General features: G+C 35.9%; 1 long non-coding RNA gene and 1 pseudogene across 2 annotated transcripts; one reads left to right on the forward strand and one right to left on the reverse strand.

The window, feature by feature from the left end:
- The first annotated feature begins 10,088 nt into the window (after positions 1 to 10,088).
- LOC118149912 (uncharacterized) lies at positions 10,089 to 31,894 on the forward strand. Of its 2 annotated transcripts, none has more exons than XR_004737665.2 (3): positions 10,089 to 10,158; positions 25,316 to 25,514; positions 31,755 to 31,894. It is a non-coding gene; the product is annotated as an uncharacterized LOC118149912 (long non-coding RNA). The 2 variants fall into 2 exon arrangements; XR_013530707.1 differs by having other exon boundaries at positions 25,316 to 25,462.
- A 10,101-nt stretch (positions 31,895 to 41,995) lies between these two features.
- Positions 41,996 to 42,934, reverse strand: LOC128930394 (NADH dehydrogenase [ubiquinone] 1 alpha subcomplex subunit 5 pseudogene; annotated as a pseudogene).
- Positions 42,935 to 72,089: the final 29,155 nt, after the last annotated feature.

Below are 72,089 nucleotides of genomic sequence, written 5' to 3' on the forward strand. Positions count from 1 at the left end.
CCATGCTGAGAAATCTACTTTCCAAACACTTAACCTACAAAATCCCTTGTGTAAATCTGCAAGTTTCAATGGCTTTATGGAATTCAACAATGCCTCTAGAGGCTTTCCTTTGATTTTCCTCTGTCCGCCTACATTGAGTAAACAGAAAGCCCATTGACTCTCAGTTATCTGGAAACCCATTTTCCATTTTATGATTTTTTTTTCTTTTTTTTTTTTTTTTTGCAGAAAGGCTTTTTAATTTCTTATGTTCCTGTGTGTGCATCTGGACTATTGCCTCTCACTTAGAAACGTTAACACTGGTGCCGCTATCTAAACATTGTTTCTGAAGGGTGATCAGCTGCATTTCAAATCATGATAAGTCCAAAACACAAAACATACTAAAATAAAATAGCATTTTTAAGAGTGTTAATAATAACAGTAGAATTTATTTAACTAAAGTAAAATGGTACAAAACAATTTTTTTAAAAAGAGGATGAACATTGATGCTATTTGTGTAACATGAATAGTTTCATCAACTTCAAGAATGCATTAGAAACAGAATGGAAAGTGCACTTCACATTAAAAAGTCCTTAAAAAATACAGATTTCCAAACATACTAATTAATACACCTAACTTTTTAAAATTATGCTTTCTCTCAGTATTAGGAAAACTTTCTTCTATATCACATGCCTTTTAATATATAAAATATATCTTGAGATTAAAAAAACTACATTAAACATTTCAAAATATTTATTTAGACATACTGTGTATAAGTCTACAGCAAGACTTACTTTTCCAAATAGAGAAATGTGTGCAATCAATTCTCTTTTCAGTACTCAACAATTTTTTTTTCAATTTCACTTTCTCTTTGTCTTCTAATTTAGTTTACACACTATATAGTGTTTGGCTTTAAAAAGTAGGCTATCATGTTTCAAGTGGTAAGAAGTGTTAAAAAAATCAGCCTATGCTTATTTTTGTCTACCTTTTATTCTATATCCTTATGGTTTCCTGTTTCTTACCATGTCACACGAGGTGGTTAAAAGTTTTATTTTTATGTTAAAATAGTTTGCTAGGTATCTTTTGTTTGTTTCTTCAAATCTATTCCCCGTTATTCCCTATTCTGTTCTTTGTCCCAGTAGGCTGGCTTTGTTGAAATGCATCAATAGACTCCCTTAGACTCTGCTGGTTTCCTATTGATTTAAGCCAAGGTGAGACTCTACAGGTAATCAGAGGTTGAAAGGATGAGATCATGGAGTTTGTTCCTGCAGTTCTGTCTCTGTGGGATCTCCCTGTACTATTTCAGTCCCTCAACTGACGCTCAATGCTTCCCTCAAGGAAGCCTCCTGTATGCTGTTCTCTCATTCTAGGTTCTTGTGCCTGGCACTTCCCAATTCCCTTCCTTCTCTGGCTTTGAAGTGGTAACAAATATGCTGATAATAGCCTTCTGGGTATGGCATTATTCTTTGCGATTTCTTTGCACCCTCCCCATATTGTTGTAAATCCCTCTTTCCAACACCTCCTTAAAAACAGGATACCGTTTTGTACCATCTATTTTCTGGTAGGAATTTAACTTAATACAACTTGGTTTTCATTAACATCCTGGCTTTCTTGATTAGAGATTCTCCACCCCACTTCAGACCAGATCTTCCTAATAAAGGAAACTTGTGTGCGTGCCTCCCAGTGGGCATAACTTTTATCCTTTTCCATAAATTTTCTATTTTTCTAGATTAAAAATTATATATATCAGTAAAATAAATTAAACTTCAAGTGTTGTTTTGAAATGTATAAAGGAAAGGTTCATGAACAAAACCTTCACCAAGTTAGCAATTTGCAGTTGAAAAGCAATTTCAATTACCAGTATCCAAGTTCCCCAGCTTTTTTGCGGTGGTATTTGTAGCTGATTAAATTTCTCCTAATTATATGTATAGGTACACAACATGAAAATTAAAACAAGATGTATTACCACTTTCAGAAATAACAGTGTATTCCTAAAACAGCATTTTGAATATGACATTCTGCTCTAAATAAGTGAAATCACTGTTAGGATTTTGTGCTTTGAATGAACGAATTCTTACTGGGTTTATGCAAAAAAACTAAGTGCAAAATTAATTATGATACAGATGAATAATCCCATTTACCTATGTAAAAAATGGCAGAGTAAAATATCTGAATTTTATAACATAATCCACCTCTCTCATTTTTCTTCAATTGGTTAAGAAACAAAAACAAATTTTTAAAAAACAGAGTTTTTTCCTATAGTAAGAATGTTAAACACATTGAAAATGCTTCTCAAACAAAAGAAAACAAATCAAAGAACCTTTCTTTTTAGGAATATACTAAGTAACAATCTAGTCAAAGGCCATAAAGAAAATGTTAGTAATTTCCAAGTACATTTTCCATCAAAGCCGTAGGCCTTGCCCAACTCTGTCGGATCCTAGTGTGCTTGGTTAGATAGTTACACATCTCAAACACCATCTCGCCACACTACCAAACCCAGACCATTGAGAAGGGAAGAAAGGATGATTCTAATGAAAAGAAATGGTCTAATGTGAAGAAAACATTTCATTCTTTAGAATTTGCTAAATGATTATAAAAAAATTCAATAATAATTATAGCTAAGATTTGTTGAGCACTTCATATATTGTTATATTTAAACCTCTCAACAACCTCTAAAAGGGAGATATTTTTATTACCCCACTGTATGGACCAAGGTCTGTTCAGAACACAAAAACATTAGTAATCTAAAGATAGAAAACTATGAAAAATTATTAATTAGAAAAGCATAGTTAATTACTACAAGAGGTTAAGAGGAAGTTCTAAAAAATACAGGGGTAGCGAAGCCATGGAGTAGCTATGGCACATAGGACTTTGAAAGAGTACAGGTGGAAAGGGCCCCCCGAAGGCTGAGATCCAGGCCTCTTTGAAGAGGATGTGGCTGCAGACCCTTGGATAACAGAGAAATTCCCGGCAGTGACTGGCATCAATGGTCAGCCACAGGCAGGACAGGAATAGTGATAAGAAAGCTGAGCTAAGGGTTTCTGGCGAGTAAAGCCACTAGGCAGAAAGCTACACCCTACGGTGCTGGCACACTCATAGGGGGGTGAGTGTCATGGGGTCTTCCCCGTAATACAATTAACTGTGACATAGAGATGAGACGAAAAGTACACCAGAACCAGGGGCAAAAGCCTTCCTTCTGCTTTTGTCTTCTAGTGTCCCTTCAGGGCCTTCTCCAGGTATAGTCTGACATTGTTCGACTGTGAAAGAGAAGTGTTTTCAGGGTCCAGATCCAGAGTCAGGAAGCTGAGTATAAAATGTGGATTTACAATGGAGAGTAAATAAATTGATAACTGCAGCATCCTCGTTAAGGAGGAGAAAACTGAAGCTTCTTGAACCTCCATAACTAGTACATGCAAAGGCAAGAGTCAGACCCATTCTGAATTAAACTCTCTTTTTAATCCCTACTCACTGTATTGCTTTAGTATCAAGCTACTCTACCACTGAATTTCTGCTCTATAATAAAATTGTAAATATTTCCAGTTTCTATAACTTTGTAACAATTGTTCAATTCTAATAGCAGCTATATTTCCTGTTTTACACGATTTCAACCATAAAGTAGGTGGCGGGGGAAATTGAAATGTACAGGCACATGATGGCCAAAGTAACCACAGACAACAAAAGAAGTACCTACTAAATGGAAACGTTCTGGCCATATTAGGATCATTATATAGTGTCACTTTTCATCTCCAGGAACGGGAGTGAATCAGATAAACAGGGTGAACCCCGGCGAACTGCAGCAGCCCTACAGAAGAGGCACCCGACTATTAAAAGAAAAACAAGCAGAAAGTGACAACAACAGCCTTAACAACAACAAAAGGCCTCCACAAAAACCCCATCCAAGGTCAGCAGCCACAAAGACTGAAATTAGATAAACTCACAAGATGAGAAAGAACCAACAAAAAACGCTGAAAACCAAAAAGGCCAGAGTGCCTCTTCTCCCGATGGTCACATCTCTCCATCCAAAGTGCAGAACTGGATGGAGAATCGGACAGATGAGTTAACAAAAGTAAATTTCAGAAGATGGATAAGAAAAACTACAACGAGTTAAAGGAGCAGGTTCTAACCCAATGCAAAGAAGATAAGGACCTTGATTAAAGGTTAGAGGAATTGCTAACTAGAATAACCAGTTTCGAGAGGAACGTAAATGACCTGATGGAGCTGGAAAAGGCAGCACAAGAACTTTGTGAAGCATACACAAGTATTAACAGCTGAACTGACCAAGTGGAAGAAAGGATATCAGAGTCTGAAGACCACCTTACTGAAATAAGACACACAGAGAAGGATAGAGAAAAAAGAATGAAAAGGAATAAACAAAGCATCTGAGAAGTATGGGACTTCATAAAAAGACCAAACCTACAATTCACTGGAGTACCAGAAGGAGGCAGGGAAAATGGAAACAAGCTGGAACACACACTTCAGGATATCAGGGAGGAGAACTTCCCCAACCTAGCAAGACAGGCCAAAATGAAAATTCAGGAAATATAGAGAACACCATTAAGACATTCCATGAGATGATCAACCCCAAGACACATAATCAACAGATTCTCCAAGGTCAAAATGAAGGAAACACTGCTAAGGGCAGCCAGAGAGAAAAGCCAGGTCATCTACAAAGGAAAGCCCATCAGAATACCAGCAGACTTCTCAGCAGAAACTTGATAAACCAGAAGAGATTGGGGCCAGTATTCAACATTCTTAAAGAAAAACATTTTCAATGCAGAATTACATATCCAGCCAAATTGAGCTTTATAAGCAAGAAATAAAATCCTTTCCAGTCAGGCAAGTGCTGAGGGATTTCATTACCACCAGGCCTGTCTTGCAAGAGCTCCTGAAAGAAGCAGTAAATATGGAGAAGAAAAAATAGTACTAGCCGCTGCAAAAACACACGAAAATGTGAAGATCAATGACACTATGAAGAAACTGCATCAACTGGTGTGCAAAATTACCAGCTTACACCATGATGACAGGATCAAATGCCTACGTAACAATACTAACCTTAAATGTGAATGCTCTAGCTAAGAGACAGACTGGCAAATTAGATAAGGAGTCAAGACCCAATCAGTGTGCTGTATTCAGGAGACCCATCTTATATTCCAAGACACACGGACGTTCAACATAACGGGATGGAGAAAATTTTACCAAGCAAATGGAAAGCAAAGGAAAGCAGGGGTTGCAATCCTAGTCTCTGACAAAACAGATTTTAAACCAACAGAGATCAAAAAAGACAAAGAAAGGCATTACATAGCAGTAATCAGAACAATTCAACAACAAGAGTTAACTATTCTAAAAATATATGCACCCAATAGAAGAGTACCCAGATTTATAAAACAAGTTCTTAGAGACCTACAAAGAGACCTAGACTCCCACATTATAATAGTGGGAGACTTTAACAACCTACTGTCAGTATTAGACAGATCAACAAGACAGAAAATTACCAAGGATATTCAGAACTTGAACTCAGCTCTGGATCAGGTAGACTAGTAGACATCTACAGAACTCTCTACTTCAAAGCAACAGAATAATATTCCTCTCAGTACCACATGGTATTGACCACATAATCAGAAGCAGAACACTCCTCAGCAAATACAAATGAACTGAAATCAAAACAGTCCCTGAGACCACAGTGCAATGAAATAAGAACTCTGGATTAAGAAACTCATTAAAAAAAAAATAGAAAATTTAATGGAAATTGAACAGCCTGCTCCTGAATAACTCCTGGGTGAATAATGAAATTAAGGCAGAAATCAAGAAGTTCTTTGAAACCAATGAGAACAAAGAGAAAATGTACCAAAATCTCTGGAACACAGCTAAAGCAGTGTTAAGAGAAAAATTTATAGCACTAAATGCCCACATCAGAAAGCTAGAAAGATCTCAAATCAACACCCTAACATCACAATTTAAAGAGCTAAAAAGACAAGAGCAAAGTAATCCAAAAGCTAGCAGAAAGCAAGAAATAACTAAGACCAGAGAAGAATTGAAGGAGATAGAGACACAAAAATCCCTCCAAAAACTCAATGAATAAAGGTGCTGGGTTTTTTTCTTTTTAATTAGCAAAATAGATAGAAAACTAGTTGGACTAATAAGGAAGAGAGAGAAGAATCAAATAGACACAATAAAAAATAATAAAAAGAAAAAAATTTTTTTAAATAATAAAGAGGATATCACCATGAACCCCACAGAAATACAAACTACCAGCAGAGAATACTATAAACATCTCTATGCAAATGAACTAGAAAATCTAGAAGATCTGGATAAATTCCTGGATGCATACACTCTACAAAGACTAAACCAGGAAGAGGTTTAATCCCTGAATAGACCAATAAAAAGTTCTAAAATTGAGGCAGTAATTAATAGCCTGCCAACAACAGCAACAAAAAAGCCCAGGATGAAACAGAGTCACATCAGAATACTACCAGAAATACAAAGAGGAGCTGGTACCATTTCTTCTGAAACTATTCCAAACAGCTGAAAAGGCGGACCTTCTCCCTAACTCATTTCATGAAAATGGAATCATCCTGATACCAAAACTGGGAAGAGACACAACAAAAAAAGAAAATTTTAGCCCATTATCCCTGATAAGCATTAATGTGAAAGCCTTTATAATAAAGTGCTGGCAAACTGAATCTAGCAGCACATCAAAAAACTTATCTACCACAATCAAGTTGGCTTCATCCCTGGGATGCAAGACTGAATCAACATATGCAAATCAGTAAATGTAATCCATCACATAAACAAAACCAAAGACAAACACCACATGATTATCTCAATAGATGCAGAAAAGGCCTTTGATAAAATTCAACATCCCTTTGTGTTAAAAATTCTCAATAAATTAGGTACTGATGGGACATAAATCAAAAGAGCTATTTATGACTAACCCACAGCCAATATCATATTGAATGGAAAAAAGCTGGAAGCATTCTCTTTGAAAACCAGTGCAAGACAAGGATGCCCTCTCTCATCACTCCTATTTAACATAGTAATTGAAAATTCTGACCAAGGCAATCATCAAGAGAAGGAAATAAACTACCATTGACATTCTTCACAGAATTAGAAAAAACTATTTTACATTTCATGTGGAATCAAAGATGACCCCGTACAGCCAAGACAATCTTAAGCAAAAAGAACAAAGCTGGAGGTATCGTGCTACCTGACTTCAAACTATACTACAAGCCTACAGTAACCAAAACAGCATGATACTGGTACCAAAACAGACATATAGTCCAATGGAGTGAACAGAGACCTCAGAAATAACACCACAAATCTCCAGCCATCTAATCTTTGACAAACCCGACAAAAATGAGCAATAGGAAAAGGATCTGCTATTCAGTCAATGGTGCTGAGAAACTGGCTAGCCATATGCAGAAAACAGAAACTGAACCCCTTCTTTACACCTTACACAAAAATTAACTAAAGTTCAATTAAAGACTTACATGCAAAACCCAAAACCTTAAAACCCTTAGAAGAAAACCAAGGCAATACTATTCAGGACATAAGCATGGGAAAAGTCTTCATAACTAAAACACCAAAAGTAATTGCAAAAAAAACCCAAAATAGATAAATGGGATCTAATTAAACTAAAGAGCTTCTGCACAGCAAAAGAAACAATCATCAGAGTGAACAGATAAACCTACAGAATGAGAGAAAAATTTTGCAATCTACCCATCTGAAAAAAGTTTAATATCCAGAATCTACAAGGAACTTAAGCAAATTTACAAGAAAAAAACAAATAGCTCCATTAAAAAGTGGGCAAAGGATATAAGCAAACACCTCTCAAAAGAAGACATTCACATGTCCAACAAATATGAAAAAGAAAGCTCAACGTCACTGATCATCAGAAAAATGCAAAGGAAAACCGCAATGAGATACCATCTCACACCAGTTAGAATGATGATTATTAAAAAGTCAGGAAACAATAGATGCTGGCGAGGCTGTGGAGAAATAGAAATGCTTGTGCACTGTTCGTGGGATTGTAAATTAGTCCAGCCATTGTAGAAGACAGTGTGGCGATTTCTCAAGGTTCTAGAACCAGAAATATCATTTGACCCAGCTATCCCATTACTGGATGTATACTCAAAGGAATATAAATCCTTCTACTATAAAGACACATCCACATCTATGTTTATTGCGACAGTATTTACAATAGCAAAGACATCGAACCAACCCAAATGCAGATCAATGATAGACTGGATAAAGAAAATGTGCTACACATACACTATGGAATACTATGCAGCCATGATAGGAATGAGATTATGTCCCTGGCAGGGACATGGATGAAGCTGGAAGCCATTAGCTCAGCAAACTAACACAGGAATAGAAAACCAAACATCACATGTTCTCACTCATAAGTGATAGCTGAACACTGAGAACACACAGACACAGGGAGGGAAACAACACACATCAGGGCCTGTTGTGGGGTGGATGGTAGGGGGAGAGAGCTAAGGGAATGAGTCCATAGCTGCAGCAAACCACCATGGCACATGTATGTATACCTATGTAATGCAGCAAACCACCATGGCACATGTATGTATACCTATGTAATGCAGCAAACCACCATGGCACATGTATATATACCTATGTAATGCAGCAAACCACCATGGCACATGTATGTCCACCTATGTAACGCAGCAAACCACCATGGCACATGTATGTCTACCTATGTAACAAACCTGCACTTTCTGCACATGTGTCCTGTTGTTCTTCAGAAGAAATAAAGGAAAGAGAAAGAAAGAAAGTGTCGCTCTTTGGACTCACAGATTATATTTTCTTCCACAGGACCTAAGTGCTCCTGGATGAAATCCTGCTACTGGCTGCCATGACTCCCTAGTGCTAATTTCTTTGGTTTTCCTCAGTTAACTCTATTTGGACTTCTTTTAAGTTTGTACCTAACCTCTGTTTGGATAGACACTCTGGATTTGGTACTCACTAATTGCCTGGCTAATTCATTTATTTTATTTTATTTATATATTTGAAATTATTCATATCATTTAAAAAAATATTTGCTCAATGAAGTAATTGTCTATCTTTTTTAGAGGTATGTAAATTAAAAATAATAGGCTTCTTTCAGTTTCATTTACAAGATGTAAAGCCTCAGTAAGGTGAATACTTGAATTGTTACATCTCTTAAAATACAGTCAGTATAAATGATGGTACATCACAGAGAAGGAAAGATACAAATTGTTCCCTGCAGACATTTATATTTGGATAAGGCTGCACCTAAAATCCTCTACACTTCGGATTCACACATTTCCTTTTGGGATTTAACCAGTTTGAAATAGGTTCTCTGTCACTTGTCAAATAAATCCTAAATAAATCAAAAGGCAGATCTAGGGTATATTTTATCTCATCTCCTCCCTGTGATATGCATTTATCAAGAGTTTTTCCTTCATTCATGATATTATATGAATATTCATACCTACATAATGGCTTTATATATTTTCTTATTTGTTAGGAAAAAACATGTCACTATTCACAAAACTCAGTATTGTATTTTTTTTTCATTCATTTACCAGTAAATCTTAGACTTTAGTATTTTATTAAATGACTATATTTTAGTTCCTAAAATTTATGTACCAAAATGTTGTTAACTATATATTGCTATAGCTTTTTAAATATTTAGAACAAATTGCAATAAACAATTTATATCTAAGCATAGGTACTTAAACATGGTGAAATAGAATCTTAAAATGTGGTTGTAACATAAGAAGGGAGTATAGAGATATTCATTTTTTTAGAAAACCATTGTTCAACCTTTTGATAACCATACCTTAGTTTCCTTCTTGGGAACCATTTGCTGCAGAGTTCCTGTGGTTTTAGTGGGGCTGATTCTGCTCAGATTCAAGCTGCCATTATTCAGACCACTCTTATCTGATATTATTATCATAGTTACAGAGAGTAGTTAAAACATTAATATGGGAACTGATAGGAGTTATGAGATCTAATGAGACTTTTATTGAGATTTCTGAGACTGGATGCTGGAACTCTTACACATAATGAAAGTTCCAGAATGTAAGCTCCAGAGGTGTGACCTCATTTTGGGAATTCAATCAAAATCAAAGGTGAAGATTAGAGGACACACAGAGAGAGATTAATTGATCACTATTGGCATTATTTGAATCCTAGATCAAGGTAACCCCAAAACCCATCACTTTTCAGCCCATGAGCCAATGAATTTCCTTTAGGAGTTCACCCAATTTGAATTATTTTTTTCCTCACTTATTATCAAAGGAATGCTACATGATAAAAGCATATTTAAGTACTTTTAAAAATAAAGAGCAACAAATTAACTTTTCAAAAATTTAAGTGATTATATATCAATAAATTAATGAGAGTACTTAGATTTCCATATATTTGCCAACCCAAGATGCTATTCATTGTGTCAACACTTGTCAGTATTGGGAAGACACATCCCATTGGTGTTTTAGTTTGATGATATAGTTTGGCTGTGTCCCCACCCAAATCTCACCTTGAATTGTGATCCCCAGTGTTGGAGGCGGGGCCTGGGGGGAGGTGATTGGGTCATGGGGGTCATTTCTAATGGTTTACCACCATCCCTTTAGTGCTGTCTCATGATGTGATAGAGATCTCAGGAGATCTGGTTATTTGAAAGTGGGTAGCACCTTCCACTTCTCTCTCTCTCTTCCTCCTGCTCTTGCCATGTGAGACCTGCTGACTTTCCTTTTGCCTTCCACTGTAATTACAAATTCCCTGAGGCCTTTCAGCCACCCTTCTGGTTTAGCCTGAGAAACTGTCAGTCAAAGAAATTTCTTTTCTTTATAAATTGCCCAGTCTCAGGAGTTCTTTGTAGCACTGTGAGAATAAACCAATCTATTTGAATTTATTTTTCCGTGAATAAAAGCAAACATTTTTCCTACACACTGATTATTAGAATTTCATATTATTGAATTGTCTGTCCATTTTTTTAAATATCTTCATTCTTGTTTGTAGAACACTCAATGTTTTACTGGAGACTTTAAATATGACTTTTCCTGAGCAATAATTTATAAAATGCTGTGCAATGTCTAACTCACATCTCTGAAATCTTAATGCACAAATGAGAGAAATATGCTACATTTTTTTTTTTTTTTTGCACATTTTAAGAGTAGAGACTTCTTAAATGCTCTTCCAGACTCAGGTATAACAAAGAACTCAAAGGCATGTTTTGTAGAAATAGAGAAATCGCGTATCTAACTAATACAATCATTTATTTCATTTCCCAATAAGTCTTTAAAAATCCTCAAAGATTTGTGAATGTATCAAGGGAAACATATTATCCTGAAATCTGTTTTAATGTCTAACCTGAGATCAATAAACACAGTAATTTGGGTTGATTATTTTCTGAGCATCTCATTATACATTTGGTGGGCGGCAGCAGCAGTTAGCACAGCTCAGGTGAATGTCATCACTAATTGCCATTTGATTTCACCATTTCGTGTTTTTAACATTCTACGCTCAATTTAGTCATATGTTATTATTTTAGTGTTTCCAAATATGAGTCACTTCCATACTGCTTTTATGATTTTTGCCTGAAGCTGAGAAAGAAGCAAGAATAAGCAGGAGTCTGAGACAGAAGCACTGGGGGCGGTGAAGACACTGAGGCTATGGCAGGGTGGCCTGAGGACACCAGGAGGAGTTGGGGAAAGAGCCAAGAAACCATGTCCCACTCTGTGTGGCTGCACAGTGGGTCCTCCTGAAACTTCCTATATGCAGTTAATCTTAATCAAAACTAGATAAATGAACTTGAAATGTCCCCCAGGTACCACATATCTTCTGAAGATACCCAAATTGGCCCACCGTCTTTGTTTTTGTTGTTGTTGTTAATGTTGTTTGTATGTTTTACGGCATATAAGAATGACTTTGATATTTGCAAATGCTTACGTTATAAAGATGATATGGGGACCAACATTATAACATCTATTTCACACCTTGGCCTGCAATAATGTTTGCTTCCTCATCTTTTATGAAAAAGTTTACCAAGCACTGCGATGGAGCCCAGATGCCAGGAACCATTTCTGTAACTTTACTAAATGCCCAATTAAAATGAGCATTCCGTGCTATTGCGCTGTAATCAGGTTCTCAAGGCAATCAAGGCAGACTTGAGTACCATAAAAACGCGTTTATTTTGCTAAAAATCATGGGATTTTCAAATATCCAGAAGAAAGCGATGGGCATAAGCAATAGTATTGAAAATATTTACAGAAATGGGCCCCTTGTGACCTCTGTTCTCTAATGTGCCAATGTTCTCAGCACTTCTTAAGTTTTCCATTTGACACTAAAAATATTTTTTATTGATTTTTTTGTACTTGGAGTGAGGGGTGGGAAGGGCATTTTATTGAAATAACTATAGCAAGCTGTAAAAAGGAAGGTCAAGGTTAAAGAATATAATGAATGCCTATGAAAGCAGGTTATAAGTCAGTTAATAAATTAGAGGTGACAGATGACATCTATAGGCGCCTGTCCTCTGGATACTCTTGGAAAAATAAGTTTCTACTATGGTTGTCAAAGATTATGCATCACTCGAAGAAGTTCATGCTAATCAGCCTATGACTGACATTCTCCTTGGATCTCTACAAGTCCTTCACGTGAGGCTAAGTCATCACTGAAGAAACATAAACAGAAATAAATTAAATTGATTCTTTCAGCAAATTGGTTTGCAAAGAGCACATCAGCAAAGTGTCCTTTAGAAGAGTAAATAAAAAGGAAAATATTTTGGACATATTTCAATTAAGTTATAAAAATGGAATCAACATTAAAAAAATAAACAAAAATGATGTGTAATATCTCCCAAACCATATTTTACTGTTAGTATTCAATGAACCAGATCTTCATTTTCTTTGCCTCAACAAAATACACATGCTTTGAATTTTATTATTAAACACTTCTAATATAGAAAAAAGATATAACAAAATGTGATTCCCCTATTAACTAAGCTTCACAAGAAGCATTATAAAAAATTATGTAGGCCTCCATTAATGGTTAACCCCTTCCTATTCAGACAAAACCACAATCCTAAAAATTTATTTTTGGTGCATTCCCAGGCATATCTCCAAGTTAAATTTAACTTCATTCTAAATAATATATGGTATTTTTTGCCCTACTTTTTGTATAAATGATATATCATTGGATATTTCCTCCTGCATATTAGTTTTAACTCAATACTACATTTTGCAGATAACGCAAATTGGTCCAGTTCATTAACTTTTAGTGTTGTATAGTACACATAGCAGTATAGATAAAAAATTTTCCATGAATACTCTAGTACATATCTCTTTATGTACATGTGCAAGAGTTTCTCTTGTGTATATTATAAGAATTTAAATTTCTGAGTCAATGGTTACATGCAGCTCATCTAAGATATGTTCTGTTAAATTCTCTCTATTATGGTCATTCTAGTTAACTTTCTTCCCATTTATCTTCAACAGAATAGAGTTTTGTTTTATATTCCTGCTAGCATGTGATATTATGGGACTTTTCAATGCTTGCCAATGTAATTTGAACTCTCTGATTAAGTACCTGTGTGTGTGTGTGTATGTGTGTGTGTGTATGTGTGTGTATGTGTATGTGTGTGTATGTGTGTGTATGTGTATGTGTGTGTATGTGTGTGTATGTGTATGTGTGTGTGTATGTGTGTGTATGTGTATGTGTGTGTGTATGTGTGTGTATGTGTGTGTATATGTGTGTGTATGTGTATGTGTGTGTGTGTATGTGTGTGTGTATTTATTATTCACTGTTATGTTTCTTCTTTAAATTCCCAGTACACATTTTTTTTGTCAATTGTGCTTTTGGGTTAATTATCTCTTTCTTATTTCTAAATTTGGTTTTTTACAACTTCTGAGTACTAAATTTTGAATTATATAACTAGGCAAACCTCTCCCTAGGCATTCCTCATCATTCTCGCTATTTAAGAGTATCTTTTGATGTATAGAAGGTTGTAATTCTAATGTACTCAAATATGTCATAACTTGCCTTTTGCTCCATGCTGTTTGGATTTAAAAATTCATTTTCCACCCTGAGTACAGAAATATCCTTCAATATGTCTCGTTAAAGTTTTAAAGTTGTGTTTTTCACATTTAGATATATATTCTACTTAGATTGATTTATATGTATGATATGAGGTAGCAATTTAATGTCTTTTTTCCACTTATTCATATTGTTCAACCTTGCATATAAGGTAATTTTTCAAAATATTTTATCCTGCATGCTTAGTTGCTTTTAGTGGTAATATTAGTCGAGGTACCCAATATATTCCACCACCAGAAACAATAGCTTGCTCAAAATCATTGAACAAATCCTATAACAGTAGTACTCTGTTCTATCTTTAATTACCTATTTTATGTAAACTATCATTGTTTTCTAGCCCTTTAGTAAATTATTTAAAGACAATTATCAATAGTTTATTATTTTCAATCACTTCTAGATATCAAAATCTCTGTGAAGTGTAACGCTCTATGAGTGTTATCATCATGGGTGAGGCAGTTGATTTACTAGATCTGATACATTTAACACAGTTACGCCAAAGTAACAGCTGGGCTGGGGTCTGCAACCTAAGTGGGCAGGAGTGAATTCAGAGTGAAGGACCACCGCAAACGGAAGGAATGTCACAGGCAGCGCAAATGCACAAAATCCAGGGAGCTCTCAGCAAAGCAGGAAGAGGCTGGACGTGAAGCTGCGGCAGATCCTAAAGATCTTGAATGTCTTCTTGAGGAGTCTGGACATTATGTTATTGGCAACAGTTTTAGGAGGAAACTTCCACATTAAGAAAAAAGCTCTGACAATAGAGTGCCTATGTGTATGTGCATCTGTCCGTGGCAAATCTGGAGAGATTAGAGTCTGGAGACGAGGAAAATATCTTTTTCATGATGCAGCAATTCCAGCTAAGAGTTATCAAAGTTTTGGCATTTCTAAGGCAATGCCAAAGAGTAGGAGGGGATCTAAATATATTCGAGAACAATATAGAGCAGAGAAGCACTAAAATTTGGTGAAAATTGAATGTGGTGAATTGGAAGGAAGGAATATTTAAATAAATCAACCTGATTTCTTCTTGGAATATATGATAGATAGTAGATGGATAGTTGTTAGAGTGGCAACCAGCAGGCCTTATATGATGAGTGAAAGCTGACATAAATCCAGTTCAGCAAATCATTACTAGGAATTAGTAGCATACACCTCAGAGAATACAAAGTGAAAATATACACAAACACTGTTGCTGATATGTATGAAATAGTATTTCCCCAATGCTGTTGGATGGCTCTTTACTAATAAAATCAGAAAAGTAAAAAAGAACTTTCATTACAGCTGTAATGTAATATTAAGTGCTAGTTGTAATGTTAAATTCTATAGAGTCCTGTGAATATTTTTAGTTGTTTTTTTTTCTTTGAAGTACAATAGAATCATATTAATTTAGCATAAAGTCATTAATGTAAAACAATTTGATCTAAAGGAAATTCGCAAGGTGTAGGCACTTGTGAATGGGTTGATGTAGGTGATATTGAGCTTTTCACTATGTTCTATCCATCTTTTCTATGTGTTCTATTATAAATATACACAAATTTCTATATTCAGATAAAAGGGGGCTCACGCCTGTAATCCCAACACTTTGGGAGGCCTAGGAGGGCGGATCACCAAGTCAGGAGTTCAAGACTAGCCTGACCAATATTGTGAAATCCTGTCTAAAATTCTATACTAAAAATACAAAAATTAGCCAGGCTTGATGGAACATACCTATAGTCCCAGCTACTCAAGAGGCTGAGGTGGGAGAATCACTTGAACCCGGGAGGCAGAGGTTGCAGTGAGCCGAGATAGCACTACTGCACTGCAGCCTGGGCAACAGAGCAAGACTCAGACTCAAAAAACAAGTAGACAAACAGAAACTTTTAAAAACTCTGAATTTGTTGAATAACATGGTCTCTTCAAAAATATTAATTCCAGCTCTTTTTGTTAATGAGTTAAACATAACTCATTATTATCATGCCTGATTCCTCTTACATATAGTTGCTTTTCTGTAGGTTTAAATCATGGCTTCTATCTTGACACATGGCTTTTTACAGTAAACCTTCTGCTGTTATTTTCATTATTTTTCAAGAAATAATTACAGAATAGACATTCTTTGGGGCAAGTATTGGGCTGCTGTTCATCTTCTCTTTATGATGATGTGTTGAATAATTTTATTTTTTGCACAAATTCTCATTCACGAAATGTGTTAATCTCCACTCAAGAAAAATGCCTAATGCTATCCTGGGAGACTGCCATCTGTCAACACCTGATCCCAAATTACTCCTACTGAGAAATGGATGATACCACATTGCTGTCCAGTAATGCACGTGCCTTCCTCCCCTTATCAACCCTGAAACTGACAAAGATGACTGGACTTTGCTCATGCTAACATCCCATTAGCTATACACTGCTTACATTAATTTGCTCTGCTTGATGGAGAAGTGGCCTCTTAAAGGCCACTCAGTGCAAGCGTGGTAGTCACAGGAATGGAGCCAAAAATAACTCTTATTTTCCACCTACTGTGGGAGTAATATTAAAGGTGTATCGTCTCATGACTTTTTGAAGGCAGTCCTGCTGGAGCTAGGAGCTGCATGCCCTCCTTAATCAAGAGCCCACTGTGAGCCAGGCCTATAAAGTCACTAGGTAACCCCTGCCAGCAATTAACACATAACATGCTGACAATTCTTGGCAAACCTGAAGTAGGATTCTGGTGCCAGAAAGGCAAGATCAATCTTGAAAAGAGTGTGGCCATCTGTTGGCACTGCCCATTCTTCCCACAGGGCTTAGAGATGGCACTAACACCAACAGTGCCTGCTTGAATGGATAGCACTGTATTTAAATTTTTAATTGTAGAGAGAAGTTTTTTTTCTATTTTGAGAGTTTGCTCTTCCCCGGTCCTATAAGACCAAAAGGCCAGAATGAAGGCATTAAACCCCACAAAATGAAAGCCTTCTTTCTGCGAAACATTAGCAAGAAGTCTTTGAGTTGGCTGGTAAGGCAATGACAGTGGAAGTGAAGGTGATAACACATCTAGTATAATATCATTTGACCCCAGGCTTCATCTCACTCTACTCAACATGGCAAAGAAAAACACAGGGCACCCCATCAAATTTGAATTTTAGGTGAACAGCAAGTATTTGGAGGTGGGCATACTTATTCTAAAATATATTTATTTTACTTGAACTTCAGAATTAATCAAGAGTCATGTGTTTTATCTTCAATCCTATCCCAGGCTCACCTCCTAAGCTGTGTTTAATAGGCCATGATATCCTATCCTCTTCGTATCTCATTATATTTAAAAACCATTCAGGAAAATTCTTTGAAATTTTGCACTTACACACACACACACACACACACACAAACACACACACACACCCATGCACACTATAAAGTACATAAATGACATTAATTTTATAAATACAGTTTGGTAATTGTTATATGCATACACCATACAGATCAAGGTGTAGGACCCTCCATCATCTGATGAAGTTCCCTAGTGCCCCTTTATATATAATCTACACCCTCTCTCTTTTCCCCACTGAGGTAATTTCTAGTATTCTGGTCCTACAGATTAGTTTTGCTTTCTTTTTACAAATTTCACTTAGGTGGAATCTGATAATATGCACCTTTTGGGTCAGGTTTGTTCTATGCAACAAAATATTTATGAAATTCTGCCATCCTGTTGTGTGCAACAATATGTTGCTCTTTTAAATTTATTTATTTATATGAGTACAGCACAATTTATTTAAGCACTCACCTGTTGCTGAGTATTTACGTTGTTCTCAGTCTGGGACTATTAGGAATACAGCTACTACAAAGATTCTATTGCATGTGCTTTGCAAATGTGTGTATATATATGTATATATGTATACACATATCTGCATATGCATATATTTAATGAATAAATATGGTTATTGAGTAAAATATCAAAATATAGTTATTGAATAAAGTACCAAAATTTTAAGATACTGAGTACTTTATCCTTTCATTTAATAGGAAATTATTACTTTTTTCTTTTAAGACTACAAATGAATACTCTTGGGATAAGAGAGCATCAGTTAGCTCCCTCTCCAGTACTTTTTTTTCAAATCAAAGAATTGTTTCAGAAGATGAATTAAATAAAAATCCACTATACTATTGGATTTTATCATTCTAAAGTTTATGAACAGTAGAGCACGAAATACTAGAAACTCAAAAAGTGAGCATTCTTAACATTATGCCTACCACAGCCAACATTTGAGAGTACTGTTCTTTGGTTTTGAGTAATTTCAGAAAGAAAAATACATGTCACTGTCCAAAGGTGATAGGAGAGCATCTCATGGCTTGCCCCAGCAGCGCTTTCCAGAATTCTCAGTGGGCATTGCTACCTTTTCTGTTGTGATTACTACTTCATTTTACTGCCATTGTTAATGGTATATCTATCATCCTCTCCTTCGATTTACAGTCTTGGCGGGGCACAGTGGCTCACACCTGTAATTCCAGCACTGCACTTTGGGAGACCAAAATGGATGATTCACCAAAGGTCAGGAGTTCAAGACCAGCCTGGCAACATGGTGAAACCCTGTCTCTACTAAAAATACAAAAATTAGCCCAGCATGGATGGTATACACCTGTAATCCCAGCTAATCAGGAGGTTGAGGCAGGAAAATCACTTGAACCCAGGAGGCAGAGGTTGCAGTGAGCAGAGATTCCACCACTGCACTCCAGACTGGGCAACAGAGCCAGAATCTGTCTCAAAAAAATAATATTCAGTTTACATGGTAAAGAATACACTTTTTCTCCCAACAAAAAGTTCCACAGTATTTTCCTCACATGTTAACAGTGAGATAACTTACTACAAAATAGGAAAGAATTATTCTTTCACCTCACATGGGCACAAATAAATTCTTGTCTTTTATATTACTTTGTTTATACTTTAGCATTTTCTACATATTTTGTTGTAATTAAAAGGTTAATATATTTTTTTAATTTTAAAATAGATAATTATAATATCAATCACTAATATAACTTTTTGCTGTCCCAGGAACTGATTTCAGTATATGCTAAACTACATTACAAAGTAACAACTAGAAACAGGTTTTTACTATTATTATCCACACCTTTCTGACAAAAAAATACAAGGCATGGACTCTTAGGTTAAGTTGGCCAACATTATTCAACTAGCTAGTGGTAGATTCAGGTTTATTAACCCAGGGTGTTTAATGTCAGGTCTTCTGCTCTTAAGGTGAACTATGTTTGGTTTGCTTGAGGCAGTATTTTCAAAAAATAAAAGAAAAAGGAGACGAACCTTCATCACAAAGAGAAACTCTTCAGGTACAACCCGGACATCAGAAACGAAGATTCATTTCTTCAGTCGCTGCACGTGCAATAAGAGTGAATCATTTTCTCTTCAATTCCATAGATCACTCCTAAGATATTAGCTAAAATGGCAATTATAATAATGTATATAAAATTATGAATTTTTTCCTACTAAATTTGACTGAAATGGCCAACTATTTCTCAATAATGTGTCTAACATTAATTGCGTTGACAGAGCTTTTCCTGTCCTTGACACTTTGTGTAACTTTCAATGTATTCTTTAAAAAAGACGATAGAGTTTTCAAGAAGTCCTATGATTCCTGCAGTGTTCTAGATGGAAAATGAAGCCCCAGAATGATGCACTGTAGTGCACAGATAAACAGTCAGTAGTACTTCAAATTTGTAGGAATTACTGAAAGTATTGAAAAATTAAAAGTTCACACACACACATAAACTCAAGGAAAGATTAGAAAAATGGCTTTTCATTCATTTTACTATTTATTTGAAGGCCTATATTGATAAAACACTATTTTAATATCCTTCCTCTGATTTATTCTCTTTTTCTATTTCTCATCATCAGTCTGAGTCTCAAATACGCAGCTGCATATCCAGCGGAGATTTCTACCCACCCCATCATCTGGACCCATGGACTTGAGCAGGGTCATAAATGCATGTTTTGCTAAGGCAATAATGTCAGCTGGGCCCACAATTTTGCTTCATTTTTTTTCTATTATTCAGAAATTATAAGAAATATTTTGGGAATGCATAAAACACTTTAAGCATTTTTCCACAAGAATATAGACGACCCTTGAAAAATGCAGGGTTAGAAGTGCCAACTCCTCTGCACAGTAAATAATCCATTCATAACTTTTCATTCCCAAAAACTTAACTACTAATACCTTACTGATTAAAGACAGGGATCCTTACTGATAATACAAACAGTCAATTAACACATAATTTGAATGTTATCTATGTGATATTCTATATTCTTACAATAAAGTAAGCTAGAAGAAAGAAAACGTTATTAAGAAACTTATAAGGAAGAGAAAATATATTTACTATTTGTTCAGTGGTAGTGAATCATCACAAATGTCTTGATCCTTGTTTTTCCACACTGAGCAGGCAGAGAAGGAGTTGGAAAGAAAGGGCTGGCCTTTCTATCCCAGGGGTGACAGAGGCAAAAGAAACTCCAAGAATAAGTGGACCCACATGGTCAAAACCATGATGTTCAAAGGTCGACTGTATCAGACATTTATATTACGCAAATACAAGTCTTGTGATATAATGTTACGACATAATGCCCTGCATCCACCAGTGAGCTACTTGGTTCTTGCTCACTTCATTTTGGTTTCGTTCAGATGGCACTTGAGCATCAGTGATCTAAAGATGATACACTCTCTGAAATCCAGAGAATAAATCATGACTGGTTTCCCCAAACCAGCAGTGTCAGTCCCATCATTCTTTGCTAATGATGGCTTTAGTTTCATGAATGCCATTCAGCCCAGTAAGCTATGAGAAGTTTCATGGCACCTTTTAGAAAAGATGTCTTTTCCTCATAAAAAGACGTTAGTGTAATAATTTGTGAGCCCTAAGTAAAATATAGAGTTCAGTCCATAGTAACACAGGACACCAATGATGTTTTTCCAGTTTTGACAAATACACGACTGTGATATAAGATTAAAAGCTTAGAGGAATTGAAATTGGGTGTGAGTTGGAAAACATACCTTTGTAACTTTTCTATAAATCTAAAATTATTCCAAAAAATTTTTATTAAAAAGAATCAGATCATGACTTCTAACTAAAGAAAACTAAGAAAGTGGGTCTGACAGATTTGGATTTAGGGTAGTCTTGGAGTATAATATTCTTGGGTCCAGGAGATGCAGAATACTGGCTTTTACTCCTTAGAAGATAACTCAAAACGCAGGTAAGCAAACAAGCCCATCTTTGACCTTATCTGTAAGCCCAATTGATAAGATCCTTATTGCTTCTAAATGACTCAGTATGGAGATATATCAGACAAGTTTAATTTTCGTAATAATTTTCTCAAGCATAATGACTGCAAGAGCATGGTCAAAAATGAAGATATTTGTACTACTGAGACAACTTCTTTACTTAATAGTGTTTCTACCATTTGCACATTCTAGACATTGAAGGCACAGAGTAATAACTATTTCTGTTAGTTACGTCAGTCGCCATGGTTACTCTGCAGCTGTGATGTAACAAAGAACATTATTAAGACTTTTTATGAAGTGGCAAGTACAGCTTAGCTTTGCAAAAGTGTCATTGATAATTTCAAGGGGGAAAGAGATGAATGTATTTATATTGGAAATTCAAAAAACTGTATATAAAGGAGCAAAACGACGTGCCCTTGAGGAATAGGATTTCCTTGCTGAAATGAGAACATTTTCAGAATCATTATGGTAATCATCTTTTTGCATTCAGTGGATGAATAGATTTGCATAGTATGGCACTTAATAATACATATACAAAAAGTATAGGGCAGAAGTAACAGCTGTATTATATGTGAGAAACAAACACAGTTTACCCAAGTGTTGCCCCAAGGTTATTGAACATATCAAATTCTTCTATATATTTGCCAGTGTGTATACACACGCTCCAAGACTGAAAAAATGTGGTGTTTTGAGCCACTGTTCTTGCTCCCCAGGGCTCTTAGGTAAATTGCCTTAGGAAGAGCAGGTAACCAACAACATCTGAAAAGTTTGAGTTTTAATAAATCTTTCATTTTGCCCTCCTCAACCTTCAGCGAACAACCCTTTGACATGTGATATGCAGGCATATTAATCGCAATAAGCTACTGCACACTGGATGCCAAATGTCAGGACCTTAATATGCAAAATATATTCTTCCTGCGTAAATGGGAACTTGACTCTCTTTGTCCTTAGTTCTTTGAAAGGGCTGATGTCATAACTTGACTCTGAAGAAAAAATAATGCAAATACAGTTATTTATTTAATTAGTAACAAGGGTAAAATCCCTCTAATACAACTTCATCAGAGGTCAGTTTGTGGGTCCCTATCATAGAACAAGCGGATTTTAGGGACTGGCTTAATACTGATCTCTAGACTTCAATTTCCCACTAATAAAGGATAATACGATGTAGGGTAAGACTTTGTATTCGTTCAGATACTTTAACCACCGAGGAACTAATATGCAACAACTGAATAAATAACTGTGTGCTCAGTGTTAGAGCAGCACAGATGAGCTGTGATGGAGAAAAGGACCAACCGTATCCAAATCAAAGGTGGACATGGGCGAGTACCATTCAGAGAATCAAAACTAGCAAGCTTCTTTTACTTTATTGTCAATTACTTTACATATGACCGTAGAAGATGTAAAAATCACATGCAACCAGTTTTTCATCATGACCTTAGAAGAAAATAGTCCAATCTGTTAAAAAAAAAAAAAATGGAACCAACCAAACAAAACATAATGAAAGGGCTTGAAGGAAGCCAAGTATTTGGAAGTTCCAATCTTCAAAAAAATTTTTATTAGCAAGTTTTATTTCCTGAAGTGACTGCTATAAATTAACATTATATTACTTTCTAGAATTTTCATTTGGAGTTATCAAACGTAACCTTATATTTTCAGTTCTTTTTGTGCCACTATAGCTAAAGCCAACATTGTAGCTTTCAGAATCAGACTTCATACAGTCTTGTTTCCCCAGTGCTGAGCAAAGTACAGGGTATTTGAGAACATTTTAGTCTCTGACCTGAAGTGAAGGAGCTAGGTCGAGCTCATATGAATTGCCTCAGTGTTTTCGATGGCAGTCAGTAATTTGGAAAGCTAACTTTTCACATCGGTGTTTTTCTTCATTATTCAGAAATTTTCTGAGAAGGTGTTGATCCACCTGATAAGTGCTGGCCTTTAGAACTGTTTTTACCTCCTCTCTCAAATGCTGTTATTTGAAGACCTGCACTCATATCCTGGGAAGTTTGGCCTCTGACTTCTTATTTCCCTGAATAAACATCATAATGGCAACTTCCTTTTTCAGATTTAATCCCTCACTTTCAGAATTTTAATCCAGTTAGTCCTTTCCCTACAGTGTGTAATCAATACTCAGGGATTAGTCTGTCTTTCTCGAAGAGTCTTCATTATAAAACTTAGTAGCTTTGTGATCTTCCCGCCCGAGCTCTACTTCCCAGACAATAGATGAGAAAAACCTCTTTGGTTATTGCCCAATTAATTAGAATTTACTCCTGGGTTTTGATTAATTTCAGTCAATGATAATTATTAAGCCACTTGGCTTTAAGTAATACAAAATGTGGCAAAGCTTGAAATTAGGTAAAGGAGCCTAAATTTTCATTTTTGGAGGAGAAATTGAATTGTGCACATATATAACTGGGGAAAGTTATCAACATAGCATTTGGAAAAGTGTTTAAATTAAAATTTTCTACACAACGTATACTAAGATACTTTTGTACATATATTACTTCCAAATGCAGGACATGGTCTTTCCAACTACTAATCAGTCTCAGTTTTTACTTTTCATCTGTACATGGCCACTTATGAAAACCATATTTACAATAGATGACACTAAAAGATAATTATATAAAGTTGGCACAATTGACTTTAGATACATGACATTATTGATTGGTCACTGGACTCATTGAGCATTCCACCTACAAAGCCTGGTTTCCTTTTTCTTTCCTTTTTTTGAAGGAGTCTGCTCTGTTGCCCAAGGCTGGAGCACAGTGATGAGATCTCAGCTCATTGCAACCTCTGCCTCCCAGGTTCAAGCGATTCTCCTGTCTCATTCTCCTGAGTAGCTGGGACTACTGGCACATGCTGCCACGCCGGCTAATTTTTCGTATTTTACTAGAGATGGAGTTTCATCCTGTTGACTAGGCTGGTCTTGAACTCCTGAGCTCAGGCATTCCACCCGCCTTGGCCTCTCAAAGTCCTGGGATTACAGGCATGAGTCTCGTGCATGGCCAAGCATAGTTTCTTTTGCTGTCATAAGAAGATGCAGCCATTATTGATGTCAGAGTACAAAACATCATTGTGGAGTCTTGTTTTCTGGACAATGAGATCTTTTTGGTCATGTTTGTATTGCAGCTGAAATGCCCACTATCTCCAGTTTAATCATTCATGGGAAAAAATGAATAAAAAATATTGCCTGTGTATTAGTGGCCCAAGGGAAATCTGAAAACTCTCCTTTGACTCCTACAATGAAAACGTCTTTCCGTTTTTAACTTCTTATTATTTAAATAGCAATTGATTTGTTTGATATCTTATATTTTCCCTCGGCAAAGAGTAAATTAACAGGCACTTATGAAGAAAATCATGTACATAGTTCATTATTTCTTTGAGTTGAGATAGATATGTAGGAAGCATTATCCAGCTGAGTACACCTATGTACAAATGTTGATGTAAGAAAAAACAATAAGCAAAAACAGATTTCATTAAAAATATGTGAAATTTTATTGTCCAGCAAACATTTTTGTTAACTCTACCTTACCGCAGTTGACAAATCCTGTGATTTCAAGAAAAAAATCGGTCAGAAAGGGAAGAAAAGTATAGTTATACATAAGCCTTGTCTCTTTAACCCATTTATTAAGAAAAACGATCCCTCTGAACATGAAAGTCTAATGAAGAATCTCCTCAAAATACATAATTGGAACATATTCTTAAACTTATAAAAGGAAATAAAATAGCTTGAGGAAGGCAAAGAACCCCGGATAGTGTCCTTCACAGCAACAGAAGCCTCGTCAGCAGCCCAATACTTAAAAATGAAAATCTCCACTGGAGCCAGGGGCTATGCTCACCAAATAACCAATAAAAGGCAGTTGTTAACTGCTGGGAAAATAAATTGCTGAGGGAAGCATGTGACAAAGGCAATTAAAAACTTTCTTTTTCTAACCACAAAATGTCCTGCCCCAGAAAAAAATGTAGGGAATATAGTTGAAACGATTGTACCTGTACATGACTTTTTTCTTTCTCTGACATCACTCTGAAAAACCTTTCCTTTTTCCTAGGGACATATTCGTGTTTGCAGTGCTTTAAAGCTTGACGCGAATGTAGCCACTAACAAAGCATATCTCCCTCTCAAGCTCTCATGGACTCTCTTCTAATTGCCCAGTGAAAGAGCAGCATCAAGATGCTTGGGCAACAGCTAATCGTTTGTAAGTGCTAAAAGCAGGGGAGCGTTTATAGAATGAACAGCAATCAAATATGGTAAGCAGATGGCTGCTCCACATTGTAAGGGCTACCACCGAAAACTCCCTTCATTTAGGATGTGCCAAAAAGCCACGGATGGCTCTATTAACATGATTTATTTTTATTAGTTCAATGGTTTTGTATATTTAACTGAAATTTTAAAAAGCCTGCACAAACACATTTTTGTCCTATAGCAATCAGTCTTCCCAATCAAAGGTCTTTAATTTTGACTGCATCTCAAATTCCTTTGTCATTCTCAGAAAGTAATTCACTATATGACTGAGTCTCACAGGATTCATATCGGTAAATAAGTGCTTGCAATGGGGGGAAGGAAGCCACATTCCATGAAGTTATTGTTTTGAAAGTTTTTACTCTTTAAGAATTAGAATTTGAATACTCTGGTGAAGTCACAACCACAAAGGTATACTCTACATGAAAGATACATTTTCTTGCTTTATTTAATAAAGTAAGCATTATTAAAATTATGAGGCTTTGTATTTTCTCTATGATTTTCTATAGCAACTTACGTGTGGTGGTTGAAAATGATCTGTTGCTATCCTGACAACTTGCAGCAAAGTGCATCACTACATATTTGTTAACTGAGAGGCAGAAAAAATAGAATCTTTAAGCAAGCTTAAGAAGTACTCTATTCTATAATAGTCTGGTGAGTAAGAGTGGAGACAGAAACTTGAATAAGATTAGCATTGAATACATTATTTCTTGGGCCTAGAATTTGCAATTATTAAAAAATATACTTAATATTTCTGGTAAAAAATATTTTGAATTATTAGATTCATCACTCTTTTTTGCTTTTGTTATAATTCATAGGAAGAGTTCTCTGACTACGTGACTGACTCTTCACAGGAAAATAGAGTTAAAATGTATTCTTTTGTTTGCGGAGCTTTGGATCTCATCTTTATAGCAGTTTAAGGAATGAAATTGTTAAAAAATAATATGGGTGGTATAATCAGTAGGCATTCTTTTTGAAATTTCCTCTATAGAGAAGAAGTTTAATAATTTAGAGTATAAAAGGAGTACTGCATTTGGAGAGGTGCACATTGATTCAGTTTCCTACTGCAATTCCTAGACTTTGACCATAAATCTTAAAGAACACAAAACTGTTCTTTTCAGGTACACATTTGCATGGCTCCTTTCTTTCCAGCTTTCACTTTGAGTCCACAAATAGGTCATCAGTTTGCTAATTGCTCACCACAGCCTAGGTTTTAATCACCTGATCCATCAACTGGCCTTCTCACACTTTCTTTATTCGTCTTGTCAGTAAGTGACATTCTTGGTAATGAAAACAACAAATCTATTGATAGCATCCCTCCATGGAGTGGAAGGCATCCTACATTAGCTCTGTCTTGGAAACCAGTCTATTCTATTACAATTGACCTTCTCTTGCTGATTACCACACAAATCATAGTCCTTTACCCCGCTCCCCATCTATTAGAGCATTTCTCCTGCAGCCTTTCAGTTCCCTGACTGCAGTTGGTAATTGGATTCATGTTTGAAGCACAGCACTGTAAGGAAAAGCCTGGAATAATTCAAATGGAACACCCTGGCCTAAGGCTGAGACCATATGTTACACTCAGATTTGTGTCAGTGAAGCTTACTGCTTTAACCACAAGAAAACCCACTCAAACGTCATAAAATTTTGTTTTATTTTAGTAGTTAATTTATTTAGAGATGTTAATATAATGCAATGTCTGTAATGCAATGTCTATTACAAAACTGTAATAGTAAAGGGAGAGAGAAATGACTTGACTTTGTAAAATATATATTTTTTTAAGTACTTGGTAAATCATCCTGCCTCTCCTCCTGAATCTCATACTTTGCCACAAGTAGCTTTGAATTATATAATGTAAAAATTAGAGACCACTGAAAAGCCGACGATTTGGCAGCTAGCCTTCCTCCAGCACCTACCGCTCAGTATACATTTATCAGCATACCACTCTTGCATTACCTTTCCAGTTAATGAGCCCTTTTTATTCTGTTATTAAAAGGGCAAATATTACTTTAATAAATTTACAGTTAGTGATGGAATAGTATACACACGCACACAGGTATACGCATACTGTTTATTTATTTAATAGCCTGCCGTTACTTTTAACAGCACAAACCACAATTGCTCTATATCAGCCTTGTAGAAATACATGCGAACGTGACTAAACTCCTTTAGTTTTGTGTGTCATTGATAAGTTTTTAATCATCTATCAATCCAACTTCCCTGCCTCTGTCTCATGTTTCCTAATAAGTATTTTCAGAAAGATTTTTATAAAATCTGAAATGCTAGACAGAATTTTAGAGAGAGAGAGAGAGAAAGAGAAAATTGCTCTCTGTAGAAAAAGCAGGGTTTTTTTTTTAAGTATCTAAATTATTCTTTCATATAATTGGGCTTTGCCTCCATTATTGATATAAACCCTAGTGGGGTACATGAATTTATATGTATTACTCAATAATAACTCATCTATGAGTGGATCATTCAAACACCCACTGCATCTTGTGGTGAAATCCCCATGAAATATTCATCTGTCCCATTTTGCAGATAGACAAGCTGAATGATGTAAGCAAGGCCTTGAAATAATTCAATAAAAAGATTAAAACATAAAATTCTCTCTCTCCAGACATAACTATGAAGCACAGGTCAAATCTTGCCCTAAGTGTAGCTGTGGCGACAATTATCAATTACCTTACAGATGGAGAGAAGGAAACGAGCCATTTCTATTTATATATGACTTTTAATTATTTTTGTACATATATTTGAATGTGCATATAACTGTCTTTTAGGAAATCAAAACATTTCAAATAAATAGTGATGCAAGTGTGTACAACCTCACAAAATTTTTAGCACATATGTCTAGGTGCTAGAAATATGTGTAATTTTATAAATGTGCTCAAAAATGAAGCCACTACCTGCTACTCACTTCAATCTGAGAACTAGGCAGCATCAATTTTCAAAGTGACAAAGAGTTTCACTCTTTTTCTAAATTTTAGTTTTTCTGGCTTATAAAATAACATTTCGTTCAGAAGCTTTTAAGTGTCAGAACTTAAAAGGCTTCTGCTTCTAGAGAGTAAAACAAGTAGAAATTAATGAAAGTAACACTAATGAAAGACTAAATTAACAAGACATGGTTATCTCCAAGAGAACTTTTGAAGTAAGAATTGTCAGATAATTATAGTACAAATCATTGCCCTCAGAACAGACAGAGGCTACAATGTATGCTTCTAAAGTGACTATCAAGGACAAGAGGTTGGAAATATTTACCTATTTTGAACTTAATAAATATATTTTCTGGTTAATTACTTTCATAAGACAAAAATACTGAGACAAATGATTTGATTCGGTGAAGCTTGGTCACTTCATATTTATGTAATATATAAAATGCTTTCCTACTAGATCTTATAAAACTTTGTTTGGAGTAAATATGTGAAACTATATATATATGCACATACATATACGCATATGTGTACATATATATGTATATATCTATATACATTTCTATATATATAGAAATGTGTACATATATGTATATATAGAAACTATATATGCACATATATGTATATATGCATCTATGTATATATGTGTACATATATGTATATATGTGTGCATATATAGTTTCACATTTTTTGTGTATATGTATGTACACATATATATGTAGTATTTCTTTCAAAATAACTAGCATGACACAATCAGAATGTAAAGATATCTGTACTGGCCTCAATAAGAAGTACATGCTTTTCAGTTTCATGCATAACTTTATGATGATATAATCAGATCATCACATTACTTCTTAAGTTCATTTTGTAACCAACATTCCCAGTTACTCCTCTATCATGATTTTAAGAGTTCCAAATTTGTGTTGAATATAAAAAGCTCAATTTCTTATAAATAAATTCAGTCAAATGGCAACTTAAATATACTTTCAATGAGTACATTTATTTCCTCTTTTGAACCAAAAGGTATTTAAACTACCAAAATCCTATATTTAATTTCACATGTCTATTCCAAACTTGATGTTTTGTAGAATCTAGTGAGACAGCAGTTTTCATTATTAAATAGTGCTCATTCAACAAAGTATAAACTAATATGAAATTTCAAATACATGTTGGTCAGGACTTGAAATTCATAAACAAAGTTAGAATGAATCTTTAATTTTCCAAAAATACATGTATTGCCTGTGGCTGATTTCTTGACAAGTTAAAAACAAGTTAAGGGGAAAAAGCTTGCAACTGAAATTTGAGTATTCCTCAATAGCATAAGCTTTGAGGAGCACTTAAAGATTTTGCTTCAAATGTCCAATAATGCTATTCTAAACAATACTGAAGAAATCTTGGCTAATTACTGTCGATACTTTCCACTATACGGAGAGCTTAAACTCTGTCTCTAATTCTCTTCTGGGCATCATACTTTACCAATGGTGCCAACTTCCTTTTTTGAGAAGGTTCTACCTGCCAAAGTCTAGATTATTATTCTCATTTTCTCCATTATTTGAAATTCTTCTATTCAAAAACTTACCAAAATTCACAGTGTCTTTTTTAGGGTTGAAACTCACAACAATCCTAACTAATTAAAAAATAATGGGCAGGAAAAGGTGAGATGTAACATGATGAAGGACCCACAAGTTCTAACTAAAATAGAAACCTCGCTTGAGAATTTGGAGTTTTGATTTCCTGCCTCATTATTTATACATTCCCTGGACTTGTTACTTAATATATCTCTCCTTCAAGATACGCATCTGTTGAATGGTACCAAGAGGGAAAACCATTATTTCACTAGAACATTGTAAAAATAATACAAGGTATGTGACACACAAGGATTTGTGTCTGCTCTCTTATGCTTACTGATAAACAGGAAAAAAAAGATAGGAGAAGTTTACAGTATCTATTTGAGACTGGAAAAACCATTCAAAGTGCCATTCACAAATAGAGAAACTTCCTCTGAAGTTTCAAACATCCTTTGGAGAGGGCACTAATGAGGTCATGCTCTGGAGACTTAAGGAAGTGAGCAACCAGTGAGGAAAACACAAGCAAACTATAGGCCTTACTTGAAGTGAGAATACAAAGGTAAGCTATGATTTGCTTTGCACAATAAATATCTACATAGAGAAAATAAAGGGGAAAGCATAATGTAAGAGTCGTCTTCACATACAGAGTGGGTTTGAATTCTCCATTACAACTGACCAAATGTGCAGGAAATAACATCTTTTTATCTCCGAATTCTAACATTATACTCACAGCTCAACTAGTGGCAGCTTACTTAAATTGGAAGGAGAATATTCAGGAAGTAATAAACCATATCTGGAGAGATAGCCCTGAAAGTGAAAACCTATAATAGGATAGTAGATATCACACACACAGTGTGCTATTGGTCATAGATTATGTCCTCGAATAGTGGCAAATTTACCCTAAATATGGCAAATACATGTTATATATTTTGTTAATTTTCGTCATATATGTTTGCCCTTGAGAAGCAAAACTATGTGCAACACAAACTACTTAGGGCGAACGCTAGGACAGTAATCTTTTACAATTATTCAATAAATATTCATATGCTTTAGTATTACAACACTAAAAGAAATGTCTTATTTTTCTGAGTAATACAACTATTATTGAACTCCCCATAAAAAAGTATTTTGTGTTGAATTCACACTTGAAATAAAAATGTCCCATTTCCAAAACTTCCTATAATATTTTGGGATGCATTTTTTTAACTCTACAAAACTAGGAATAAGATTTTATCCATTCTAATTGGCTATTTACAATTAGAAGGTAAACAACCAATCCAGATACAAGTTTTAAAATGTGCATGTTCTCAAAAATGAGAACGGCTGGTTAGAAATTCAGGACAGAGTTACCAAAAGAATTTCAGAGATCTGAGATTAGTTTTTCTTCATCATTAGTGACATTTTCAGATGTTAATGTAGACAAACTATTTTCTTAGACTTTCACCTGGGCAATGTAAAAGGTTTTAGAATAAAATCACAAAATTATAGTGCTTTACAAACCTTCAATGTGGTATCTGGTTTAGCTGAATGTCTTCTTCAGAGAAATGTACACACACATGTATACTCCTTCCTAAGATGATTTCATAACCTCATTTAATAGAACATTCCAGTGTATACATTCCTCTCCTATAAGTAAATAAATGAATCAATATGACAAAGAGGTCAAACAGTGTTATTAAATTATCTACCAGTTCAGTTGTATCTCTCCAAAGACCAAGTTGAATAACTCATGCTCTTTATCTTCTGGCAGAAATCCAAAAACGAAGGAAAGGGAAAGAATGCTCTTTGAAGACTCAGGATAGGAGAATTACCAATGCAACGAATAGAGCTTGTCTGAAAATGATGTTTGTCTCTATCTTTTGCAATAAGACCAATATTTATTAAAGTATGTTTGTGGCTCTTCCAGTTTATACAAGGGTATCAAGTCTACAGTTTTATGTTCTTGGCATCTAAAAGATGGCAAAAAAAATTTTTATCCTAGAGAAATAAACATTTTCACCTACTTAATTTAGACACATGGAGCTACTGTATAGCATGAATGGACATAAGAATTAATGTTTGTTGAAACACAAAATTCAAAAACCAGGCTGTTTTTAATATTTAACTATAAAATTGATAAGGAGATACAGTATCCAAGATGAGGTTGAATGTTGAAATTGTAAACAGGCTATGAACATACGTTGCAAACAAATAAGTTATGAGAATAGAAAAAATACGTAGTTCAATAAAGACACTAGAGTTAAGAAAAAAACACGTGCATATATAAGCATATGCTTGGCAATGTGAGCTAGCCGATCACATTGGCTTCCTCAGACTTTCAGACACAAAGCTAGACTGCATTTTTCAGCCTCACTTGCAGTTAGATGTAACTCAAAGAAATGCTAGTTGAAGTGATGTTATTGTTTCCATTTAAGGAAATGGCTCCCAAGATATGGGGAATCACATGATAAACGTGACAGACATAAAATGAGAGACTGCATCCTAGGAGGACATCCTCTAGAGGAGCAACGCCATGCTTGAGCTCTTACCTAAACAGAAATTAACACTCATTGTCTCACACTACTGAGACTGGGCACATGTCTGCTACAGTACCTAGTGTTACCTTAACTCAGTGGGTCTCAAGCTTCAGCATGCATCAGAATCACCCAGCATACATCTCAAGCATCAGCAAAATCAAAATCTTGTGAAAATACATTAAAAGGCCCAGCCCCACCCCAGAGTCTCTGATTCAGGAACTCGGTACCATACTTTAAAAAAATTGCTTCTTTAACCCATTTAATATGCTTAAGGTAAATATGTTATGATTTTTAACTTACTTTTAGAGATTTGAGCTATAAAAGAGTTTCTTCTCCTTCTTTTTCTGACCCTTACCCTCAGTTATTTTGGTAATGCTCATTAAAAAAATTGAACTGGTGTCAAAAATAAGTAAAATACTTCAGAAATCCAGAACAGATCTTAATTTTCTAACTTCTGCTCTTCATCTAATCAACAATTATTCATTTGTTAAGCCAAATGACACATCTTGAAAGCATGTTAATGAAGAATTCTAATTATAAAGTGCTTTGTAAATTCCCAATTGGTTAGAAGTTTTCAGGATTTCTGTTCTGTTTTGCTTGACAACCTACACTCCGGTCATGCCCTTTGTCCTCTAACTCACCATAAACTTAGGTGTACCTTTTTTAAAGTCCACTTTTCTCCTTCCCTTTGATTGCTTTCTCTTTCAACTCCAAGGCCCTTTAAATCCTCTCTCTGCTCTCCTGGGCTTTTGTAAATGACAGGGAACCCAGCTAATGCCTTTCAGAACCTTCAAATCCCTCAGAAACTAAGATATCCAGTCATCGCTTGAGTTCTTGTTTCTGGCTCTCTCAGAAATTCCTCTGCCAGCCCGTAAATATCTGAACGCAATGAATCGTTTAAAGATTCAAAATATTTGGTTCGTCAGTTTCCTTGGGAGGTTTCAAAAGGAGCTATATTTTCAACTAAATTAAACTGTAGAAGCAGCAAGAAAGGTATATACATTTCTTTTCCTCAAAGATACTCTGCTACAGGTGATGAAATTAATTCTATGAATGGATCCAAACCATTTAGTTAATTAAAGTACTAATAAGTCTCTCTACCTGCACACACACACACACACACACACACACACGTACTTAAAGAAACTATTCTATAAACAGAAGTGCCCAATTTCTCTAAAGAAAATGATTAAAAATAAGCTATCTCCTCTGTAAAAGGGGGTTATTAGAATACTAAATTATAAAGCTTTGTAATAATTGAGAAAAAGTATGTAAATTAGTGTCTGGTACATTGCACTCAAGAATGGTAGCTACCACTGCTATTATTTCTTTGGATTTCTAAATAAGCATTGTAAGGAACAGCGACCACTACTGAAGACTAGCAATGACCAAGGCTCTCCATTACGCAGGAAATCATTGACTCAATCTTTTGGGTTATTGATCGCGTGATCTTCTTTAAAATAGGGAACTTGGGCTTCACAAATCTGTAAAATGATGAATTCAAAGCTGTCAGGCATTAAAAAAAATAAAAATAATCTCAGAAATAGTAGCAAAAAGCTTTTGCCTAAAAATGTAAGAGCTAACTGATACCTAGAATTATTTAAGCAGATAAATTTGAAAAAGGAGCCAGCCATTATTCCATTTTTCTTAAAGTTTAACAAAAGTTGTACGAATGACAGCACAGACAGTTTTTTTCATTTTGGAACTGACTAGCATTAGGATGGAGTAGAAAGACCAGGAGAAAGCATGAGCAGCCTGGTGAGAATATGGAGACCTGGAACCTCTAAGCAGAAAAAGCGAATCAAGAGTGGGCTGGAGACAAATTTTTTTGTGGTGGTAGTTGCCATTTTTTTTTCTATTGGTTTTTCCTACATAGCTATGAACTTGGAGCTCTGTAATAGCAAGCTTCCATAAGGCATTGGTTTCTAAAAACTCTACAACATTATTATTAAACATTTTCTACAGACACTTTCACACTCTAAATTGGTTTTTTATTTGTTTTTTTGGTTTCTTTGAGACAGAATTTCACTTTCGTTGCCCAGGCTGGAGTGCAATGGCACAATCTTGGCTTACTGTAACCTCTGCCTCCCTGGTTCAAGCAATTCTCTTGCGTCAGCCTCCCGAGTAGCTGGGATTGCAATTGTGTGCCACTATGCCAGGCTAATCTTTGTATTTTTGGTAGAGAAGGAGTTTCACCATGTTGGCCAGGCTGGTCGTGAACTCCTGACCTCACATAATCCACCTGCCTCTGCCTCCCAAAGTGCTGGGATTACAGACATGAGCCAACGCACCCAGTCTCTAAACTGGTGTTGAAGAATGCGTTAATGTGTGCATAGGATGACAAAGATAACCTCACAGAACAAAGAAATGTGAAGAAACGCTGGTGAAAAAATGAGTTGTCTGACATTAGACCTTAGTTATATTAACATGTAGGCAAAAGTAGACAGCCATTTTAAACCTCAGTGATTTTTAAATGAAAAATTACATTGTCACTTACATTTTCTGTATTTAATTGGAATAAAATTAAATAATTTGATTAAATATTTTCTTTATCTTAATGAAAATATTAAGAAAACTTTTCAGAAAACACAAGTAGAAAAGATAATACAATTTAGAGGGAAAAATAATAAAAAATATGCAAACCAACACATTAAAGGAAGCCAAGAATGAGACCAAACAATATGTATACCATAAATAGCTATACATACTACTTTAACAGAGGCACAAATTTTGGGAGATTGTAACTGATTTTTATGAGAATTCAAATGTGATTTTGTGTAAAAAATGTTCTTTAAATTTTGTATAGCACTATAGAAGTGCCTCCTTGTTATTAAAATAGTACAGATTTATTCAAAACATATATTATTTCATTTTCTTTCCCAACCCATGTAGGATCAATATTCACATACTTGAAAATGTTTCTATCTTCTACTCCTCAAAGCAAGAAAGAAAAAAGAACAAATTTAATTTCTGAAAGTGGATGGCATAACTGCAACAAGAGCTTGGGCCTTCATAAATCTGAGTTACTTAGAAAAATAATCCATGCCCTTTTTAATTTTTTATTTCCTTGACTACCTTAAAGAGGTCCCAAAAGATTTTCAACTACTAAACAACACTAATTTTATACATGCATACTACACACATATGTAAGTGTATGTATTTATTCTAATAACACCTAATTAAATTTTCCATGAAGTATTCACATGGGTATAAAATTACACAAGTATTAAAAATCATATGTTATATTATTCCTAATATAAAACATCTGACAAAAATTCAAAGCAATAATTTAAAAAATATTTGCACTCTAATATATACCTGGGTTCATTGACCCCTTATGTGTGTTCACGGGCATGCAAGAGAAACACCTGGACTATGCCGGAATTGAAATAAAACTCTACCACCTGGGAGAGAAATGCACATGTCTCTACTACCTCCACATACTAGGGAATCTAACAGAACTCATGTGTGTAACACATCGATATTTCTGTAAGTAAGCGTTGAACTTTCCATCGATGACTGTTCTGGAAGGCATTTTCAGGGTTAGAAACCATACGCTACTTGGCGGAGGCTGACTGTTGTCGTGCCTCGTGCACTGATGAAACGCACGCTTCCATCACTGCCGTGGCTTGATGTGGATGTGTCAGCGTGGCTCAGTCCAATGTACTCTCATCCTCATATTCAATCATCTTTTCCTACACATGGATGGTTTGAAACATTTTTCTTTCATCATTTTTACAGTACTACGACTACATTCTTCCCCAATGTCACACAAAAGAAAATCAAGACTCATATCCTAGAGAAAAAAAATGTTTAAAAAGAACATCTCTATTCAATATTATTTGTTATGCTTAAAATTAATTGTGCAAATACTGGTTTGAAATCATTTCATTGTAGTGTATGTTTTCTACTCTCTTCAAGAATCAGAAGAGTCATAGTATTTGACTAGAGTGTTAAACATGTAAATTTCATGAAACTCTATTGCTCTCAAGTGATGTAGTCACCCCAGAATGTTTATCAACCTCTGACCTTCCTTTATTGATTTAACTGAGGTTATTTGCAACTATCTCATTACCAACTTGATAAAGACAAAACTGCTCCTTTCTCTTCTACTATTTTATTTCTCTTAAAGGTCCTCATCCCAGTAGCTCATTCTTCCTCAACAAACCATGTTGATGAGATTTTTAACCCTGCACTGGCTATAAATACAGCTCTAGACTCTTATTAAGTTTTCTGTTAAATAACTCTTAATCCCTTTCCAATCTACTCTTTACTTCCATCCTTACAGGTGTGTATGGACTGCTGCAGCTGCCTTCTGACTTGATTATCTGATTCAAAATAATTTGCTTTCCTCTTAAGTCTAGTGTTCCCCTTACAAAGATACATCATATTCACTCTTAACCCTGTCTTTGCTGGACACTTTGTAAACTCCTTCTCCACATAGCTGGGCTAATTAATCTCTTTTCTTCACTTCAATTTTCCAGGATTTCACTATCCTTTCTTTCCTGAAAAAGTATTTCTCTAAGTTTATTCAACACTGGCTTACTGACACTACTCTTTTAATCCTGCCTTCTTCCTTAATTCTTTTTTTAAGTGGAAGGCAAAAGTTATTTCACTTTGGTCTGATTACTTGTATACTTGGATCTGTTTCCTCCTTCAACATTAATTAAATTTCAGCATTTAAAAATTTTATTTACAAGTACACCTTCACTCCGATCTTTCTTTGACTCATATTTTTATAGGTAACCACGTTATTATCAAAAGTACTAAGGTATAAAAGATTCGATGTAGCTAAATCTTTATTGGACCCGTGAAGCCTCGTGTCCAGGAAGGAACCGTGGCACCGATTTAATAAATGCAAAGGCGGTAGTAATAAATACTAAACCAAAACTGTATACAACGTTTTGTGGTTTTTTAATTGATTTTTTTATTTCAATAGTTTTTTAGGGAGAAGAGGTGTTTGGTTACATTAATCAGTTACTTAGCAGTAATTTCTGAGACTTTGGGGCAGCCATTACCCAAGCAGTGTACCCTGTACCCAACGTGTAGTCTTATCCCTCATTCCCCTCCCACCCCAAAGTTCATTGTATCATTCTTAATGCCTTTGAGTACTCTTGGCTTAGTTCCTACTTATGAGTGAGAATATATAATGTTTGATTTTTCATTCCTGAGTTACTTCACGTAGAATAATAGTCTCCAGTTCCATCCATGTTGCTGAGAACATCATTGTTTCATTCTTTTTTATGCCTGAGTAGTATTTTATTGTATCTATATACCAATTTTCTTTATCCACTCACTAATCAACAGACATTTGAGCTGGTTCCATATTTTTGCAATTCCAAATTGTGCTTCTATAAATATACATGACTACTTTTCCTCTAGGTAGATACCTAGTAGAGAGATGCTAGATTAAATGGTAGTTCCACTTTCAGTTTTTTAAAGAATCTCCACACTGGTTTCCACTGTGGTTGTACTAGTTTACATTCCCACCAGCAGTGTAAAAGTATTTCCCTTTCACTGCATTCATGGCAAAATCTATTATTCTTGGTGGATTCTCGATATTAGTCCTTTGTCAGATGTATAGATTGTGAAGATTTTTTTTTCTCACTCTGGGGGTTGTCTGTTAACTCTGATGATTATTTCTCTTGCTGTGCAGAAGCATTTTAACTTAATTAAGTCCCATCTACTTATCTTTGCTTTTGTTGTGTCTGATTTTTGGGTTCTTCGTCATGAAGTATTTGCGTAACCCAATATCTAGAAGGGTTTTTCCAATGTTGTCTTCTAGAATCTTTATGGTTTCTGGTCTTAGATTTAAGTCTTTGATCTAACTTGAATTAATTTTTGTATCAGTTAAGAGATGTGGATCCAGTGTCATTTTTCTACATGTGGCTTGTCAATTATCTTAGAACCATTAGTTGAATAGGGAGTCCCTTCCCCACTTTACGTTTTTGCTTGCGTTGTCAAAGACCAGTTAGCTATATATATTTGGCTTTATTTCTGAGTTCTCTATTCTGTACCATTGGTCTGTGTGCCTACTCTTAGAACAGAACCATGCTGTGTTGGTGACTAAGGCCTTATAGTATAGTTCGAAGTTGGGTAATTCGATGTCTCCAGATTTATTCTTTTTGCTTAGTCTTGCTTTGGCCATGCAGGCTTTTTTTGGGCTCCTTATGAATTTTAGGTTTGTGTTTTCTAGTTCTGTGAAGAATTATGATGGTAGTTTGATGGGAATTGCCTTGAATTTGTAGATTGCTTGGGGCAGTGTGGTCACTTCGACAATATTGGTTCTACCTATCCACGAGCATGGGATGTGTTTGCACTTATCTATTATTTTTTTCAGCATTGTTTTGTAGTTTTCCCTGTAGAGGTCCTTCACATTCTTGGTTAAGTATATTCCTAAGTATTTTGTTTTATTTTATTTTATTTTAGCTATTGTGAAAGGGGTAGAGTTCTTGATTTGATTCTCAGCTTGATTGCTGTTGATGTACAGCGGAGCCACTGATGTGTGTACATAAATTTTCTATACTGAAGCAGCTGAATTCATTTATCAGTTCTAAGAGCTTTTTGGATGAGTCTTTAGGGCTTCTCGGTATACAATCATATCATCAGCAAACACCAACACTTTGACTTCCTTTTTACCAATTTTGATGCACTTTATTTCTTTCTCTTGTCTGATTGCTCTGGCTGGGACCTCCAGTACTGTGTTGAATAGATGTGGTGAAACTGGGCATCTGTGTCTTACTCTAGCTCTCGGGGTGAATGCTTCCAGCCACTCCCCATTCAGTACAATTTTGGCTGTGGGTTTCCCATAGACAGCTTCTCTTATCTTAAGGTATGTTCCTTCATGCCAATTTTGCTGAGGGTTTTAATCATAAAGTGATGCTGGATTTTGTCAAATGCTTTTTCTGCATCTATTGACGTGACCATGTGATTTTCGTCTGTAATTCTGTTGTGTGGTATATTTAACATATATCCTGATATGTTAAAGCCTGCATCTCTGGTATGAAACCCACTTGATCATGTTGGCTTATCTTTTTGACATGATGTTGAATTCAGTTCCTAGTATTTTGTTGAGAACTTTTCTATCTATTTTCATCAGGGATATTGGTCTTTTTTTTATTGTATTTTCTTTTTTTTTTTTTTTTGTTATACTCTTCCCTGGTTTTGGTATTAGGGTGGTACTGGCTTCATAGAATGATTTAGGGAGGATGACTTCTTTCTCTGTTTTGTGTAATAATGTCAATAGGATTGGCAATAATTATTTGAATGTCTGACAGAATTTAGCTGTGAATACTTCTGGTCCTGGACTTTTTATTGGCATTTTTTTTTTTTTTTTGAGACGGAGTTTTGCTCTTGTTACCCAGGCTGGAGTGCAATGGCATGATCTCGGCTCACTGCAACCTCCGCCTCCTGGGTTCAGGCAATTCTCCTGCCTCAGCCTCCTGAGTAGCTGGGATTACAGGCACGCGCCACTGTGCCCAGCTAATTTTTTGTATTTTTAGTAGAGACGGGGTTTCATCATGTTGACCAGGATGGTCTCAATCTCTTGATCTCATGATCCACCGCCTCGGCCCCCCATTGTTGGCAATTTTTTAGTAACCATTTCAATCTCACTGCTTGTTTAATCTGTTCAGAGGTTCTATATCTTCCTTGTTTAATCTAGGAGAGTTGTTTATTTCTAAGAGTTTATCCATATCCTCTAGATTTTTTAGTTTATGTACATAGAGGTGTTCATAGTAGCCTTGAATGATCTTTCATATTTCTGTGGTATCAGTTGTAATTTCTCCCATTTTGTTTCTAATTAACTTTGTTTAGATCTTCTCTCTTATTTTCTTGGTTAATCTCACAAATGGTCTATCAATTTTATTTCTCTTTTCAAAGAATCAGCTTTTTGATTCTTTTATTTTTGTATTTTTTGTTTCAATGTTATTTATAATAGTTCTGCTCTGGTCTTGTATATTTTCTTCTGCTGAGTTTGGGTTTAACTGGTCTTTGTTTCTCTAGCTCCATAGGGTGCGACCTTATATTGTTTATTTGTGCTCTTTCAGACGTTTTGATGGAGGTACTTAATGCTATGACTTTTCCTCTTAGCACCACCTTTGCTGTATCCCAGAGGTTTTGATAGGTTGTGCCACTACCATCTTTCAGTTCAAAGAATTTTTAAGTTTCCATCTTGATTTTATCGCTGACCCAGTGATCACTCAGGAGCAGGTTAGTTAATTTCCATGTATTTGGATGGGTTTGAGGGTCTTTTTGTGCTGATTTCCAACTTTATTCCACTGTGGTCTGAGAGAGTACTTGCTTATAATTTTGATTTTCTTAAATGTGTTGAGAATTGTTTTGTGGCCCATTATGCAGTCTACCTTGGAGAATGTTCCATGTGCTGATTAATAGAATGTATCGCAGTTGTTGGATAGAATGTCCTGTAGATACTTGTTGAGTTCATTTGTTGCAGGATATGGTTTAAGTTCATTGTTACTTTGATGACTTGCTGTCTTGATGACCTGTCTAGTGTTGTCCGTAGAGTATTAAGGTATTAAAGTCCCCACTATTATTATGTTGCCATATTCCATTTTACATTTAGAGTCATATGACTATCATATTTTGAATATAAGCCTAAACACATGCCAGATAAACTCCAGGAACTCTAAATGTCTCTATTGCAAAAAGTCTGCCTCTATCCTTATGTAATGAGGTTGATTAAGACAATTAAAGTCCACTGGCTGGAAAACTGATTTCCACAAATGCAACAAAAGGAAAATTTTTTCCAACTACCTCTATGAAATGGAAAATCTGTTTTTTAAGTACCAAATCAATTTCTTCAACTATACAATGTATTCTAATTTAAATATAATACAGTAACAAAAAAATAATAAAATTAAGACTATACAAAGACAGAGTAAATGGTGTAATTCCAATAATGACTAAAATGATATTTATTATAAATTTTATAATCAGTATATAATTATATATTTAAATTTTACTTTACATCCATAAGATTAAAGCCAAGGAGATTAACCATAATTTCAGATTTTATTACCAGCCAGTTGTGCTATTTTATCACATTTGAAAATATTCAGTGATCTATAAATTTTTTGGCAATAATAATTAAGAACCTTTTCTTCTTCAAGATAATTTTAAAAATTAAATAATGTATTGAAGATACTACCAAAAACACTTTACTTTTTGATATGGCCTCTACATTGAATATCTTTCAGAATTTTTAAAATTAATTTTAAAATCTTCCCATGACCCCTTTGTTCAAGGAAATATCATCTTTGACATAATATGTGTGAATATTTACAAGTCAAAAATTGATTCACAAGACTATATTACCATAATCACTAATTTTAATAGTCTCCTAAATATTTTCTATATCACTTCTCTTGATTATAAAATGTCAACAATATGGATACACTCTTAATATAACAGAATATTTAATTACATCAGTTTCCCCACCAAAGTCATTCAATAATTATATTGGCCATTTCCACTGATTAGCAGAAGGCTCTTCCACTAATGGCTTCCACATTTTCCACTTCATCATTTTTCTTGCCAGACTTAGTTCATTTTCAGCCTGGAGAATCATCTCTTTTATTTGACCACCTTGAACCTGGTCTTCAAATTTTTAAACATCCTATTCCACTTTGACCATAGCCTGCTTCTCACTAGTAAACTGTTCTGTATACTCTCTATGCTCTTCATTTTTAGGTTTTTACTCAAGAACATCAAGAATATGTTCTTGAATATGTCATTTTTCCCCAGGCTATCCCTCCCCAGCTCCCCCCACCGCTGGCCCTCCCCTTTTCCCCCCAATAGACCCCAGTGTTTAGTACTCCCCTTTCTGTGTCCATGTGTTCTCATTTTTCATCACCCGCCTATGAGTGAGAATATGCGGTGTTTCATTTTCTGTTCTTGTGTCAGTTTGCTGAGAATGATGTTCTCCAGATTCATCCATGTCCCTACAAATGACATGAACTCATCATTTCTGATTGCTGCATAATATTCCATGGTGTATATGTGCCACATTTTCCCAATCCAGTCTATCATCAATGGGCATTTTGTTTGATTCCAGGTCTTTGCTATTGTAAACAGTGCTGCAGTGAACATTCGTGTGCATGTGTCCTTATAGTACAACGATTTATAGTCCAGTAATGGGTGAAGGGGAGAAAGGAAGCAAAACACACTGCCATGTGTGTGCCTATGCAACTGTCTTGCACGTTCTGCACATGTACCCCAAAACCTAAAATGCAATAAAAATAAATAAATAAATAAAGAAGAAGAAGAAGAAAAAAAGAACATCAAGAATATTTATGTACAATATTCTTAGCCTCCCCTGTGGACTCCCGCACACCGCAAGGCCAGCGGTCTTCTTCAGTGCGCTTGCCGTGGCAGTCAAAAAGGTATATGACATTTGATAGTCAGACCGACGTCTCTCAAATTACATCATGATAAACCACTTTTTAAAAACCTGAATAATTATTACATAATGCTGAGAATCTTAATAAGTGATTAAATGTTAGAATGTAAGAAAACATTCAGCTATAATTATAATAAAAACATTAAGATAGAGAAAAATAGGATGTCTAAATATGCAATGAAATACAGGATAAAATGAAACCAATTTTCTTAAGGATTTGTCAAATTTGATTTATTCTGGTTTTTTTTTTTTTTTTTTTTTTTTTGAGGCGGAGTTTCACTTTTGTTACCCAGGCTGGAGTGCAATGGTGCGATCTCGGCTCACCGCAACCTCCGCCTCCTGGGTTCAGGCAATTCTCCTGCCTCAGCCTCCTGAGTAGCTGGGATTACAGGCACGCGCCACTGTGCCCAGCTAATTTTTTTTTTTTCGTATTTTGAGACGGGGTTTTGCCATGTTGACCAGGATGGTCTCGATCTCTTGACCTCGTGATCCACCCGCCTCGGCCTCCCAACGTGCTGGGATTACAGACTTGAGCCACCGCGCCCGGCCCAGATTTCTATGGCAATATTGTTTTGTGATCCTCCACACACCTCATTGTCAAAACAGCCTACTTGAACTCAACTATCACATAAGCATTTCAACACATGCATTTTAGCCTAAAGAAAGGACACAAGGATGAAGAAGAATGTACATTTCTTTTAAGAATGCTTGTGAGAAGTCACAACCTTCCACTGGCTACCACTGAGTCACCTGTAGTCACCTAGCTGTAAGAGACTCTAAAAATGTGGTGTTTATCATGTTTAGCAAAAATCACGATCCTATTACTAAAAAAGTAGATCCTCTTACTGAAAGTACATATTAGGAGACAACCAGCAGTCTCTGCCATGAGGTCGTAATTATGTTTGTTGTTTCAAAGGAAATCTATCTTCTAGCTTTCCCCAACAAAGGATGGAAGTGTCACAATTTAAGCCAAAGTGAGAGAATGACTTCTAGAATTTGAGTGAGATCTACAAGATAGGAACTGGATTTATCTTCAGAACATAAGAACTGGACTCATGTTATGGACATTTTTCATGCTCTGAGACTGAAGCCAATAGGACAACTAGTAAAGGACTGAGAACAGGGCCAGTTGAGAGCCAACATATTGATCTAGTGATGTTACCTGAACTTTGAGTCAAACTGTGCCTGGACCTATTTCTATTTATGTTTATTAATAAATTTGTTTTCTTGGTATCCAAGAAGAGGTTAAGGGAAATAAATATATAAATAATTAATAAATAATAAATTTGCTTCCATAATGATAAGTCAGTTTTTGTCAATATTTTCAAACCACTGCTAGGCACAATACACACAGGATAGTGGCCTATATTCACAGAGTCAGAGCTTGTCTCCTTGTTCATTCTACTTTCAAAGGTTTATGTATATATTAAGGTGATACACATTTGCACAATTTCATCAGAACACAGAAGATTCCTATAAAAAGTCTTATATAATAAAGTTTTAACATTTCCTTTATACACTCTAGACATATGCTGTCTGGCATAAATATAATGCGAACCACAAATGTGAGCCATATGCATAATTTAAATTTTTTCAGTAGTCATATTTTAACAGGTAAAAGAAACCCATAAAATTAAATAATATATTGTATTTACCCAACCTGTCCAAATATTAACATTTCAATCTGTAATCAATATGAAAGTATTAAAAATATATTACATTCCTTTTTTTTTTAATGTCTGCAAAATCCAGTAATGTTCTATATGCTTGCAGTCCATCTCAATTCAGACTAGACACACTGTAAATGCTCTATCCACATGTGGCTGGTAGCTACCATGTGGAATGGCATTGCTCTAGGCCAAGTTAATTCATAGGGATAATCCATTACTTAAAGCATAGAAGTAATTAATCTATAAAGCAATTGGATCTTATAAATTTTGGTGTGAAAAAATGGGTACATGTGAAGAAGCATGATTATCTTTATAGATCTTTAGGTTTTTGTAAATATATTTTTATAATTTATGTTTTTCCTCCAGGTAGAGTTGAAAGTTTATTGACTAAAGGATCAGATAAACTAAAAGGTCACTGGAGCTGTTTTGGTTAAAAGTAACTGAAAACCCCATTTTAACTAAGAAGGGAAAAGAAAAGGATGAATTGGATTGTGTAACTATAAAGTCCATGAGTAGCATTAGATGCATAAAGCTAAGATCCAGGAGCTCCCGTCCCTATGGTCTATGTTGGCTTCACTTCCAATAAGGTCGATTCTCTTTCTGTGGTAGCCCCACAGAACTCTAGATTTATGTGTACATGGTTCAAGTTCAGCAGAAAAGAACATAATCTTCCAACTTTATCCCTAAAACATCCCAGCCTGATTCCTATTGGCCTAAACTGAGTCACATGACTAATTCCTGAAGAATTATTGGGGCCGACCTGGAAATTTGAGTAAATTGAAATGATTTATGATCTTAGGCCCTATGTCAAAACCTGGAACCGATGACAGAAGCTGTATCACCTTGAACCAAGTGTGGACAGTGGGCATTTCTTCACAGAAAAATTGAAGAAACAGATATAAGACTGAAAAGAACAAGCAGTGGATATCTGTAGGCTGTTAGCCCTACAGTTCTAGAATCTCAGGGGCAGTGCTGCCTCCATAGCTCCACTCTGCATTGCCCTAGTGAGGGTCTTTTTTTTTTTTTTTTTTTTTTTTTTTTTTGAGATGGAGTCTCTCTCTTGTTACCCAGGCTGGAGCGCAATGGCGCGATCTCGGCTCACCGCAACCTCCACCTCATGGGTTCAGGCAATTCTCCTGCCTCAGCCTCCTGAGTAGCTGGGACTACAGGCACGCGCCACCATGCCCAGCTAATTTTTTGTATTTTTAGTAGAGACGGGGTTTCAGCATGTTGGCCAGGATGGTCTCGATCTCTTGACCTCCTGATCCACCTGCCTCGGCCTCCCAAAGTGTTGGGATTACAGTCGTGAGCCGCCACGCCCGGCCGTGAGGGCCTTTATGATGACCCTGTCCGTGTAGCAAGGGACTGAGTTGTCCAACATGGCCAGCCTCGAGCCCCAGGCAGAGACTTGCCACAGGGAAATCTGGGTGGATGTAGCCATGCCCTCACAGCTCCTGCTTTCGGCAAGCCTGCATTGTTAGTGCCACATGGACTTTGCCACGTTTAAAAGTTCAAGCTGCACCTAGGTTCACTTGAGCTATAACCAGGGTAGCTAAGACGCACTACACCAGAATGCAGAGAGAAGAGCTTTGAGCAGATCCTGGGAAGTGAGCCAAGAGGTTTCTGGTGTGCCCTGGGCCTCTCTCTGCAAACCCTTCTGTTCTCTGGGGTCTAGCGCTCTGATCCTGTAATGGGTGGGACAGCCCCCAAAGATCTCTGAAATGCTTTTGGGGTCACTGTCCCATTGTCCTGAGAAATAACACCTGGATTTCTTCTGTTCGTAATAATCTCGTTAGCAAATGGTCTCTTGGCCGCACCCTTGGCTTTCTCCCCAAAAATGCCTTTTTTTTTTCTTTCCATGGCCAGGCTGAGAGTTTGACAACATTGCATTCTGTTTTCCTCTTAATTATAAATGCAATCTTTAAACTGCTTCTCTCTTCTCATGTTTTAGAATACACCATTCAGGGAAGACAAGCATGATCCTGAACACTTCCCTGCTCAGAAATGTTTTCTACTAAATATCTTGGTTCATGACACTTAAAGGCTGCCTTCCACAGAGTCCTGAGACATGCATGTAATTGACATAAGTTCCTTGTCGCTTTTTAACAAGGATGTCTTTCTCCTAGTTTCCAATAAGGTATTTCTTATTTCCATCCAAGACCTCATGTCCGTATTTCGGCTAACATTCTGTTTGCAATCACTTAAGTCATCTCTAAGAAGATTCAGGCTTTCCCTACAGCTGTCTCCTGAGCCCTCACAACATTCACCCTTAACGTTCATGACAAGACGGGCTTATTCCAGCACTCACTTCAGTCTCTATCTCTTACACAGTCTCTACCTATTACCCAGTTCCCAAGCAGTGTCCACAGTTTTAAGTACTTGTGTAGCCGAATTCCACTTCTTTGATACCAGTTCCTGTCTTAGTCTGTTTGTGCTTCTGTAACAGAACACCTAAGATGGGGTGATTTATAAAGAACAGAAATTTATTTTCTCAGAGTTCTGGACGCTGGAAGTCCAACCTAAGGTGCCTGCATCTGGTGTCTGATAATGGCCTTCTTGCTGTGCCCCCACATGGCAGATGGAAGAAGCATAAAAAGCTAGACAAATACCTCATGATGCCTCTCTTAGAAGCCCTTGTCCCATTAAGGAGGGAGGAGCCCTACTGGCCCAATCACCTCTCAAAGGTCCCAGTTCTTACTACCATCACACTGGTAATAATTGAATCTTAAGGAGACATAATCAAACCATAACACTTATGGGATTTGTTTCCAGGTACCCCCATAGTTGCCTATAACCGTAGAAGGCAGCAGGGCAAAATTTGAGGACTGTTACTGCTGTGCTGAGTCATAAACTATTTTCTTCATGTTTGATGTGTCATCCCAAAGGTAGAGTTGGTCCTTCTGCTCGATTTCCACTGTTCTGAACATTAACATTAGGAGACTGCAAAGGCAAATGCTGGCCCAAAGGTAGAGTTGGTCCTTCTGCTCGATTTCCTCTGTTCTGAACATTAACATAGGAGACTGCAAAGGCAAATGCTGGCGTTAGTTACAAATAGTTATTTGCACATTTGATTGATTTATGTTTACCCCATGGCATTTTATATCTTTGTTCTCTTGACTTTACTTTTTTCAATAACCATAAAGCTATGGCCAAAGAACAGTAAATGTTATATTTTTTAAAAGTAAGTACATTCTAAAAACATTTTTAGTTATCCAAGAATATAGTCTTAGTTTGTAAATATCCTCTTTTGAGTCTATAATGAGCCTTGTAAGATGTTGGTTATAAAAAGAATCAAACAAAACAGAACTGCTCTGATTTTTCCTAACCCCTTGGCTGGGTGTTCAGAAAGAAAGCTTTCATGAGCATTCTTTTCTGCAGTCCCTTGCCCAAGGACGGAAATCAATGAGTTCAGTTGCCTAGGGTCACAACTAGCCTGCAATTACCTGAATTCTTAGATTTCCGTATTTTTATCCTAAAGCTGCACTTTTTATGTTTTGTTTGTGTGGCCGATTTGAGAAAAGAATCACACCCAACGTTACTGACACCAGTTCTCTAACACAGAAGTCTACTGTAGCCTTTACTCCTCAATAAGCCAAACAACCCATTTTCCAACTGACTTTTGTTTTCTAATGCCTTTTAGCTGGGAGAAAAAGAGCTGTACATGCCATCCGTTAATGGGCTTTATTAAAATAATTCTTACACAAGCACAACATTTTAGATTTGTTTAGGTGTCTTATGGGGCCAGTTTCCCTTGCACAGTTAATCAAGGAAAAACTCTTTAAGATACACATTTGATTTTATTTTAAACAATAATCTTCTCTCTTCTGTTGCAAACTAAATTGAGTTTGTAGATTCTCTGAAATAGTCTACAAACGGGTGAGTGTTCATCCTCCACTCCTTGACAAGAACCACTGTCCTACCTAGTTTGAGAAACACCCCATTAGAAACTATCTATATTGACAAACATGTTAATTATATAATATGCAGACAAAAATCTTAGTTTCACATGAGTTATTGCATTTTCTGTGATAAGAGAAGTAATTCTGGTGTCCTTGCTATTTTATCAAATAGTAAACTAGCTTAATTTGACTGAGAGAACACTGTTTTATCAAAGATAAATGTTCATTTCTTAACATCTTTTTATTTAATAGAAATATTTGTTCAGTGACAAATAATTTACACATGATTAACACGGTTTTTATACTGCTAAATTTTTATAATTGTTCACTTGGCATTTTTGTGCTGACTCAATCAGCCATTTAAAGCACTTGGCATTGTGCCAGGTGGTCCCTTACGTGCTAAAACTTTGCAGTAAAGAAAGCTTTTTTGTTCCCTGCCCACACAGGGCTTAGGGACAAGTGACTGAGAAGGATATTGATTGTATAATTAAGGCAAATAATTTCACAATTAAATTTCCTGTAAAGAAAATCTCCACAGCACTATTTAAAAAGTAATAGGAGGACTAACGTGGAAGTTACATTTAAGCTGAGATCATAAGAATGGGTAGGGATTGTCCAAGATGATGAGAAGCCAAAATGTTCTTGATTAAAGGAATGGCATGAGCAAAGGGCATGGGAGAAGAAGACAAAGAAGAAGAAGCATGACTTGATTGAGAAATTAAAAGGACCCTGTAATTGAAATTCATTAAGTACTAGGAGAACTGGTGTGAAATGAAATCAGATCATACTTCCTAATACTTAATGTCTTGCTCCCAAGATCACCTTCCACTGTTGTATTTTTTTACTGATTTCTGTTATCTCAGCCTCTGAAGAATCATTAACCAGTGTACCTAACTACATAAAGCTCATAATTGCCATCACACCTTCTATCACCCAAATATTCTCAGTTCTTCCCTTTCCCTCTCATCCGACCTTGAATGCTGTTCATCTTCCAGGGAACAAAATCCTCTGCAAAATCCAGGCCAGACACAGAGCAGGGTGAAGAAGGCTTCCGATATCCCTCTTCTTACTCTCTCAGGTTTTAAACTACATAAAGTTTTAACTCTATGTGGTTCACTCTCTCCTTATCTTCAAAAAATGATGCTATTTGTAACAGAAAAGATAACACACATCAGAAATAGTTGATTCCTGGTGGAATCAATACACAAAGTCTCCACATGAAAAGAGTGGGATGTCAGTGAAAAATATAAGCAACTATGGATTGTAAGCATATGCTTCAAAAGTCATTTACCCAAATTCTTGGCTTCCACAAGGCTAGTTGTTTGGCAGTATTTTGTACTGTCTAATCTAACCTCAGAGTAGACTTTTTGCTCACTGTTCATGATTAAACCTCCCCAGGAATCTGTTTGCAACTCTGTTCTTATACTCTATTCTTTCTTTCAAATTGATTACACCATCTGATTTTACTCTTACCTCCTTGAAATCCTTCCATTCTCTGATGGACAAACTACCTATTTCTTCATCCTCCTCTGAGAACGTTCTTCCTGTCCACCTAGCTCTTCACAGGGGATATAAGTTCACCTTCTCAAGTACAAACTGCTCACTTTCCACATGCCTTGCCCTGCAGGGAGAGTGACATTCTCCTCTCTTTACACTAAGACGGACACATCCAAATTTCTCCACCCTGGTAACTAGAAGCGCTTTGCCTCCTTTGCGCCGTGACCTCTCATCAGGCTCCTTCAGCTATCAGCTGCTTTGCACGTTCCAGATTTCCTCACCCTAAACCCTGCAGCGATCATGGATTACTTACTATCTAGGAGGCTGTTGGATTCGACATTCCAGCCTCTAACTTTTCTGCTTGCTCAGCTACATCTTTCACTGCTTCCCACTATCTGCTAATTCCTTTCATGAGCAGCTTCTTGGTTCATCCAATTAAATTCCCACTGTCCATAATTTTTAACCATTCTTCTACCTATGTCCACAACTTTTTTCACTCCTCTTTCTGACAAAATCTATCTAGAAAATCTCAACCTTTGATAAACCCAGCCTCACCCAGCTTACTGGGTAGAGGTGAGAACAACTGTTTAACTGTGCAGATTAGGGCCACTGTAGCTTCGTGATCTAATTCATTCATGTCTGGCCGTGCTGTGATCTTTGTCTGATCTGCTTACTCCCTCACTTTCCGGGTGATTCTTCTAAGTTCCCCTTTTTACTCAAACCTCCAAGTACATCTGCTTCTCTGTTTTGTCCTGTAACTTTGCTTTCTGCTTCAAAACAAAGTAAAAGCTATTAGCAAAGAACTGAAAAGCTTGCAGCTCTAACTGTGTCAGTGCCGATGATTTCTTTCTTAGTCCCTCTTGAAATTAAACCTCTATGGCTCCTCCTCTCACCTGGGCTCTGCATCATATTCCTTTCCTACATGCCCCGTGAGCTCGTCATCAACTATCCTTATGCCTGCATCGTCAGACATCACAGCTAAAACACGAAAATCTTCCTTCTGTCTCATGCTCCTCACAAGCTTCTCACTCTCTCCCCCTTTCCCTTTACAACAAAAAGTATTGAAAACTCTGTCTTCACTCTTTTCTATCTTTACTGTCTTAAATTCTTAACATTATTTATTTTTATGTTATGTTATTTATTTTATGTTAAAAAACAGAGCACCCTGATTTTCTCCTATAACACCCAAAATTTCTTAAAACTGTTGTCTCCAAATTCCCCTGATTCCCTTGCCCCAATCCAGGGGGAAATTCTTAGGTCTTAATTTACTGACTATTCTTTCTTATCACAGTGGTTTCCATTAACTTCCATAACATGATACTACCCTGGGTGCCTTTAATTTTTTTTTGTTGCTGTCTTATACAATTGATTGGTCTTGAGAGAATTTTTCTTTATTCATCATGCCTTGTAAATAAAATATCTATGTGTCAATATTAAATATAACAATATTTAGTAAATAGCAATAAATCCATTTTTTCATTATTTTTGATATCTATTCTTGACTTCATTTCTTTTTTCTTTAAGTTTAATTGCTTTTACTTGTTTCTAGCTTCTTGCATTTAACACACTTGTCATATATATTTTCAGTTGTTCTTTCTGTACTTTAAGGCTATAGGTTACCCTCAGTTTCCCACCTCTTAATGCATCCTCAGGCTATGGTGACTGGTAAGTTAATTGACATTTTGTAGTACATATTCATTTGTTTAACTTTTATTTCAAGTTTAAGGGTACAAGTGCAAATTTGTTACATAGGTTGACTTGTGTCATGGGCATTTGTCATACAGATTAAATTATTGCCCAGATACTAAGCCTAGTACCCATTAGTTATTTTTTCTAATACTCTCCCTCCTCGCTCCTCCACCCCCCAATAAGCCCCAGTGTGTGTTGTTCCCCTCTATGTGTCCATGTGTCCTCATCATTTAGCTCCTACTTCTAAGTGAGAACATGCGGTATTTGGTTTTCTGTTCCTGTGTTAGTTCGCTAAGGATAATGGCCTCAAAAAATAAGAGACACTGGTGAGGTTGTGGAGAAAAAGGAACGTTTATACACTGTTGGTGGGAGTGTAAATTAGTTCAGCCATTGTGGAAGACAGTGTGACGATTCCTCAAAGACCTAAAGACAGAAATATCATTCAACCCAGCAATCCCATTACTGGGTATATACCCAAAGGAATATAAATCATTCTATTATAAAGACACATGTGTGTGTATGTTCATTGCAGCTGCTTTTTAAGTGTCACTAGTATAGGGAGAAATTAATTATTTTTATTTTTGTGGCCAAAGTTAATTTCAAATGTGTTTTTCTGTTTTCTTCCTATTTCTCTGTTCATTGCTCTTCAAATGCATCTGAAAACGATTTCTTCATCTTCTCCTTTTCATTTATATTGTCTTCGAAATATTGGACTTTGGCACGTTTGTGTTTATCTGTAGATGTCCCCTGAACAATATATTCATTTTCGTGTCTCCAATAAATACTTTTGAATAAATAAAATATTTAAAATATTCAACTCTGAAATGGTTGAAAAATATCCCTGCACACAGACTGATTGGTAACACAACTAGCCCTTGAACTGTTATTCAAGAATTCAGGTATTCAAGCATTATATTAATTTTAATTCTTACTAAAATCAAATGCTGGCACACTTGTAAAGATCGGCATAATGATTTCTTAAATATGCTACCTTAATATTTTTTAAATGGCAAAATGAATATCCTCACTTAACTATAAGCTATAGTTGAAAAGAAAAATTTGCTATAACTTTTTGAAATTATATTATACAAATACTCCTAGTCACATAAGTAGAGACTTTGATCTTTTTATTAACAGGTAAATGAAAAGTTTCAAGGCTGAGTGACATTATTTCTAAGTATTTTCCCACATTTTTGCCTGAACTACAAAATGCAAAATTGTGATAACTTTAAGCTATGGCATACAGCTCAGGAATGAAAAGAACACACTTGGCATGTAAACTGAGGATTAGATCGTTTGTCTCAAAGTGCTTTCAAGGGAAATCTCGCATCATCTGGAATAATTTTTTAAAATACAGATTCCTAGATGCTAACTAGGCTAATATAACATAGACAGCTGAGAATGGGGGATTGATGGTGGAGGATAGGGATGGGGGATTGATGGTGGAGGACAGGGATGGGGATTGATGGTGGAGGATAGGGATGGGGGATTGATGGTGGAGGATAGGGATGGGGATTGATGGTGGAGGATAGGGATGGTGATTGGAATGGGAATGGAGTCCCAAGACTGCATTCCATAAGCTTGACAGTTATTCTCATGCATCTTTACCTTAAGAACCAATAAAATAAATAAATTATTATCTGGTGAGACAAATGTGCTCAATTATTCTTCTAGAACATACACTGTTCAAGTCCTCTATTGCTTTATAGGAACTCTTTTTATGTTGTAAGGAGAAAATTTAACAGAAAAAGTAAATGTATATAACTTAAAGATTGGTCACAGATTTCTGTATAAGATGGAATATTATGGAAAAATTCTGGCATCAAAAGTACCTTATTACTGAATGCTTAGAGTTTGTTTAAGTATTAGAGAGCAGTGCTCTCCAAACTCTGTATGTAGAAAATTCACCTATGAAACATGTGAATTTGCAGATTCTAAAAGACTGGGACAGGGAGGAGATTTTAAATTTCTAAAACGTTTTCAGGTGAGGATACACCTGAAACAAGTAACAAGGTTAAACGAAAGAGCTGGCTCATGGTGACAGCCATAACACTTGGTAAAGTTTCTGTATTATTGCCCTTTCTTTAAAAATGTGCTTCAATTATTTCCATTCACCAAGATTTAAAAAAAAATAGAATCTTGGATTAAAAGAAAAAAATACCAATGAGGTGTTTCTGAAATTCTTCTTGATTTTGAAAGCCTCATCTACACCATCTTACTTCTACAAAAAGATGCCCTTTCCTACTTACGATGTAAAGTACTAACGTAATAATTACTCAGTAATGAATATTGCTATAATACTGAGAACAAAATATTCAGGAACAAAGCACAATTCACAGAATTGTTTTAAATAATTTTGCCTTTAAAGAGTAATATTTTTAGTGGTGTAATCAGAGAAAATGCACAGCGAGAGTGAATTCATTTCCGATGAGTCAAATGAAACATAACACTTTTTAAAAATGAATCCTAATAAGTATTACTCTCACAATATAAAAATTTAAGATACAAACATAGAATAGTTTGGGAGTTTTCATTTTATTCCAAATGGACAAAAGTAGCTAACATATGGGAGCATTCAGATTTGAGAGTAGTTCATGCTGTTGTGAGAGCTGAAGTCTCAGAGATTCTAACTACAGTAGCTGCGGCTGCATTTGGAGTAACCAGAGGGATTGGCTATTATTCAAACTAATGACACTTTTAAAGGGTAAAGCCCTGAAAACCCGGTAATGCTGACTCATAAGCATACATTTGTTCTGGGCTTCTAAGGGAATTAGACATGCAATTCCCATTAACATTAACAGAAGACAGAAGTTCTATATCTAATTTCCCTCTCAGCAGGCTGGAAACAAACCCCATAATTTGGAGGATCTGCAGCTTTACGCAAGCTACATTGTGATAAAAAATTGCATATGATGAAATGGAAATGATGGAAAAAATGCCTTATCCCTAATTTTAAATGAACTTGTGTTTCACAAAGTATCTCAGGCACAAATTAAAATAAAGAAGAGTTGTACCGGAGAGTAGCCTTTATTCTTAAACATGAGAGTTACAGCCCCAGTGCCCTGATCTATTAAAAATAGTGAATTCAGCATCTTGAAATGCCACTATGAAAATTCGTTTTGTGGGAACTGTACAATTTTGTCAGTAAAACAGTTCAGTCTGGGTTTACTGCCTAGAGTGGAATATAATGATGAAAAGAATTGCCAAGCTTCTCTTAGAAAGGGAAAGGATGTTTGTAAATAAAAATACAGAAGATTCATTGGGAGCATTATTATTTAATTGACATCTGTGGGATCCTTGTTTTTACAGAGCTGCATTCTGACAGAGGAGAGTTTCTCTTCCTGTTGGCAAGGATAACAATTATAAAAAATGCACAGGCGTCATTGAAAAATAGGAAAAATATTAAATAATATTTATTAAATATACTAAATATAACAAAGTAATTAAATACTATTTAATATTAAATAGGAAAATAAAAATAGTTAAGAAAAAGTTAATATTACTCTATATAATCACGTAAGATGAAAAGAAAACCTGCCACTGGGAGAAAAATAAATGAAATACTTGTTCCCTTAACTCCATTGTTTAATAATAAATAAATAAATTTAAAACTATTCATTAGTTTGAAGAATAGTGTGTCTGAAAATTGGAGTTTGATGCAAACTACCTAAGAGTACAGGATCAAATGGTGCAAATTGCAACTGTAACTTAAATGCTTCTCCAGGCACAAAAAAATTCTCAATATAAAATATTGGAGGAAGGGGTAGAAAGGGATAAGATTAAGAGATACTAATGATGAGGCTCAGGTCTGTAATCCCAGCACTTTGGGAGGCTGAGGCTGGTGGATTACGAGGTCAAGAGATCGAGATCATCCTGGTCAACATGGTGAAACCCCGTCTCTACTAAAAATACAAATATTAGCTGGGCATGGTGGTGCGCACCTGTAGTCCCAGCTGCTCAGGAGGCTGAGGCAGGAGAATTCTTGAACCCAGGAGGTGGAGGTTGCGGTGAGCCGAGATCATGCCATTGCACTCCAACCTGGGTAACAACAGTGAAACTCCATCTCAAAAAAAACGAGATACTGATGATGAAACAGACCAAATCCAAAAAAAGGAGTATTTCAAGAAGGGAATGGTGTAACATGTAGACTACTGAGATTTTGCCACCAAATTCTAGAGTTTTTTTTCTCACTTGTCATCCTAAATTCATATCTTCTTCTTCACTGACTCCTCACTCTTACAAGCAGATACTATTTTTGGTTCTGCATGTATTCCCTCCCTCCCTTTATTTTCTTGTCCTTGTTGTTTTCCCTGAAGAAGTGATGAACTTTCCAGATTGAATTCTTATTGATATGACTATTTGGTGCAATTAAGAATGTTTCATGTGCTCATTTTCCTTCTCCCACAGTCTGATCTGGCAATTACTCAGACAGGAGGCTCTGGAATTATAATTACAAGAACGTCCCAGCTAGTTCTCTCTGCCTTCTTTTTCTGTCCCGGTATTTTATCTACTAGGCTTATTTTTTAAAACAGTGTTTTTGATCAAGACACTTTATTTTTCGGAATGCTTCTACTCCTGGCCATTGACTAATGGCAAACCATAAACCAATTAACCTGACCTTTGTGTCAGCTCACAATGGGATTGTCTGCAGCCTTGCTAAGTGAACTTGCCATGATCATGCACACACATATCCTACTTCAGACAAGGTGGACTCTTCCTACAAAAGTGCTCATGGTGTCTCTCATTCTGAACTTTCACCATTGTCGGAAGCCTTCCCATGTTCGTGAGTCTGATGTGACTCCTCCTGAATCATCTCCCACTCAATTTTTACTTTTATTTCAAGGCGTATTTTCATTACTTTTATTTCAAGGCGTATTTGTATTATGCCTAGGTTAATGCTTTATTCCTCCTCTTGGTGTCTATGTCTATGGAAGGCAGAGATGGCTGCCTGGTATCAATATTCTCCACATTTTCTAATACAAAGCCTGGTAAATAGTATCCACTTAATAAAGATATATCATTTAAAGGTACTTTTTATTTTCTAAATAAGGCTAAATATTTACAAGTTATTTATTAAATAGGTTTACATAAAAGTGTGTATTTGATGTAAAAATATAGTGATTTATATAAAAATACAATTATATATATAAAATAAAGATTGTGATAATTTAGAAAATCATAACTGAACTCCTGGTGCCAAGAAGAGCACCTGGTGTATAGTAGACATAAAATTAAAATTTATTAAGTGATTAAATGAATATATGATGATGGCTCATACCTGTAATCCAAGCACTTTGGAGGCCAAGGCGGGCAGATCACCTGAGGCCGGAAGTTCAAGACCAGCCTGACCAACATGGTGAAACCCTGTCTTAAAAAAATAAAAAAATAAAAATAAACCCACTTTGTTCCTAGTGACTCTTTTTTATATCAGTCACAATTAGTGTCTTTTATTTCCAAATGCATAATTCTGGCCAGTCTGATTGAAAAAAATCTAAGCATGTATGTGTGCCTTCCTGACAGATAAAATCTAAACAGCATGGAAAAAAATCAAAGGATGAGAGAATTTAAAATTAAAAGATGTTTCTGTTTGTTACTATGTGGACTATTTGTTAGTATTACTAAAAATTTTAACGATGTTGATGATCACCACCATTTCTAAATTTAATTTTAATTAAAACAGGTTTATCAAAGTGATCAATAAAAACATTAATTGTGAGAAGCATATGAAGAAAGCATTTTTAAAAGTCCTCTTAAATGCTATAAGAACACTAAATTATAAGGTATACAATTTTTTATTAAAAAAATACCCATTATATGAAACGTTTTTATGTAACACATCTGGAGATAGGTGTCTACTGGGTGGGTGAAATCTCCTATAACTTCCAGCAGTGAACACCAGTTGGCACCATGTCACTGGGACTCTACAGATATTCTGAAGATGACCTCGTGGTTAGAAGCAGTCAGGAGAGAATTTTTTTGTTATCACCCTTTTCATGTTTTGAAATGCAACAGATTTATTAAAACTCTTAGATAGAGCCATAAAAGAACTTCATATTATTTTACTAGAGTCACAGAAAAGGAATCTAAAAATAAAATCTCCTCTCTGCTCCTGGGGTCTAGCCACTTCATGTAGCTTTGTGATTTGACATCACAAGAAATTCCAAGGGAGGCTGTGCGAGCAGGGAGGAAGCTGAGGTCAGGGAGCAGCAGGTTCTGGACCTGTGCTTGACTCACTTTGAAGAGCTTATTTGTTATATCAAATGGAGCAGAAAAAAAAGAGGCTCTCCAATGAGCATAAGAAGCTACTCTTGGTTTTAATTCACTCTCTTTGATTTCCCTCAGCAAAACAGATTAAAGATGGCTCTTTCTCTTCTCTTGGTGTTTCTCACTGTGGTACTCACTAGGAGAAAGAAAGAGCTGGCTTTAAAGGATTCTTTGTCCAGCATGGTCTCTTTAACTACTGAAACATCTTCCAGGATGAAGTGCTGAGGTGTTTGATGTTGGCTGAACTAGAAATCACTTTCTGTCAATCAAATACGAACCCAGTAACTGGCAGCCTAGTTATGAAAATCAGTGAAAGTAATATAGAAATTCAAAAAAAATGCTCCACATTTAAAATTCAGTTTTGAACTACCTTACTCCATTCGTTTACATAAATATTTAAGTGCCAACTGGAAGAAATCATTAAAACAACTCAAAACTGAAATGAAAAGGATCGTTATGAAGGGCTAGTCTCTAGTGCCCAGAGCACACACCTCCTGGGCTCACAATGTGTAGAGTGCAGAAGTCACAGCCCATCCAGCCATCAGTTGATAAGGAATGTGTGGATGATGTTTCCAAACCAGCAATCATTGCCAGCCTACAAGAGCAAACATGTTTTAAACATATGTTTCACATGGTACAATCACTCCATAAACAACTAGTGCATCTCATGCCATGTATGTGGTATTAATACAACCTGAGAGCTGTGCTACAGAGAGATAACACATTTCCCAGCTCATCGGAGGCTCTAATTCACCCCTTATGCCCCACAGCACTTTCCACGGAGTGTGTTATCTGGAAGTAACACACCCTTGGCTTATGTCTTACTGCTTAATTATAATCCAAAGATGTCAGATCCAAATAATTGCCATCTCAATTTGCCAACACCCATTGTAGACTTTCTTACTTAAGTGAGCATTTTTAAAATATGTGAAAGTTTTATTGACCTAGAAGAAAGAGATTCCTTTACTCCTTTTTTAAAAATAATTATCCATGATGAGAAGAGAGTACTTGGGAAGAAAAAGCAGGGCATCAAGGAATTGGACATTTTTTACATTTCTGTTTTTGATATAGTTCAGCCTCATATCTTTACCTACATTTCAGAGTTTACATTTTCTTCTATATTGAATAAGACCAGCAATGCATACTGTTAGCAAAGTAGACTTTGTTTTCCTTTTACTGGCAGATGACAAGACTGAGGAGACTCGATAGGCTATACCTCTAAGATGCAATTATGTCTTTCATCTACTCTTCTATACATAGCATTTATTTGTATAGAATATATATACATCTAACAGTATGATCCTCCCTCAATACCCCCCAAATGAGTAAAATAGTTCTTAATACCTTGGCTTATTAATATTGCTTCTCCATTTTGCCAAAAGCAGAGTTTCTCAACTGCATTGTGTACTGCAAGGAATCTTCTCTGCCCCTCACCCTACCCACGTCTGCCAGCATTGTTAGAAGCACAGCTTTGTGTCGCTTGGATACTAAAAAAAAAAAAAAGTCTTAGGTTGCTATTCTTCTTAGAATAACAACTAACATCTTTATCTAGAATTAGAAGTTCTAAACTATAGGACATAGGACCTCAATTTCCTCAAATGGCTTCTGGTGCATCAACCTCACTTACCTCATGATTAAACCAAACTCAAAAAACGTGCTGCGCTCGCCCTGTGCTTTCCAACATCTGTGCCTTTCTTGTGCTGTTTCCACTTGTATGAATTCCTCTTCCCATGGCTTTGAATCCAAATTATTTTTCTTTTCTCAATTTTTGAATTCCAGTTGTATGTATTTCTAAGATTTCTAGACTCCTATCGAATTTGTTCTCTACCTCCACACGGTCAGACGCTATTGGATGCTCATGTAAGAAAATGAATGGAAGTAATTTAACATTTCACATGTAGTTTGAGAAGTGCTGTAATAGAGGCAGCACAGGGCCAATAGGTGCCCAGATGAGGGCTACATATCTCAACCTCTGTAGTCAAGGAAGGCTTCCTGAAGGAGGTCAACCTTGAGCAACAATTGAAGGAATAGTTTAAAGGAGAAATGAGAAGGTCTTTTCAAGTGCAGTGAACACTGTCCACTGCTAGTCCCAGATTATCTCTGTATGTGATGTCATTGGTTCTGCTCAGAAACTACACATCTCTTAGCTGGATTCCTTTGGCAGCTTTCCTAAAGCCACTCCAGTTGCCACCTTACAATCAAAAAGCTTTTCATGGAAGTTGAACATAATTACTTTAAGCTTCAGTTCCTGGACCTTTTCAAGCTTCCCTACACCCGCTGAAGCATTCATGCCTCAGTGGCATATGCATTTTATTTCGTCTGAATGACATATCCTTGTCCTGATTTTTTGTCTAATTTTATGCAGTTCCTTCTTGTACTCCACAAGGCAAAACTAGCTGATCCCTTCTCTGTGTTCTTAGGCAAGCTGTTTATCCTTTGATCATAACTATTCCCATTTTATAGCCAGATGGGAATATTTCTTTATGCACCTCCAGTGAGTGTCAGGTTGTCATTTCATGTGTTGTCTGGCTCACAAAACATTCATTTCCACATTTTCAAACTCTGCTAAGAGAAGTCAATTCCATGATTTTTATTTTATCTATTAATAGTGTGGCACAATGGCTAAACAGATTTTTAGATAATATTTAAACTCTTTATGAGTTTAAAGGGAAAAGTTATCTGACTTGCATTGCAAGCTATTATGATGTCTCCAATTCTCTCTCTCTCTCTCTCTCTCTCTCTCTCTCTCTCTCTCTCTTTGTCTCTCTCTCTCTGTCTCTCTCTCTCTCTCACACACACACACACAGACACACACACGCATGCACATACCACCACCACCAACAATATTACCAACAGAGACAGTATCACCAAGAGAGACAAATGCTAAAAGAACATTATTTACAGATATGGTAACAGGTATAGGAATTAAGAACCTCATTTAAGGATACATGGCTTGTGCAAGATAAAACAAATGTACAAACTCAGGGCTGTCCTTCCCCAAGGCCATTGCCCTTGCCTTACAGCGCACAATATAAAAAAGTTATTTTTATTAGTGTTCTATTTAATCGTATCTTTAGGGTTCTTATTGAGCCTTACTTTCCTTATTTAAAAGATATATCCATTCTTCCTTGATGCAGATGGGAACACTTCCATGACACGCATATTATAAAAAGGAGGGGGAAGTCTATCCTTTGTGTCCTTCAACTTTATCATGAAGGTCATCATCTTATTATTAAAGAACAGTTTTACTTCTTGTAAAGTAATCTGCTTCAAGTTTGATATGGGATGGATTTTTATCCACATTATTTAACTTTGGATGGTAATTTCAGCCCCAACTCAAATTGTGACCTCTGTTAGTAGTTAGGGTTACACAAACTCCTATGACAAGTAAACCCTAAATTTCAAAGACTTAAAAGAATAGAGATTTACTTCTTGCTCACAAAGGGTGTTCATATGGTCTGGAGTAGTGAGTCTGTGCCACAGAATAATCTGCGCTGCTGAGTGCCTTAGGTGTCAGTAGCCTTCCAAGAGGAAGAATAACTGAATGGAAAAGCGCAACTTATATCTTAAAAGCCCAGGCTCAAAACTATAAAAACATTTTTGTTCACCATCCTTTGATGATAACTGCTCATGTACCCTTACCTGGATGTAAAAGGAGGCTGCAATTTTCAAATACTGAAGGTTCTGATGCTTATAAAATGCAAGAGCTTACTTCTGAGGTTAAAAAAAATGATATGAATCATTTTCTTCTTTTTATTTAAATTATTTTTTTATTGAACTTCAAGTTCTGGAGTACATGTGCGGATCATGCAGGATTGTTGCATAGGTACTCACCTAGCAAGGTGGTTTGCTGCCTCCATCCCGCCATCACCCACATCTGGCATTTCTCCCCATGTTATCCCTCCCCGACCTCCCACTCCTCTGCTGTTCCCCCCTTGTCCCCCCATTGATTCCCCCAACAGACTCCAGTGTGTGATGCTCCCTTCCCTGTGTTCATAAGTACTAATTGTTCATCACCCACCTATGAGTGAGAACATGCAGTGTTTGGGTTTCTGTTCTTGTGTCAGTTTGCTGAGAATTATGGTTTGCAGATTATTCCATGTCCCTATAAAGTACACAAACTTATCATTTTTTATGGCTACATAGTATTCCATGTGCCACATTTTTCCTGTCCAGTCTATTATCAATGGGCATTTTGGTTGGATCCAAGTCTTTGCTATTGTAAACAGTGCTACAATGAACATTGGCGTGCACATGTCCTAATAATAGAATGATTTATAATACTTTGGATATATACTCAGTAATGAGATTGCTGGGTCAAATGGAATTTTTATTTCTAGGTCCTTGAGGAAGTGCCACACTGTCTTCCACAATGGTTGAACTAGTTTACACTCCCACCAACAGTGTAAAAGTGTTCCTATTTCTCCACATCCTCTCCAGCATCTGTTGTCTCCAGATTTTTTAATGATCATTGTTCTAAACTGGTGAGGAATGGCATCTCAATGTAGTTTTGATTTGCATTTCTCTAATGACCAGTGATGATGAGCACTTTTTCATATGTTTGTTGGCCTCATATATGTCCTCTTTTGAAAAGTGTCTGTTCATATTCTTCTCCCACTTTTGGATGGGTTTGTTTGTTTTTTTCTTGTAAATCTGTTTGAGTTCTTTGTAGATTCTGGATATTAGCCCTTTGTCAGATGGGTAGATTGCAAAAATTTTTTCCCATTCTGTTGATTGCCAATGCACTCTAATGATTGTTTCTTTTGCTGTACAGAAGCTCTGGAGTTCAATTAGGTCCCATTTGTCTATTTTGGCTTTTGTTGCCAATGCTTTTGGTGTTTTAGTCATGAAGTCCTTGCCTATGCCTATGTCCTGAATGGTTTTGCCTAGTTTTTTTTCTAGGGTTTTCATAGTATTAGGTCTTATGTTTAAGTCTTTAATCTATCTGGCATTAATTTTAGTGTAAGGTGTCAGGAAGGGGTCCAGTTTCTGCTTTCTGCATACTGCTAGCCAGTTTTCTCAATACCATTTATTAAACAGGGAATCCTTTCCCCATTGCTTGTTTTTGTCAGGTTTGTCAAAGATCAAGTGGTAGATGTGTGGCATTGCTTCCAGGGCATCTGTTTTGTTCCATTGATCTATATCTCTGTTTTGGTACCAGTACCATGCAGTTTTGATTACTGTAGCCTTGTAGTATAGTTTGGCTTCATTCCAGGTATGCAAGGCTGGTTCAACATATACAAGTCTATAAATATAATCCACCACATAAACAGAACCAAGGACAAAAACCACATGATTATCTCAATCGATGCAGAGAAGTCCTTTGACAAAATTCAACAGCCTTTATGCTAAAAACTCTCAATAAACTAGGTATCAATGGAACATATCTCAAAACAATAAAAGCTATTTATGACAAATCTATAATATCTATGTAAATAGATGATGTAGATTTGTCATAATAAAAATAAAAGCTATTTATGACAAATCTCCAATATCATACTGAATGGGCAAAAACTGGAGGATTCTCTTTTAAATCTGGCACTAGACAGTGGTGCCCTCTCTCCTCACTCCTATTCAATATAGTATTGGAAGTTCTAGCCAGAGCAATTAGGTAAGAAACAAAGGGGGGTATTCAATTAGGAAAAGAGGAAGTCAAAATGCCTCTATTGGCAGATGACATGATTGTATATTTAGAAGACCCTATCATCTCAGCCCAAAATCTCCTTAAATTGATAAGAAACTTCAGCAGTCTCAGGATACAAAATCAATGTGCAAAAATCACAAGCATTTCTATACACCAATATCAGACTAACAGAGAGCCAAATCATGGGCAAACTCCCATTCATGATTGCTACAAAGAGAACAAAATAACTAGGAATACAAGTGACAAAGAATGTAAAGGACTTCTTCATGGAGAACTACAAACCACTGCTCAGGGAAATAAGAGAGGACAAAAATAGATGGAGAAACATTCCATGCTCATGGTTAGGAAGAATCAATATTATGAAAATGGCCATACTGCCCAAAGTAATTTATAGATTCAATGCTATCCCCTTCAAGCTACCAATGATCTTCTTCACAGAACTGGAAGAAACCACCTTAAATTATATATGGAACCAAAAGAGAGCCCACATAGCCAAGATAATCCTAAGCAAAAAGAACAGAGCCAGAGACATCATGCCACCTGATTTCAAACTATACTACAAGACATAAATTATCAATACAAAATGAGATACAAGGATTTGGAAGAGACTTTGGTAATGAGGGACCTTAAGGTTTAAGCATTACTAGTGTAACAGCTAGTCAGCCTCTAGAGACTAAAAAAAAATTAAAATGTAGCCTGTGGCTTGGCAGCTACCACCCAGTAGTAACCCCTCTATGAAAGGAGAGAACAAGTACTTGGTTATTATGTTCGTTATCAGACAGTCATTTATCTCTGTCTTACAAATTAAGTGACAATCCCTAGCAAGATAAGATATCAAATAAGATATGTTGTTATCTATTATTTATTTAACAAATCTAATAATGTAACCAGTTTTAAACAACTATAATCAAGATTCTAGAATTTCCTAAAGCTAATTGAGTTCTAGTCAATCTGATTTTATAATATAAAATAAATTCTCTAAACAGTTAATTTTTTGTTATTCATTTGATGCTAACATTATTGTGAGAGCTCAGAACTTTCTCTGACATATATTCTAAAAACGAGATTGGATGTTGAATTTTAGTCATAACCGTTATGTCCACGGAACTACACTGCACTGCCACTTAAATGTACACTCAGGAAATATTACACATTATTCACTGTAACCTGTTTGCATTAATACTTTCTTAAGGGGTGTATGTGTGTGTGTGTAAGAGCTAAGATATTTCAGATAGTAATTTTGCTGCAGTGACACAAGTATTTGAATGACGTAAATCAGTTTGGACTGGAGAGTGGAAAAAGCCCAGCTTTCCCCTCTGGCTCTGCTTTTCCTTGTGGTGAAACGTTACTTAGCTGCCCTCTGTCTGTAAAATGGGAACGTTAATACTTAACCCTGTTCACTTGAAAGGTTTAGATATGGACCAAACACATTGCTGCATAAAAAAGCATTTAGTGTCGATAAAGTACTAAACAGATATAATATATGTATATCATGATAGTCATGATCATACAAATGATAAAATACTGATTTCATTAGGCAAATTACATACAGAATGTACAAGTCAGATTTGTATGTGAAAGTTCCTCACTCACTAATTGGAGATTTTGAACAAGATAAATAATTTTTCCATGCCTCAGACTTCTCTTTAAGAGGATCATTATATATTATGCTGTCTACCCCAGAGAGATGATGTGGGGATTAAAGAAACATACATAAAATGGACCTGTATATTCATCAGATCAAAAACCTATTTGAATACAAACTTGTTTTCTTTCAAAATCACCTAATTTTTTAAAGACAGCTAAAATACAAATTTTCTAATGCTAACTCAATCTACACATCTACTTTAAACCAGTTCTCATTTTCTTCTAAAGTTGATTAGTTGCTAAGTTCATCCCTAGCTATATTTCTTTGGGAGGATGAGTACAATTTGGAATGTGTCTAGTTATATAACAAAGAATGTGGATTCTGTGGGTTTTGAGTGTGAGTGAAGTGAATACAACTTCAAAGTATCCAATTACTAGTCCCACATAAATATATGTCTGTGTATATCCATTTCTTCTGGTTTCTGAAGCACTGGTTTTTTAAAACAACGCTTTCTCTGTCAAATCTCACAGTGTTTTTAGGCTGCATTATAAATTCCATAATTGTTTTGAAGGTATGTCAATAATAAAGGCAATATTCCACCAGTAGAAATGCCTGAATGTTATTATTTTATGAATTATTAATTCAGAGCCTTCATATTGCATTTGTGATACAGCAGAGTTATACAGGAGAGTATGTTATAATCTTGTTCCCATATTTACAAGTAGAAACAACTGAGAAAAAAATTAGACTTAAACAAAATTTAAGTTATGGTTGTAGAAAAAGCTGCAACTTCTTCATTTTGTTTTTATTTATATATTAATATTTTATTAAACACTTACAAATATACATTGTAGTTAATTTGATTTATATTCTGAAATGCATTGTGAAATGCAATTCAGAACTCAAACTATTGATTGCTTGTTTTATATTCTTGTCTTTTAAATTACTTTCTAAAAGGTACATTTCATTATTAGTCATACCCATCAAACAAACCTGCATGTTCTGCGCATGTACCCCAGAACTGGGGTAAATGTAAAGGCATTTTTCTGTGTATTTTTATCTATAAAACGTTTTACACTAGTTAAAATTTGAATCAAGTTCATAGATTTCTCTCTTCTATTGTTTCCTCATTGTACAATCATAAGAATAACACCTGTTTTTTTTTTTTTTTCAGTATACTCTTAAGGATTACTTGACATAACACTCTTAGCACAGGGAACAGAAAAGTCAATGTTCTATAACTTTTTTTTTGGTGTGGTGTGGTGTGGTGTGGTGTGGTGTGGTGTGGTGTGGTGTGGTGTGGGGGACAGGGTCTGGCTCTGTTGCCCTGGCTGGAGTGCAGTGGAATGATCTTGGCTCACTGAAACCTCCACCTCCCAGGCTCAATCCTTGTGCCTCAGCCTCCAGAGTAGCTGAGATTATAGGCGCCCAGCACCACGCCCAGCTAATTTTTGTATTTTTTATAAAGATGAAGTTTCACCATGTTGGCCAGGCTTATCTGGAACCCCTGGGCTCAAGGGGTCCACCTGCCTCAGCCTTCCAAAGTGGTGGGATTAGAGGCGTGAACCACTGTGTCCAGCCTATTGTTAAATAATTATCAGTACTGTTGCAATTTTAAAATTTCATATGAAGTAAGTACAACAGAAATTTTATTTTAGGAGAAACTAAGAACAAAATAAAGAAGGTGGTTGCAGCAAACCTTAATTCGTCTTGTCTTTTCTGTGTTCTTTCCACAATAAAAAGTGCTAATCTTTGATGTCATAACATATACTAAGAACTCTGTTCAGTGCTTTACTACCTTAGTTCATGTAATGCTTTTGAGAGATTGTGAGGAGGTATGATGCTTATGGAATAGATCTGAAAATGGTAGTACAGACCAATTGGTAACCAAAAGAGACAATTCTTTGTGATAAAAATAATCAGACAATTTTTTGTAATAATTAACTATCCACTTAGCAAATGGTAAAGAATGGATTTGCAATCGTGGGTACCTAATTTTAATGTTCTGCGTACTTCCTCCACTTTTACTATAGCATAATTATAGCTACTTATATAGGTCCTTCACGTAACTATCGATGATGTCTTCGTGTCATCTTTTTATATGTGCAACATTAATAAATTCTCATTTCTTGGTGGGCAGGTTTTATTTCATGTGTTTTCATATGCAACAAAGAATTTAACAAAGTGATATAAACATACTTGCAGAAGAATATGTAAATGATGATCAAATAAATGAAAATATCCTAAATTTGCAATGGGGGATAAGGTAGGGATACATTTTTCATCTTTGATGTTTAAGTATTTCTCTAATCATTATGACTGGCAGTGACAAGACCTTGACAGACCATTAAACTTGGGGCTCCCAGGTGATTCTAGTTAACCAGCTTCCTCAGGGTCAGTTTTTCCTCTTCAGTCTGATTCCCATTAAAGGTAACTCTTAGGTACCGTCTGATACTCAGTTTATTCCGGATCTTACAAGACAGATAACAGGGACGGGCCCAGTGACCTGGGCCAGATACAGTCAGGGCTCAGATGACTGACTAAGTGAGAGGATCTCCCTCTGGAGACCATCCTGAGAGTCTGAAGGATTCTTTCCTCTCTTCTACATCTATGTTCAGTCCAGGTCGGTTACTAGTTGCTTCTTTGATAAAGGGGCTGTAGCTTTTCTTGTTAGGGTAGAATTCGTTATAAGCTTCATGAAAGTTGCACATATGCTGAGGTGGTCTTGTCTCTAGGGCAACCAGAGTTTTCAGATCCCACTGTGAGACTCTGTAATCCCCAGCCCAGTTTGTATCATACTGCTAAGTGACGCTTCAGGAAGGCTCTGCAAAATGTTCGTGTGGGCCTTATGACTATTGTTAATCTTACAGGTACAATATGTTTCCTATATTACTATATTGATTTCAATAGAAACCACACATGATTAAGCCTTGTTAGGCAACAAATACTTTGAGTGAGCCATATTTACATTTACCCTCTTCAGAAACAAAACAAATGATTGAGAGTCCATGTATCCCAAATAAATATGTATGGCAATAGCCAGAAGACAACTTTGACTTAGGATGTTTTGCAGTTTTCTGAATAAGAAATATATATATACGTGTGTCTATACATATATATATGTATATATATCTCCCTAATTTAAGCAGAAAAATACAATAAAGGCTGCAAATACAATAATGTGTACAAGTCAGTTTCTTGATGTCTGATTTTTTTCTACAGATACACTAAGTACGTTTGGTTTGTTAACATCCAGTGTGGCTTTTTCCTCTAGTTTAAGCAGACTTTCCATTTAATCCCATGCTGTTGTTCCTCTTTACTTCTGCTAAAGTAGATCAATTTCTTAATCAGTAAACTTTCTTAGCCTTATAGATGAGTCTGAGATATGGCTAATCTAATTCTCAAAGCTTGTTTCAAATATCAAGTCTTTAATGATGCTTTCTTTAGAGGCTTGCTTCTGCTGATAAATTGCGAAATGCCTACCGTTATTAACAACAAGGGCTCCCCGCTCTCTATCCTGATTACTCCTAGTAAGACCTATATGCCTTCCTTCCACGTTCTGTCTGAATTCTGCTGTTTTCTGGAGCTACATTGCTTCCTTTAGTGAAAAACTTACTCTCTAATTCAGATCAGACCAGCAAATGAATTTCCACTCATTGAGCAGAAACATGAGTTTCCAACGACATACTTCTTCCTTTCTAAAGCATAAAGGTTTGGAGTGCATTTTTATTTAATGACGTAAAGCCTAAGCTTATGCGGGTTACTGCTGTAACACTGAAGTCATGCAAACATTCCTTAACTAGAGCATCTTAGACCATTGAGGGTCCAGAATTTGCTCCCCTCCTCAGCTCTGTCAGTTGATGTGATTCTGTGTCAGTCTTCTACCATGAAACTTACAGGAACAATTTGTCAGTAAATGATAGTGACCTTCACGAAAGGTATTAAAATATGACTAATTTGGGAATAGCTTATTATCCATAAATATAAGCATTAGGTTTTGGCAAAATAGGACCTTCAAAGATAAAGCAAACTGTACCATTTGTGAATGATTGTTTCTAATTCATAACATACTATAAGAAATATGTAAAAAAAAATCTCTAGATTATTACTTTGGAAAATAAAAAGGTCTGTTAATATGACTTAATTTGTGAGTATGTTGAAATTTCTCCTTTGCTAAGGCATCAACTCTTTTCAATTTCGCTGCATTGAGAATCTCAGTTGAGGAGTTACCGCTCCTTTTCTCCTTTTTCGTCTGTAGGCAAGCCGTCAAGATGTGCAGTGTCATTATTCCACAATACCCAGACTTTGGATTCTGCATGTGTTGACTAATATTCAAAATGATGACACAATTGTAGTTTTCCTACTCTTTAGAACAAAGTAAAAACTAAACAAAGGTACAATACTTTCTCCAATTATTGGGACTGATTCATTATATTTTTCTATCGGAAATTATTTCTACTATTTTGTTTCTTTTCATATCAACTATTAAAATAATAACACCATCTGGACAGTTAACCGAAATGGAACTGAAGTGCTGAGTGAATGAAATTATGTGCCTGTGCGTAGGATAGCTCTAAATAATTTATGCTCAAGTACAGCAGAGAAAGTTTCAAAGTGTGTTCCTGTGCTCCAGCACGAAGTTATACCAAGTTTTCAGAACCATTTGAAAATTATTATTCTGTGGAAAAATTTAAGTATCCCTTTTTCTAAAACACATATCTGAATTGTTTTTACTACACCAGTTGCTTCTCATGGAAACTTAAAGAAACAAAACATGACTCTACAAACATCAGAAATTATGTAATGGTATTTCTTCATTTGATGTGAAAACTCAGAAAGATCCCTGGTGTCTCCTGCCTCCGGTCCTTGGCACTTACTGTTCTTTCTGCGTGGAACATTCTTCCCCTTCTCTCTGTGTAAATCTTGACTTTGACTCTTTCAAATCTTGGCTTAAAAGTCATCTGTCAGACAAGTCAACTATGACCACCGTATTAAAATAATACCATTTTTTTATTCATTCCATCTATCTCTCTATCCTATTGCCCTGCCTTTGTGTCTTCTTCGAAGTTCATTCCACTTGATGTTTATGTACTTTTCTGTTTATTCATTCATTTTCTGTGTCCCTCTATTAAAATGTTAATTCCATGAAAAAAAATTGCAGTTCTGTGTTTTCAGTGCCTAAAATACAACCTGGCTAGCAGTAAAACCTCAACAGATGTTTGTTATTACAAAATAAGTGAACAAATGGATAAATGAATGAACGAATTGAAAACAGTCTTAATTATATACACCATGTTTTATAAAAACCTCTCAGGATAAGTTAATGGTCTTTTTTTATTTACCAACTTAATTGCATGGCTCACTTCCCTCCCTGCTCTATATACACATAAAACCATAAATTATTTCTAATTTATTAACGTATCCAGTGTTTGTGGCCTCAGTGTTCCTACCATTCTCTCATTACGGAATTCTTTTCCTAGCATTCCCCACCCAATTCCAACTAAAGGCATTCTGATCATCTTTCCAAGTTCAGATTAAAAAATCTTTTCTTCACAATGCTATTTTTCTAGTACTGGTGAATTAATTATATTTTTCCCTCTGCTGCCTCTGCTTTATTTCTGCTATAATTCTTACTCATTCTTGTTTCTGTCTGTCCCCAGGCAGATCCTAGAATTTAAACTCTTGATTAGTAAAGAAATTAATTTATCTCTCAGTACCATGAGGTACACAACAGAATGCATTGCCTGTTTAAGTTACTTAAAATATTTTGTGGTCGAAAAGAAAGAATAAATTAATCTAATTCAATGCTTTTAGTAAATGTCCACAATAATATTGAGGCTTAGAGAGACTGATGCTGAATGCATCGCAATTCTATTTAATTAATTCGATCTACCCTTTAAGAACATGAAGTCAATTTAGTTGATCAGCTTATGTAGAATAAAACAATCAGCAAAACTGTCTCTTCCCTCCAAAAAATGTCTATCTAGATATGAATTTGAGGAAAGTATGTCTCTAGACTGAATAGGGTCTATGCTAAAGAGCAGAATAAAAACCTGCAGAATTGACAGCCGGATGTTTCTGTGTCTATAGGAATGCATGTGTGTTAGAAAATGTTGAAGCTATTACATGTGGTACTTAGCTGGCCATTGCATTTGTTCAAAAACAGACAGTATCTGAGACAAGAGTACATTTTGACGGCATGTCTAATATATATATCCAAACACATTGTATTTTTTAGCCTGGTGATAATAAAACTTTGTGAAGAAAAGCTGCGATGGTGCGCTTTTCATCCAGGCCTTCCAGGTTTCTAAAGATGTTTCCTGATGGGTGGGCAGCCAATAAGTATCAGCACTGCCAACATCCTGACAAAGCACCTGATCCTGCTCTTTATGGCCATTTCTTAGCATTAGTGGGAAGCAGCACATATTGACACCGAAATCTATTTAAAAGCGAGGTTCCTGACAACTGAACTTCAAGAAGGCAGAGACTTAAAAAATGCACATAGACACATTGTGTTGACAGCAGGAGCTATTGACTTTTCCCGCTGTACAATCCCACGCCAAGGGCTCAGTAAAGGCACAGAAGCCCGAGGGAGAAAGGGAGCTGGTTTTTCTTAAAAACTACCTGCTGTCAGTTAGTTTGGCATCATTTGGGACAGCAGGTGCTCCATGGATAAAACGAACGATTGCTAGAGATTTGTTTCTTTTCTTTTTCTGTTTTATGACAACTCATTGGTGGTAGGACCTAGTTGGGATGAAACTTCAGTTTACCTTGACAAGACAGCGTTTTCTCCAGTCTCTTAGCCCAGTCGCTGGCCTGCGGCAGATTAAGAAGAGGGAGAACATAGAAATTTGACTTTTCCTGTCTCCTGGTTTGTTTTTGTTTTTTTTTAACACAC

This window comes from Callithrix jacchus, chromosome 21 (genome assembly GCF_049354715.1).
Source record: "Callithrix jacchus isolate 240 chromosome 21, calJac240_pri, whole genome shotgun sequence".
Classification (NCBI taxonomy): Eukaryota; Metazoa; Chordata; class Mammalia; order Primates; family Cebidae; genus Callithrix; species Callithrix jacchus.